We start from the raw sequence: 72,089 nt of genomic DNA on the forward strand, positions 1-72,089 counted from the left end.
AGGGAAAGAGAGATAGAAACATCAATGATGAGAGAATCATTGATCCGCTGTTGCCTGCATGTCCCCCTACTAGGGATCTAGCTCACAACCTGGGCATATGCCCTGACCAGGAATCAAAACATGACCTCCTGGTTTATAGGTCCATGTTCAACTGCTGAGCTACAGCAGCTGGGCAGATGATCATATATTTTCATAGTTTGGCCTAAAGCAATTGGGTTTGCTCAACTGGTGGGAAAACCTCTAAGTCCAGACTTCCTCCTGGCTTTAGTGGCCTTTGGTGTTGTGATTTTTCCAGCTCAGGCTCTGGCGAGGTCTGGTCGGCACAGATGCTCTCCCCTGAAAGTGCTCAGATGAGCCAAAGTGAGAGGCTGCTGGCTCTGCACATGGGAGCTGCATGATGGTGGAAAATTGGACATAATTTCATTCCTGCCATCCAAACCAAATGACCTTTAAAACTCTGCATATGGATTTTTAGTACGTTTTTGATTGTTATGCTTTTCAGATGCATCTGTGGGCACTTGTGGAGATACAAAGCAGGTGCTATTGTGCTGTCGGTAAAGGTTTTGTCTTCTCATAGAGAGAGCCCTGAGTTTGCAGGTTTAAATCTTGGGTTTGAGTGCCATTTCTGCTCAGTAAACATGTTGGTATTGGAAAATTGCCATAGTTCTGACCCTTAGAGTCCACATGTGTATAATAAAATAGTAATATATTTTACAAAGCAAATAAAACTTGCTGTTCACCTGGGCTCTGATAAAAAAAAAAACACTTCAGGACTTATGGCAACTTCCTACTTGCAGGACACGGTCTAAATGACAAAACTGAGTGTTGGGAGATCATCTCCATACCCCTCTAACCTTACTTCTTACTCCCTGTCTTCCACCCGTTCCTATCAAAAGGCTCCCCTTCCCCAGCCATGCATCCTTGTTTCCTATCCTTGCTTTAGCTGCCAGTGTTCTCGGGGACTAAAGCAGAACTTTTCTTCCCTTTTCTTTGGTCAGCTTGATATCACTAGATCCATTTGGGGCCTTTAACTCTTATCTCTTTCATTTAAGCCTCTCTACTCATCTTGCTTTTTTTCAAGTTCCCAAATAGAAACAACCATGTTTCTTTTGAGTTCTTTTGAGTTAAGAGTTTTTGTTTTCCCACATGTAACATGGAACGTGGCACATAAAGATGCTTAAAGCTTTTGTTGAATAGATGAATAGGGAATGAGAAATCACAGGATCATAGATTCATAATGCTCATTTCTATATTGTTTACTGCCCCAGCCTTTGACACCCACTATAGCATCAACATCAAGAACAATGAGCTGAGATAATCAGGAGCTCACAAGTTAGTCTTCCCTTTTTTAGAAAACCCCCACCCACTTAGCCTCGTTGTGGGATCACTTCTTTTCCAAGCTAACTTCTCCAACATCTTCTCCTATAACCCCATCCTATCGGTCTAAACTTTAAGCTATATGGAAATGTTTTCTTCGGCAGGGGCTACATACACAATAGTACTCTTTCCTCCCAAGATGAGAGAGAACAAGCCAGGCATGAAGTAAACACAACAAACGTGGGTGGGTTTGAATGCTGCCTGCTTCCTCCCCAGTGTACACATGTGCATCCATGTCCTGCTCACTTCATCCAGTGTATTGCCTGCCTGGCCCCAGAAGGCTTTGGAGATTTTGTTCCTGATTTAGAACTTAAAGGGTTGGATATTGTTCTTCCAGGAAAGGAAAAAACAAAGTTGGAGAAGAATAAGTGATAGGTGGAGGAATAAACTCATCAGAACAAAAGGGGAATTGTGAGTGCATATAACTGCTACCCTTTAAAAATGTTCACATTAAATTAATTAAACATTAAATAATTTTTCCAGTGTTCCATACAATTTTATTTTCTGCCTTCAACCATAATAATATGATATCCAACTTTTGTCTTAACTGGAGGGTCTGTATTCACAGGCTTTCCAGCCCACTTACAGGCAAAGCAAATGTTGCTTTGAAATGGTCCCACCATGGCCCCTCTGGCCAGCCAACCACAGTCGCCCCCTTGCCTGGCTTTATCTTCACCATATTGTGTGGCCATTTCATTGCATATTACTTCAGACTTTAATGTTTCAAGGCTTCCATGATTTTTCCATGTTTTTCACACAAATTTGTCTGACCTTTACTGCATTGCCGTCACCTTTGGGACCCTGAGACTTCTTGTCAGAACTGTCACTCCCAAATGCTGCTCCCCCTTTTCCACCCCTTTCCAGAATCACTTTTTCCTTTGGGAGGCATCTAGGAAACTTGATGTTGAACTCTCAACTGTCTAAACATTAAATAATTTTTAATGAACTTTCTGATGCCTTTCTGTGGAAATCTAGAATCTAGGTATCAAAGCTTAACATCTAGTTATCTGCACAGTTACATCAAATTGAACTGTCCAGCTCTTCAGAAATTGACCACAGATAGTGCAAAAACCTTTGTCACTTGACAAGTCTATTTTCTAGGATCTGCAGCAAATCCTTGTTAAGACTAAGGCTATATTTTCACAATGCCAAAAAACTCATCAAATTAATTCCCAAAGCAGTCACTCAAGATATTGGCCTCATGAATTAAGAAAAGCAATTGTTGATGGACATATTTGAACCGCTCAATGAGCCCTTTGTGTGCTGTAGAGACACAGCCTTAGAAAAAGCTACATGTGTGAGTTAGGGGAAAAAATTATTCTTGTAGCCACAATTCATCATATCATAACAGTGTTGAGAATCCTGACAAAAGTCTAGCTGAACCAGGGAAATAAATGATGCATGAAACATAGTGAATTCTCCAGAGATCTGAGGTATTTGGAAGGATGACCTTGTATGGCCCACATCATATTGAACATCTATTGGGGCAATGCACACCTCTTTGTTTTATTTGATACCTAGAAACAAAAAACACAAATCCATCTTTCAAAACCCACAGAGCAGTCGTGTGAAGCAAACAGGATGCTTCCATCACGAAAGTTTGCTTTCCTGTTCAGTATGCTCAGTGGACATCTCAGCTGTATTTTAAATTGTATTTTCTCTTACAGCAGTGAGGAAAGACATGCTTCCATTCAGACTTGAGTTTACTTTCAATTGGTGAGAACATATGTTTTTTGTGTTTTTATTTTTCTTTTCTTCTTTTTTTTTTTAATGTGAGCTTCACTGAATGTACAGAGCAATGCAATTTATTTTCGTCAGCTCCATTTGCCTGTCATTCTATATCCTTGAAATGAAGGATGCTGGAGAATCAGGCAACATATTTTAAGCTATAATCAGGTTCTGCAATGTGACTTTCAGTGGTCTAATATAGGCTATGTGCATATTTCAGTTTTCAGTAGCTTGTTTGAGAAATGGGTTCGTGTACAAATACTGTTTCATTGATGCCCACTTATTCACTGGTTATAGAGGACACATATTTTTAAATTTATTTTAATTTTAATGAAGGGATGCTGGATTTGATTAAATACTAAAATCTCAGCCCCCAAAAATTATTTTTACTAGTGAAGGTGTCAGAGGTTCAATAGTTAATTTGGGGGAAAGTACTTTAGAAGGGAAAAGGGCATTTCATAATTCTCTAAAAATGCTCTGTAAAGAATGAAAATCATTTAAATGGCTAATGGGTATATTCATGTCAGCGTCATGAAAGACTTAAGAACTAGGGTTTGATGAATGAAACAGTGTGCTTGGTGCCACCTCATTCTACTCATCTCAGTTACTACTTGGAGTTGGAACTTTTACTTCTGAGTGTCCTCTGGGTTCCATTTGCTTGGATTCCCGGCTCTCTTGTCTTCCAGTCTCTAACACTGAATCTGATTGCCCAATGCAATTCTGTGAGTTTTGTTTGTTGGTGTTTTTTGTTTGTTTGTTTGTTTTGTTTTGTGAAATGTAAAAGTGCCAGGTTTGAGGTCAGGATTCCAAGGGCCCTTAACAGTTGTGTCATTTTGAGATATTCAGATATTTTGAAAATAGCGTTGTTGTGAGATTCAAATGAGCTAATGCATGTGTAAGTGTAGATTACAGTTTAAAAAAACAGGGTAGGGCAAAAAGTAGGTTTATAGTTGTTCATATAGAAAATAATGTAATATAATATTTAATGAATAACACAAGGATAAACTCTGTGTTGCACATACTCACAACTGTAAAACTACTTTCAACCCACCCTGTATTAATAGTTTGGATTGCTCTACCCTATAGTAGGGAGTGAGTGAAGTTCAATGAAGTGACATTGGAAGGAAGTCTAGTCAGTGACTTCTGCAAAGTAGAATATGCCTTTTCAGTAACATTCAACCTAAAAGTTGTTCTCTCAGTGCCACAAGTCAGAGATATTTGTGACAATATTTCCCAAAATATGGTTTACAGTCCAGCAGCACTTAGGATGGTAGTTCCTAACTGATGTCATAAGAAAAACTGTTTCCACCAGCAGGGCTTACTTTTGACATTCGGACATTTAAAACTGTATGGCTCCATAAAAATGTACCACAGAGTTAGAATAAACATGAATTGTTTCATGATTCTGACCTTTGAGTCCATGGTGTTAACTTGACCCCTCGCCTTTCCCCAAGACAAATGTGTCCTTTTATTTAGCAGAAATTTATTATGAACATTGAAGTACTGAAAATCGAATTGCACTTTTCCTCCATTTTTCATGAGTCCTTTCAGTTGTCAAACTTGCTATCTTTCCTTTCCTCTGTTGACGTGGCTTTTCTGGGAGGGGAGATGGTGGGGACAAGGTGCAGGTGGCCCTCCCTCAGGGTGGCCCATTTCTTGCTCTTGGACTTGGGTGATGCCGCTCTCTGCCTGCTTCGCCTGTATAAGAGGACATGGGCAGTCTCTCAGTGGCAGTGGTACTCTGTCATCTTCTCACAAATAAGCCTAAGTATATTAGATTTTTGAGCTCAATACTATAAGAATGAGGCTCAGCTACATCAGACAACAAAAGGCTGGTTCTGTCCCCAAGTGGAGCCAGGGAGTGGCCATTTCACGGCCAGATTACTCCAGTTGTCTTAACCTCTAAATTGTTTCCAGCTTGCCAGGATAAGATGAATTGCTGGGAGGCTGACTTGCAAATAGTCAAGCCAGTCAGCCATACAGACACAGGCCATGTGGAAGGGAGGTCAGCTACGCACACGCGGCTGGCAGGCGGTGACAGGTTTTGTTGTTCCAGGTCATTTATATAAAATCAGCCACATGGTGAGAGGAAGAAGGAAACAGCTTTTTAGTCAAGAGCCTAAAGTTGGGAATTCCTAGGGATCTGAAAGGAGGCTTGGAGTCTAGTCCAACCCTTTCTGTTACATATAGTGTGCACCACTGAACAATGAGGATACGTTCTGAGAAATGCATTGTTAGGCGAACTCAACATTGTACAAACATCATAAAGTGCACTTACACCAACCTAGATGGTCCAGCCCACCACACACCAAGGCACTGTGGTACAGCCCATTGCTCCTGCACAGCATGTTACTGTACAAAACAAGAGATTAAATCAAGCTCAGGAGAAAATGATGCGATTAAGAGTCATGGCAAACACTAAATGTATGAGGCTTCTGCCTGTGGAACATGCATACTGTTTTACAGCAATTTTTTTTTTTTGGTAAGTAGGAATATTACTTACTGAAATAACAATAAAAAGTATAGTAAATACGTAAACCAGCAGCAGTCATTTATTATCATTATCAAGAATTGTGTATCAGACATAGTTGTATGTGCTAGACCTTTGTATGAGCGGCAGTGCAGTGAGTTTGTTTACAGCAGCATCACCACAAACACATGAGTAATGCATTCCATTACTATGTCTTAATGGCTACAGGCTACGACATCACTAGGCATTAGGAATTTTTCAGCTGTTATAACCTAATGGAACCACTGTTGTATATTCAGTCTGTCATTAACTGAAATGTTGTTATGTGGTACATGACTATATAGATAAACTAGAGGCCCGGTGCATGAAATTCATGCACTTGGGGGAGGAGGGGTGTTCCTCAGCCCAGATTGTGAGAAGGAGCAGGCCAGGCCGAGGGACCCCTCAGTGCATGCTCGGGGTCAGGGAGGGACATGGGAGGTTGACCGCCCAGGGAGGGGCTGTGGGAAGGCTCCAGGGCACGTCCGGCCCATCTCAGTCCTGATCAGTCAGACCCCAGCAGCAAGCTAACCTACCTGTTGGAGCATCTGCCCCCTGGTGGTCAGTGCACATAATAGCAACTGGTCGACTGGTTGACTGTCTGCCCCCTGGTGATCAGTGCACATCATAGTGAGCAGTTGAGCAGCCTTAGCATATCTATAATAATAAAAGCATAATATGCTAATTAGACCGGACATCCTTCCGTCCTTCCATCCTTCCAGACGAAGCCAGGTTGCGAGGGAAGCCTGGGTCCCAGGTGCCTGCCAGAAGCCGGAGGGATGCCAGGCTCCAGGTGCCAAAGGGAAGCCAGTGCCGGCAGCGGGGGGAAGGAAGGCCTACTCTTGCACGAATTTCATGCATTGAGTCTCTAGTCATTAGCATATTATGCTTTGATTGGTTGAATGGCCGACGGGATGACCGGACACTTAGCATATTAGGCTTTTATTATATAGGGTAGGGGTAAAGTGAGATTAAGGAATTAGCCAGCATCACTGTAGTTAAGGAGAGAGTCAGCACCCGAACCCAGAATTCCAACTTTGAATTCAGTCCTCTTACCATACCCCACTAAATGTTCTTTGTACTTTCTTCCAGCCTTCTCTTGCTAAAGTTGCAACTGAAGGAGTTTTTTATTCTACACTACTCCACACTGGTGTGGACTGATGAATGGGTACATAAGAAGATGAGGGGAATATCAGCCTCACAAAGAGGTCTCATTGATAAATGTGGGATCCAGGAGGGGAAGAGGGACATAGGGAAGAGCGCCTCCCTATGGATGGCAGGATTCTTTGTCTTCAGATCAGAGTTCTGAATCAGACTCCATTGTACATGTTTTCCTATAACTATACCCATAGGTATTCTTAAAAATAGCTGCACCGTGTTTTAACACTGAAGCAAATAAGGTTTCAAAAGTATTATGGGTGTTATGCTGTTTTATTTGCATACACTGCCACCAAAGTGATATTTAAATGCTTATGATATGTCTGAGCCTGAGTGGATGGCATGAGTCCCAGTGGGCAGTGGTGGGTAGGCGGTTCTGCTGTTCTGCAAACACTAATCAAACAGGAGACACACCACAGCTGTTATAGGAAAACCCTCGTCCATGACCTGATGACATATTTTAAAAATATGCTTTTGCCTTTGTACATTTATTCTCATAATATTCAATAATCAGCAAATAAGAAAAAATATCAAGCAAGCAAAAATTCCTGACAAACTAAATAATGCATTTTATTGGACATATGTCTTTTTATTTGACTCTTGTGCAATATACAAACCTCCCCATATTTTCATATTTTTGAGTTGCTTAAAAACGTTATAAATCATGAAAATATTTGAAATTGCATTTATTTTTCTCTTTTTGCCAAATGATTGGGTGAAGCTTATGTTTTTAACTTCTAAAAGCTTATGATCTTTACTTCTTTCTCATCTATTCCTTAACTAAGTTTATAGTTTAATAGATTCTATTTCTGTCATTTACATTGCCTAAGACCTTCACTAAAAATTCACAAAGGAATCAGAAAAGCTGATGAATACCTGTAAGAAAAAGTTCACGTTTTCTCCAAAACACTACCACTGTAAGCTTGGGAGTTTTAAGAGGAAAAACATAAACACCAGGAATGACTTTTATAGCCATGCTGCTGAAACTGCATTTATCGTAAGTGTCAGAACACTATCAGTGACAATGTCTTACCGAATAAACAGGTAGCTCACCCCATCTCCATCTCCACAGCACCTAATAGATATTGTGAGCACACAGATAAATCTCCTTTTATGTTATGCTTGGTCACAAAAAAGAATTAGATTGTGTTGTTCTAAGGTACACAAGGATATATATCCGTTGTAATCATCTGTAAAAATTACTCCAAGTTGAGCCACTATGAGCTTGTCGGGGACCTGCAAAATATGGATAGTGCGTTTTGCCCCATTTCCTGCTGACTTGAAAAATAATTTATACCTCTGAGTGATTTGCTACCAGGCCTTTAGAAATGAGACTAATTTGTGAATTTTCTTTCTGAGAAGCATATTACAAAGGAGAAATATTGATTTTATCTCATTGAGGCAAAATTGGTTATTTATTTTTACTTATGACCATTATAAAACAGGAGTGAGCTGCCTTGTTATGATCAAATAAGAATGATCTATAATGTTTTCATAGGTATTGACTAGAATCCAAATCATATTGGGGTCAGCAGTGTTAGGCAATTTTCCAGTGTTGGGAGGTGGCCAGGGGACGAAGGCAGCTTGTGGTCAGCATGTCTGAGTCCCCGCAGTAAATGTCGCCGGGCATGCACTTTTATTAGGAGCACAAAGGAATCAGAGGCTTCATTTCAGAAATGATAATGTGGGCTTGGATGACCATAATACACTTGTAATTATTTTTTAGTCATTTTGTCTATTTAATGATTCCTGGAACAAACACTCTACCAACTCAATATTTATAACACACACACACACACACACCTAAATACAGGACTATATTAGTTCCAAATGCCTTTGACTTTTAGTATCCCAAAGGACAGTGCATCTAAAATGATGTAAAATGAAATTTTATACATATTTATAGAAAATTTGATTTTATTATTCCATTCCCTAACATTAAAGATGAGGAAACTGAAGGCTCTTTCTCTATTGTCTCAATTATTTATTTATGTCTCCCAAATCCCAAACCAGTGCTCAGGCTGCAAAATAACACTGGGATCTATTGTAGATATTGTGGGAAGTGACTCAGGACAGTCTTTAACCACAGTGCTCCAATCTGGGTCCATTCCACTCCACCTTGTTCTCCCATTTCAGGTCTCAGTTTCAATTTCACCCTTTAGAGAGATCTTCATTGATGATTCTACCACCCATCTCTCTATTACTCATTCATTATATTCCACCTGTTTTCCTCCCAGCATTTAGAAAAAAAAAGTCTAATTATTTTGTTTATATATTTATCTTCAGGTTTATCTCATTCTTTCTAGCAGAGGAAAGTTCTCTGAGCAGTATCCTCATCTGTGTTTCTCAATGCTCTTTCTCTAGCACATAGTGCCTGGAACTATGTAGGTGCTCAACTCATATTTCTTAGTTGAATGAAGAAGGGAGAGTGAGAGCGAAAGAGGAAAAAAAATTCTGTTTAGAGTCCATATACGAAGGAATCAAGAATGTTAATTGGTATAATATTAAGTAGAATATTTATATAATCTGTAAAGACATACAAATTAGTGGTGTGTGTATTATTTGTATATTTATGTATATGACAGGCAGGGAGTGGTCAATGAAGACTGAAACAGGAGAGAAATTGAGAGAGGTAGGAAAGATCAAGAATGTTTGGAAGACATCAGAAAGGCTTGATGAACAGGGTCTGTGGTAGGCTGAATAAATGCCCCCCACCAAAGATGTCCACATCCCTGAACATGTTTTCTTCAATGGCCAAAGGGACTTTGCAGATAGGATTAATATAAAGATATTGAGATGTATCCTGGTTTATCCAGGTGAGCCCAATAGAATCATAAGGGTCTTTAGAAATGGGAACCAAAAGAGATGTGACAATGGAAGCAGAGGAGAGAGAGAGAGAGAGAGAGAGAGAGAGAGAGAGAGAGAGAGAGAGAGTTAAAGATGCTACAGGGCTTTGAAAGTGGAGGAAGGGGCTGTGAACTGCGGAGTGCAGGTGGCTATAGAAGCTGGAGTAGACATGGAAGTTGGTTCTCCTTTAGAGCTTCCAGGAGCACTATGGTCCTGCCAGCCCTGTTTGAACATCTGACTTCCAGAACTATAAGATCATGAGTTTGTGTTGTTTTAAGCCACCAAATCTATGGTCATTTATTATAATTTGTTACAGTACCAATAGAAAACTAATATGGGATCCTATTAAGGATGTTCTCTAAAGGATAGTTCCTTTTCTATTTTTTAAATTTATTTTTTGAATGAAGCAATGCGTTCTCACTGTAGAAAACTTAGAAAATTAAAAAAATACATATATAAGATATCCCTTTAATCCCATCACTCAGGGAAGGAAATATTAACGTCCTGTGTTTTAGTTTCATAAAAGGACTTTTGATCAACGAAGACAGGAAGGAGGATATTAGAGTTGACATTAAAAGCACTTTGCCATATTAAAATGCACATTTAGTTAGTTTTGAAGTTGCAGGTCATATTTAATTATTATTTCTTTCCCCCAAAGTATAATATAAATTATTGTGATAAAGGAAAATTATTAGGGAAAGCCTATATCTAGAACCCTTTTCTTTATCTGGGTGAATTCCTCTTATAAAGGCCTGGGCATGGCAGAGATGACATTTGTCTACTTTGTTCATTTCACCATCCTGTCTCATCCCAGGGAGCACGGTGAGGGTCAGCCCAGAATGGAGTTGGCTGGCCTGACACCCAGCTCTGTTCCTGTCCAGCCATGTGACACTCAAGTCCTTTCTCTTCCCTGTATCTCAGCTGACCCATAAAATATCTCAGTTTATGATCAAGGTCCCTTCCAGGTCTAACTTGCTAGAGCCAATTTAAAGTGGTCTAAAACAAACTTGTGTTATTTCAATTTCTGTTTGCCTCACTTTGTTCCTAAGGGACTCTAGTGAGTAGTCATGTTTCCTGAAATCACTTGGTAGGTGGATTTTATTTCTGAAGGAGTTAAAGAAAGAAGTCCTAGTTTTCTGGGAGACATCAAAGAGATTGTGAAGAAAATTTTACCACAAGAAACTTATCTGAGCCTACCACATTTTCACCTGATTACAAACTAGGATTATTTTCAAATAACCCTTTTGTTTTCCAGACTTGTTCAGAGAGTCAAAAAGTGTCCAAACAAATGTTGAATTTAGTAAAAATACTGTCTACTCCACTGATTATAGTCATTTCAAGCTCACATCGCTGGGAATGGCAAAAGGAGCACTAAAAACACAACTCAAACCTGCATTCACCTGGGATCTCTAAAGCAGGAGTTCTCAGTGTGCATGGCCCTAAGCTTTTGTTACACATCCAAAGTCTAAGAGGATAGAGAGAGAGGTGAGAAACCATACTTAACTTGCTACTATATACGCAAACTGGTTTTGGGGGGATTCATGATGGAATTAAGTTAAGCACTTATTTAGAATGGAGTTATAAATATTCAAATTCAAAATAATGGGTCTCATTGAATTCAACTCCACCTTCTCTGAATTGTGTATTTGCAGGAGATGACCTTAAAATTAGTGCAAAACCCCTGTATACTGCACATCTCCCACTCCAGTCTTTCTGGAGGGAAGAACTGCTCCACTGGTGTGGCAGAGAGTAGATGAGTGTTTTGAAGAGCCTTTCAGTTCTTTATTTGCAATAATTATGGAAACATTGTGTTGAATAATTGAAAGGTCTGGATGAGTCATTTAAAACCAGCATCTGGCCGAAACCGGTTTGGCTCAGTGGATAGAGCGTCGGCCTGCGGACTGAAAGGTCGCAGGTTCGATTCCGGTCAAGGGCATATACCTGGGTTGCGGGCACATCCCCAGTAGAAGATGTGCAGGAGGCAGCTGATCAATGTTTCTCTCTCATCGATGTTTCTAACTATCTCTCTCTCCCTTCCTCTCTGTAAAAAATCAATAAAATATATTAAAAAAAAATAAAACCAGCATCTGAATGGCAACCATTGGCATTTGAAACAATTCTAAGCTTTAACTAGATAGGTGAGAGTAAGACAAAAGTTAAAGGGATGATAAAGCTATCAAGAAAACATGTTTAGAAATCTGAGAGATATTCTTTGAACACAGATCTTTATTGCCTGGGTAGAGAAGAATGTTAAGGGCATTGCTGTTTGGGAAGAAGAAAATTCTTCAGCTCAAGTATAAGAAGGACAACTTATATTATTCATTTCATTATAGTGAAGGTCTTAGGAACCCAAGCTCTGGCTACTATATCCAGGATGATGCCTATTATGGCTCTACTGTAAGTGTAAGATCAGGGAAATGCTGTATCTTCACTTTCCTGTCTGTACAATGGGACTTGAAAAGAAGGTTCAAGGAACAAGCGTGGTCTTTACTGGAAGTGAAGACTTAGATGTTCCACCTGCCTTTAACTAAATGAAAAAGTAAATAGAGTAGAATGCAAATGGGGTGGAATTGGTGGATTTCTATAGAGATCAAACTGAAGTTCCTTGTAGTATTCTTATAACTTTTCTCTAAATTTGAAACTATTTCAAAATGAAAATGTTACAAACACATCTTCTCCATAATTGTATCAACAGAAACACTACTAAACATTTACTCATAAATGATTTCAACTAAAATTTTGTGTAAGATGGAGCAAATTAACCAAGTGGATGAAATATTTTCCTTTATTTGTATTGCTTTGTTATTTTTTGCAATTGTTGCCAATATAAGAGTTTAGCTTCAATGTTAAGTTCTCAGATAAGGATTAATGAAAGTTGACTAGTTGTATAATACTGTGATATGCCTCATCATTTAGAGTGAGGGATTGAGTGGGCTTGTGTTCATTCCAGTCATTGAATATCAAGTCAATTTGTTCATGAAAATGCAGGAAGATCAGAGGGATCAGGTTATCCAAACTGAAGAAGTGCAGGTATGGGATTTCAACTCTGTGAGTTTGGTGCTGTTAGGGGAATGTTCATATTAACGGGACTCAGCTCATTTGCAGCCTCTGACTTGGGGCTCTTACTTGGTAAATGCCACAAAAAATGACACAGTCCATTCTTTTCTGGAACAATTTCCCATTTCTTTAGCTTGAGAAAATCTATTGGAGCCTAAGGGCTTAGAGAAACAGGATACTCTATCTGTTTTTGGGAGGATATGCACTGAGGCATGCTGTTTTGGTTTGGGTTGTGGTCATAATGTACCAGCCAGCAGGGCTTCATTACAGGTTTTCCCATACAAGATGAAGGGGGTTTTGTTATTAGAATATCAGTTCTAGTAAAGATATCTTAAAATTGTCCATTTAATAATGTCTCCTGCCGCCGAGACCGGTTTGGCTCAGTGGATGGATGGAGCGTCGGCTTGCGGACTGAGGGGTCCCGGGTTCAATTCCGGTCAAGGGCGTGTACCTGGGTTGCGGGCACATCCCCAGTGGGAGATGTGCAGGAGGCGGCTGATCGATGTTTCTCTCTCATCGATGTTTCTGACTCTCTATCTCTCTCCCTTCCTCTCTGTGAAAAATCAATAAAATATATTTAAAAAAAAAAATAATGTCTCCTGCCACCTGGCCTTTAAACACAACCATATATTTTTTGGGGGAAATCCACAAAATATATTTTAATGAATTACAATATCTGAAATAACAATTTCATTTAAACTTACTAAGAGTTTCCAAAGAGCATCTTAATAATACAAGTTTATGTGCTATGGGAAAAAAAGTCATAATTTACATTGGCCCTTACCTTTCTTCTCAATAACCTCATCCCATAATGTGCTGTATGATCTAATTATTTTGTGTACAGTTTTCAGTATCATTTCTTGGTTGCAAATCCCAACAGCTACATGATCTTGTGAGTTATGTGACCATACTAAACCTCAGTTTCTCCTAAATAAGGATAGTAACCTTACTTCTATCGTTAGCATATTTATTACATGAGAGAATACATTTGTAATACTTAGCATGGTGTCATCTGTTCTATGTGAGCAATATACATGAGCTATTATCTTCTTAAAATGAACACTTTGGCAATTTTACCCTTTCTGATTAAATGTATTTTTAGTTTAATAGAACAATGAATCAAAATACTCACATTGATGGGTGTTCTGAATTTACTCTTTTTAGTTCTCTGACCAATTTAAGTCAACTCAGTATCATTTTGTATAATAATCACTTAATCATATAGTCATTTAATTTTTGTGAAAATCACCTATATGTTCCCTGCCTTAGCCATTGCAGAAGATATAGTATTCATGTTTCTCCCTCAGGGTTACCCTTTTAGCTGGGCACTAAACACCCACGTACTCTTTGGATGTTTCATAATGACATTGCTACCCCTCTCAATTATTTCCATTCTATTTGATTCAACAAATAGAGCATGCTCTACTTTCATGTGAAAGGGATATATACTGTAGGTTATAAAGGCTTAGACTCTACCCTTAATAGTCAGCAAAGAAATCATCCTAGTGTAGTGTAATATATATCACAATAAAAGTACATAAATAGCCCTGGCCGGCTTGTCTCAGTGGGTAGAGAGCATCACCCGTGGACTGAAGGGTCCTAGCTTCGATTCCAGTCAAGGGCATGTATCTAGGTTGCAGGCTTGATCCCCGAGTGCGTGCAGGAGGCAACCAGTCAATATCTCTCTCTCACATAGATGTTTTGATGTTTCTCTCTCTGTCTCTCCTCCTCCTTCCACTCTCTCTAAAAATCAATGGAAAAATATTTTCAGGTGAGGATTAACAACAACAACAAAAAAGTACATAATTGGTAAGATACTACAGGAGGGTAACAGAGACAAAAATAATCAATTATTTCTAGTAGGTCCTAGAGGGCTAGATTGGGAATGGAGAGCTTGAACTGGGATCTAAAGGGTGAGTAGGAACTCGGTTTGGAATTCCAGACAGGAGGAAGCACTTAGGTAAATGCATGAAATAGCTAGCATGTGCAGGAAAAGAGCTAACTATTATTTGGTTGCAGAAGAAAATTATTAAGTGGTTTGGGGAGAGGAAATGGGAATGGGTTATATAGGCAGAATAATATGGTATATCTTGTTTATTTCCATTTCCACCACATTTCTTTATGGGAAGTCTAGCTTTCTTTCCCTTTGGCTTATAGCAAAATGCATTTTCCCTTAGACATTCTTTTAAAGTATCATGTAAAATGATAAAATATGTATTCCATCATGGGTAAAGGGATGGGAAAATGGACCTCACCAAACAATAAACATAATTTTCCTAATGTCTTTCTGCTGATCTCAAATGGAGTTTCCATTCATTATTCCATTATTCCCTGAGTGATAGTGGCTGCTCCTATTGGAGTCTGAGAGGTTCTTATCTGCTCCAATAGTGTTAAATGAACTCTCGACCTTTCTGAAAGACTATTCTGGAGAGATTATTTAGGAGCTGATGTAGCAACTGCTGGACACCTGTCACTTTTAGGGATATTGTCTGAAGTTTCCTATTCACACATCTGAGGGGGGAAAAATCTGTGAAACAGTCCGTGTAATCACACTTTTTCTTGATTTTAGCGCTTTTATTTATTTTATTTAATTTTTACTCTGGTCCAAGTCCAGTTAAATTTTACTGTGTTAGCAAATAGAATGTTCTAACATTATCTAGAGGGACCCACTGAGGGGAATTATTTCTTAGGAAGTCACAGATTCAGTGCTGGATGTTTGGCCAAAGCAGAATTTATCCCTCTATTTACAGAGGACAGAGAAGCATCTTGTAAAAATGCCTAGAATAGTCCTGGGTTTCCCATCTTTCTTCAAATTGGACAGGAAACCAAGCAGAGAATTCTGGGTTTGCTCTTGACTTACCACATCAACCTTTCAAGTAGGAGACATGGAATCTCCTTCCTAAAACAGTACCTGCTCTTTAGCGATCTTTCAGCTTGCTCAGATTTGAGGAGGTATGACATAAAGTAAGAAATCAGAAGCTATGGAAGAGTTTGAAAGTTGTATTGTAGAAATATTAACGCGCTAGTATAGTGCAGGATAGATTGGATCAAAGAGAAATCAGGGGCTATGACATAGGAGAAAAGTTATTGCACTTCTAATGCAGGTGTAAGGGCATGAGAACAGATATTAATCTTGCTGTTTAGATGGATGCATGGCTCTAAATCATGGTAATGAGTAGAGGACATTGCTGTGTGAATGTTTATTTTGATGTTCTTAAAAGGCATCCTCCAGCATATCAAACCCTGCCCCATCATTTAAAAAGAGTGAAAGGATGGGCCTGTGCTAAACTTTAAAAGGGCCAAATGTTCCCCATGAGAGTTGACAGGAAAGGTGGAATTGAATATGACCCTCCAACTTCTCAAAGGAAGATATGCTCTGAATTAATAAGATTGAGAAAGTGTCATCTTGCCATAGTTGTGAATGGGACCAGATGGCCAGTCACACATGCCACTGAAGTACGTGTTGTGTTGTTTTTTTTTAAACTAGCTTTTGATTATTCCAAGATGAAATATGTTATGGGAGAAGTCCATAGAGATAGTTCAACAATAAAACCAGCAGAGAAAGCATAAGAATTAGAAATTAGAGTTCCCATGGGGATAGGCATAGAGAAGGTATGCAACTCTGCTCTAGTTATCGAGGTAAATGTAATTTGAGGATATAATTTCCTGAAGGTTCAATGCCTTTCATTCTACAGAGAAGAAAACAACAACCCAGAGAAGCCAAGGGACTATTGTTAAGATTACAATCGACAAAGCTACAGCTAAGCCTTATCTCTTGGTGACTTTTTGCATTCTTTCATCTGCATCACGTGTTGTCATACATCACCCATACATGCCATGAACATGTGTGTGCTATTAACTTTATTGATTTTTTAAAAATAAACTTTTTACTAAAATATAGCATAGATACATAAAAACAAGGTACATGTTGAAAGCCCTCTAATTGAATTTTTACAAAATGAATCAGGTGAAAATAATGCAGCAAAGAAATAGAACATTTCAGTAACTCATAGTTTTTCTCGTCCTCTTTCCCATTCATGAACATCTACACTGTTCTCCCTAACATAGATATTTTCAAGTTTTAACAAGAGATGAATTTCACTTGCTTATATCTTAGATAAAGTAATCATACAGTATATATTTTTGCCTCTTTTTGACCAAAATTATGTTAGTAAGATTTGTTCCTGAAATAGATAACTTTGTTCATTATTTTTATTGTTGCTTAGTATTTTTATTGTATGGATACTTATAAATTTATACACTGTATTTATTCTTGCTCTTATTGATGATTACCTAGCTTGTTTCTAATTTGGACCTATTAAAAGCAACACTGATTTGAAATATTTTTATACATGTCTTTTATACATATACTAGATACCTGATGCACGGAATTCGTGCAAGTGGATTGGCCCTCGCAACCCAGGCTTCGTCAGGAAGGTCGTTCAGCTGTCCAGTCTAATTAGCATATTACACTTTTATTATCACAGGTATGCTTCTCTATTGGTTATCACCTAAAAGTATAATTGCTACATTGTAATATATGATTATATCTAACTTTAGTAAAATCTACCAGTTTCCTGGCAGATACTTGCGTATATGAATGTCAGCACTGGAGATCTGTGGGGCAAAGGATATAGCGATCCTGAGAAAGAAGAACAAAGTAGGCGGGATCTCAATACCAGATATCAAGCTGTATTACAAAGCCACTGTTCTCAAAACTGCCTGGTACTGGCACAAGAACAGACATATAGATCAATGGAATAGAATAGAGAACCCAGAAATCGACCCGAACCAATATGCTCAATTAATATTTGACAAAGGAGGCAAGAACATACAATGGAGTCAAGACAGTCTCTTCAATAAATGGTGTTGGGAAAATTGGATAGTCTTCTAATAAATATCACTAGAACAATGAGATATATGTATTTTAAAGTGAATACATATATCAAGAAGTGAATCTTGATCTCTCCCTCACAATATATACAAAATCAGTGTCAGGTGGATGATTGCAGTTTAAATATTTGAAGTTTAAAAACTAAAGCTTTGATAAGTTATAGTAGAGAATATTGCCATGTAGTGTTATGACTTTTAGGCAGGTATAGAACATAAAGTATTTCAATCTTATTTGATGATCTAAATGTATGTAAGTGACTGAACATACAAATGGGTAATGCCTAGGCCTTATATAAAAGTAGTACTTTGACCCATGGCCTGCAGCAACTTGCCTATGAAAGCAACCCCTTAGCTACAATAACCAGCCCAGGAAACCAGGCTGCTATAAATCATACTTGCAGGAAGCCAGATTGCTATCTTTAGCAACAATTCAGGAAACTAAACAGTAATTTCTATAACAGTTCAGCCTGAATGGCCAGAGCCTGACAAATAATTGGCAGTTTCCCTATGTTTTGTTCTCACTTCTAACTTAGGACCATCCAGAGAAAGCCAATTTTGCACCCTTACCCAGTCAGAAAAGATGGCTTCTAGTTGGCCTACCTAGAACTTTCCCATGCCAACAGCTTCTAATCACCGCCTACCTGAAACATTCCCCCTTTCCCACTACTAAGCTTCCCCAGTTACTTGTTGGCCTTTGAGTCTCTGCCAAAACGTAAGTAGTGGTAGCTGCCTCCCTTGCTATAGCAAGCTCTGAATAAATAGACTTTCTTTTCTCATTTTGTTGTTCTTCATTTATTTCTACATATGTGATGCTCATACATTTTTGCTCTCTCAGAACATGATAAACACTATATACTTTAAAATTGCTCTAGTGTCTTTTTCCTGTAATAAGGAACCATGTGGAAACATGGCAAGAATTTATAGGGTAGGTCCTTTATTTTTAGGGGACAGATGACTATATTTAGAATCTGGTTGGATTGTGATTTAATATAATATCTCTTTTCAGTTCTTTCATTATTATTATTCTGATTACCTAGTCACTCACTGCAGTTTTAATTATACTCTCTCATCTTTTCTAAAGGTCAGGAATCAAGAGAAGAAGAAAAAAATGAAAGTATTTAATTGTCTGCTCACAAAGGATCCCCAAATATGTTTTCTCTCATGAACCAGTCATTCCCAGTTGTTCTTTCTTCACGGGCCTTGTTTGAAAAGTTGCTTGATAGATGAGGAAACCCCTGTGCAGAGTGCTGGAATATGCAAGCTGTACGTGCTTAGAGATGGAAAATTACAAGGTAAACTGCTGTGATGCGCAATCTGCAAGCAGCAGCAGACTAGAATGCCATTAGGCTTAATTGTTCCCGTGGTGGATGGCTCTCTGGGGTTGCTATTTTGGAATCACCCTTCTCCGGGAGTAATAATCATGAGCTCCCTTCACAGCTAGTCTGCTGACGCGTACGTCATAGACTTGATCAAATAAAATGCTCTGAATGCCAGCTAGGTTGAGGACTCCAGGCTGCTGCTACTGAATTACACATGCTTTGTGAATTTTTCTTTTTCTTTCACAGAATGTACTTAAGAGAAGATGAATCTTCTTTGAACTAGAATTGTGTATCAGAGGAAGGTCTACCGTTGTGCTTACATTATGTACTTTGATAGAGTTTGCCCTTGATAATGTGATGTGAGCTCTGGTCCCCAGATTTCATGTAAAAAATAAAATAGATATTAAGCCTTTTCCTTCAAATTGACAAACTTTAAGTCCTGACTGTGGTCTTTTACTATGTTAGACCATGAAGGGATTGAAAAGTGTTTATGTTTTGTTTGAAGAAAAAAGACACATCCAAATACAACCAACAGAGAGGACTGGATATTTTGTCTTTGTGCACCCCTCTCATTTTCCGTTGTAACTATCAGAACACCTGCAGATGTCCTCCACAACCAAGCACCTTCCTCTATTGAGGTCTTTACTCCATGGTTCTTGCAGTTGAGTAATTCACTAAAGACCACAAAGTTCCTACTTGGGCAACTCCCTGTGCTCTAGAGTTTTCTATCCTCCTAAGTAAAAACTTAAATCTTTTTTTCACTCCCCTGGGACATACGCTTGTGGTTCCAAACCAATCGACACTAGAGTTTTTAGGGATCATCTGGATTTTACTCATTCTACATGAATTAATATAACTTTTTACAAAATATATGTATTTTTATTGATTTCAGAGAGAAAGGGAGAGGTAGAGAGAGATAGAAACATCAGTGATGAGAGAGAATTATTGATCGGCTGCTTCTTGCACGCCCCCTACTGGGGATCATGGGCCCCTGACCGGAATCAAACCAGGGACCCTTCATTCCGCAAACCATATTCTATCCACTGAGCAAACCGGCTAGTGCATGAATTAATATTTCAATAGTGGGCTCTTGAGAAAGGCATGGTGCCTCATGATGGGAATTTAAACACCTACAAGAGGCCAGAAATGGATATATAAGAGGCTGTTGGCCTCCCCTCAAATGACAAAATGATGTGCTATCTAACTTACCTGCGCAGTCTAACCCCAATTTTGTCCTTATAGAGAATAAAATGTGATCCCAGGAAGCCTGAGGGTTTGGCACTCAAAATCAACACTGCTAAGCAACACATAGAATGACCAGAGTAAGGATTTGATATCCCCTTATTCTCTTTGATATATTATTTCCTTCCATGCCATCTCTAGGCACTTCTTCAAACGATGGCAAGTCCTTCCAGAAGGAACTCCCCGACCATCCTCATCCAGACACAGTTGAGTGAACATTTGCTCACCCATCCCTAGCAGAGTTTATAACAGAGAGTCTGTAGTCTTGCTTGTAGAGTTAGGATTCATTTTCAGTGTTATCATGTATAGGCCCCTTTCTTGATGCGTCTACAGTTGTATTGTGCTTGATTGGGGGACCAAGAGTAGCTTCTGGAACAGTCTATAATCCTCCTGCTCTGTTCTAGCCTTATTCTTCTCTTGGCCCTTCCTACTATGTACCAGATCTGTGGGATTCACAAGCCACCTACCTTCCGATCACAGAACAGAGAGCTAATCACACTTTGGCTAGGAGATCACTTAAGCTTTCTCAGCATTGTGTTGTTAATTTTCAAAATGGGGCTAATAATAGACACCTTTTAGGGTCCTTGTGAAGAATTAATGTATTAGTTGTATAAAGTGCATAGTTTGGTACATATATTCACAAAGTGAAATAAATGGTGGTTCTCGTGGCTTTGTTTTTTTACCTTGCTGATATCTTTGATTCTGAAGGCAGATACAATTAATAAAGTACCCTTTTTCCTTTAGATTAAATTAAAAGTTCTCAAGGTTAAAAAAAAAAAACACTAGCAAATTCTAAAAACAGGGCAAAGAACTACTCTGATTTTTCTGAGTCATTATTGAAAGATCTGGGATACTTCATATGCCATGATTGAATTTGTGGGTGGTACCCAAAAGGTCAAAAATGACTGACTATATGTTTGATTTTGAAAGGTAGAGAATGAACCACTTGTTCTGAGATCTTTCCTCCACCCACTATAAACCAGCTAAAGTTAGGGGTGGCTAAATAATGTGTGGAGAATGAGTTACTGGCTTCAAAGATGTAAAATTCATGAAGTTTTTCTTTGGTATCCTGGCCTCCCCTCTTTGTCATGTCCAGTGGCCTCATTTTCTCTCCTCTCCCTCCTGAAAAATTCATTAGAAATTGATAATAGTTATTCAAACACCAGACATTATAAATCACTAGTTTCCTTCCCTTGAGGATGTTTGCATTTTGAACTTTAGATGTAGGCGTAGAAAAAAGACTGGACCCTGATTGAAGGGATTTAAGCCTTTTTCAAGCAGGACCAGGACTTGTTTCAAGTGAAAAGGGAAGAAGGCCTTTCCTAAACCCCCAAAAATCTATCAGTCATGTTCAGATTTGATATTTTATGAATCTGTCCAATTGAAAAGATGAGCAATTTTGAATGCAAACATGGTGTTTTAAGAGCTATGCATGCCCCTAAAAAGACCAAGAGAATGAATCCCAGGGCATGTACTATTACATACAGCAAATCCACATATGGAACAGTTCAAATGTTTTATGTAGTTTCCATAATTGTAAAATTAGGATAAAATCATTAAATATGAAAAAAATATGACACCAAATGTGAATATGCTTTAAAAGCCTGTCATGCCATGGAACTGAAGCAATGAAGTGGTGATGGATCAGAAACCAATGTAGATAAGACCTCAGGAAATAATTGGCTTTCAAGAGACTAGGCTGAAATTGAGTGACAAGGTGCTATTATAACTAGATGTACGTGTGAGGTCAAAGGAGATTCTAAGACAGGAGAAGAAAAGAAGAAATACTTGAATGATCCATAGCACCGCATTTCCATCAGTGATTACAAAAAATCCCATTTTACACCACATTCTAATCCTAACTCCACTTCTAAACCTTAAACAACCTCTGTATTTATCCTAAATTCTCATAAGGTTAGATTTTAAACTTCTTCAATGCAGGCCTGTCTTCTTCTTCTATCTGTTCCCCTGGGCTAAATGGAGATTGGACACACAGTTAGAGTGTAATAAATATTTTATTGATGTATAATCACTATAGACATTGAGATTGCTAAATTGGGAAATGTCAGTCTGAAGAAAATGCATGGTATTAGATTTTAGACATAGAAATTTAAGATATATATCTATGTCTATATCTATATCTATATCTATATCTATATCTATATCTATATCTATATCTAACTATGGTTCGACCGTTTAACCGTTTGGTAGCTATGACGTACACTGATCACCAGGGGCCAGACGCTCAATGCACAGGCATGGAAACAGGTAACAGATTGATGAATCTCAGAGGGAAGGGGAGAGGGGCAGGGCGGGAAGAGATTAACCAAAGATCATATATGCATACTAGAAGCCCAGTGCACGGATTTCTGCACCTGTGGGGTCCCTTGGCCTGGCCTGCGGGGATCAGGTTGAAACTGGCTCTCTGACATCCCCTAAGGGGTCCTGGATTGCTAGAGGCTGCAGGCCAGGCCAAGGGACCCCACCGGTACACGAATGCTTGCACCGGGTCTCTAGTAGAAATTATAAAAGAAAAATTCCAATTTCCCATAACTTGGGTAAACTTTACCAGGGAATTTTAGAACATTCTTCTGTTATTATTTTTAGCATAAGTTTCCAGGCCAGGTATAAATATGTACTGTGCGGAATAGAAAATTGCAGTTGTATTATGTAATAAAACACTTCTATATTCCTATAATTTTATTTTTACTACCTTTTTATTTTTGTTTTATCTATTCATAACATTTATATTAATAAACTGTAAAAAGATCACCTTCACTTATGAAGTGATTGTTATAAGCAATTATATATATAGTTCAACTTTCATATTAGTTATGTATTCTGACACAGCCTGGGAAGCAAGGCAAGAAAGATACATTTATTTCTATTTAGTGACAGGTCTGGGATTAGAGTACAGATTCTCTACTTTCCAGTGCAAGGATCTTGCCCTATAATAAGCTCAATCAATGCACTTGTGACATTTACATCTCAAGTGTTTAGCTCATGCAGTCTTGCCAGTTTTTGTATCTGCCTCCCTTTCCTTGCTTCCTTTGACATGTTTGAAATGAAAATAAGCACTCTCACCTAAATAGAAATAACTATTTAACACACCCATTAAACATTTATTTGGTAGAGGGCTTAGCGATAGTGAGGGTTTGAGGAACACCGCCATCTGAGGTGCCCATTCAAATTGCCTGAAACCTTTTTCCCTGGGCAGGCTGGCACTTAAAGTCTTGATTCCATGTTCAATCTCAGGGTATTCTGGGAACGACACTGCCCTTGAAGAATCGTAGAAGCTCCACTGCTCTTGCAATAACCTTGTTCAGTTGACAGGTGGGGACCAGGAGGGCAGAACTGTTCTCTTTCTCTTTGCCCCTGGAGTCACTCAGTGCTATTTGTTGTATATAACTGCCTACATACACAGCTGATTGGATACAGAGAAAAATCATCTAGGAAAAAGTACTGAATTGATTATCAGGGAAACTAATAATTACAAACTCTGGCAAATTTTAATTTTCAGAGACTGTGTCAAGAATTGCATTTATTTTTTAAAAGAATATGCAATTAGCTGCAGTTATAATAAGATAACTATTATTTCAGTAATAGTTAGACTGCATCTTAGTTGTCTTTTGTCAAACTGTAGATAATGACCTGTCCTCATGAAAATAGAAGAAAATAAGCCTTTGAAAATAAACAGAAAGGAGCATGGTCTAATTGAGATGCCAAGTTTGCCCCCAAATCTGTACTCTAAATGGCATATTCTTAGTGGATTGGTATTTTCAAAAATTATTTCTAAATTATGGGAAGAGGTAATTAGGTGTCAGCTGGAGATATTTCAGAGTTTTCCATGACAATTTTGACCTAGATCTTATACCCAACTTCCAAATAATTGTAGAGTTAATCTTTCCCAGGGAAGATTAAGTCTCCAATAAAGGAATAACCTGAAGATTACAGCACATGGTTTCAATGAAGGAATCTGGACCTTTAAGAAGGTGGGCATTTTACAGTCAGATCCACCATCAGATAACTATTCATTTTTTGACACAAATTATCTAACTTCTCCATGTCAGTTTTCTCCCCTATACAATGGGAAAATAATGCCTGTACCTTTTGCAGGAATTCTAAGGTGTCGAGTGTACGTTTTTAATGAAATAAATAATTGGAAAATGTAATTATATTTAGCAATGCAGGGCTTGCATTATTGTGTGCTATATATTATCATAATCTACTCACCATTGTGGACCTGGTTGACATGAAATATGATATATTTTTTTAAGTTTCTATTTTCAAAATTGGCTTACAGCTTGGATATATTTGAGTAAAGCAGCTCTTCCTTATGTCCCCAGTCAGATGGCTCTTGAGCATATAGTGAAGAGTGTGAACGGAGAGGGTGGGGAACATATTAAAAATTCAAACTCCCTAGAGATATTTTGGCTTTAAGTATATTCTCTAAAAAGAAAAAAAAGAAAAAGGAAAGAAAAGAAAAAGACGAGAGTCTCTTTCCTTGTCTATTAAGATATTTTCTATGGCCAGATTTTCATTAAGTGCTGCTAAAAAATAAATGTTATTAATGACTCCTGAGCTCTGATTGAGTATATAAACTGTCTGAAGAAGGCATCTGCCTTTAAAGAGAAGACCCTCACCCTAAATGCTTTCTTTTATTGATTGTTGCTCTGTTTCAGATTCTGCTTTTCATTTATGTCATCCATCAGTGTATATGGGATCACAGAAATGATCATTCAGGGAACGGGCCCTGTTTGGGTATCAGTAGCTTAAGGAAGCCAACCAACAAGTAACATTTGGTTTCTGAGATCAGGGTGCCATCTTCCTGGCACTGACGAAGACAATGAAATATTCATGAGTTTCTTAAAGGCTTTTGGAAAGAATGTGTGCTGGGATGGAACATTAGTGAGCCAGTCTTTTCTGGTTTCATGCCAGGCAGGGACTGTTAAATAATTAAGGTGTGACAAGCCAGAGTTTGCACAGGAGGATGTGGAGAGAAGCAGTCCTTCAGCATTGGAAATGTTCCCCTGCCATATTAAAATGAAGACCAATCTGGTCCAAGTTCTCTTATATTTCTTGTAATTTTCTCTTTAAAGCCTCATAGCACCCCATGCATTGAATTGTATTTGATAAAAAGCTGCTGAAGGAACATTGAACTGCTTCAAACATGTTTGGGAATCATTCAGTTAGTCTTTACTGAGTGCGAACAGCATTCTGTTAGTCACTGGGGAGAAAAAAAGGACTATTGTACCTTAAGATTTCTGCCTTCTAGTACCCCCAGATGAAGTAAAAATTATGGGAAAATTACTCTGTAATTAATTGTTAAATTGTGTAGAAATTTATTTATTTATTTATTCATTTATTTATTTTAATTGGATTTATTGGGATGACACCCTCACCAACACTTGTTTGTTGATTGATGGTAACCATTCTGACAGGCATGAAGTGATATCTCATTGTGATTTTTTAAAATATATTTTGTTGATTTTTTACAGAGAGGAAGGGAGAGGGATAGAGAGCTAGAAAGATCAATGAGAGAGAAACATCGATCAGCTGCCTCCTGCACATCTCCCACTGGGGATGTGCCTGGGACCCTTCAATCCACAGGCCAACAACTCTATCCACTGAGCCAAACCAGTCAGGGCCTCCTTGTGATTTTAATTTGTAATTCTCTGATGATTAGTGACACTGAGCATCTTTTCATATGTCTGTCTGTTGGCCATCTGTATGTCCTCTTGGATAAGTGTCTAATCAAGTCCTTTGTCCATTTTTTAATTGAATTGTTTGTTTTCTTAGCATTGAGTTATATAAGTTTTTTATAAAATTTTGGAGATTAACCCCTTATCAGACATATCATTGGCATGTTCTCCCAATCAGTGGGTTGTTTTCATTTTGTTGATGGTTGGTTTCCTTTGCTGTGCAAAAGGTTTTTGTTTGATATAGTCCTATTTGTTTATTTTTTTTCTTTTGTTTTTCTTGCCCAAGGAGCTCTATCAGAAAAGCTATTGCTGTACAAAATTTCTGAGATTTTATTGCCTATGTTTTACCCTAGGATTTTTATAGTTTTGCAACTTACATTTAAGTCTTTGATCCCTTTTTTTATTCTTGTGTATAGTGTAAGGAGGTGGTGTAGTTTCATTTTTTGCATGTACCTGTCCAATTTTCCCAATACTATTTATTGAATAGACTGTCTTCACTCTATTGTATGTTCTTGCCTCCTTTGTCAAATGTTAATTGACCATAAAGGCATGGGTTTATTTCTGGGCTCTCTATTCTGTTTGGTTTATCTATATGACTGTTTTTATGCTGGTACTATACTGTTTTGATTACCATGTCCTTATACTAAAGTTTGATATCAGGTAGGGTTATACTCCAACTTTGTTCTTCTTTCTCATGATTGCTATGGCTTTTCAGGGTCCAGTGTGGTTTCATATAAGTTTATGGAATAGTTGTTCTAAAATTGTGTAGATATTAAATGCTTAAGGGAGAGATACACTGAGCATGTTGAGTCAAGGAAGTTTTGACTGATGATGGGGGACTTATCTTGGACCCTTGGAGAACGTATTAGACTTGCAAGAGCAGATGAAAAAAATAAGGGTTCATCTTAAGAAAAATAAGAAAATGAACAAAAATACAGAGAAAGGAATGCACAAAACAAAAAGAGTGCAAATAGTATATGATGCCAGATCCTCAACAGACATAGAAAATAGCATCCCTAGCCCTAGCCGGTTTGGCTCAGTGGATAGAGCGTCAACCTGCAGACTGATAGGTCCTGGGTTCAATTCCAGTCAAGGGCATAAGCCTGGGTTGCAGGTTCAGTTCCCAGTGTGGGAAGGGGGCATGCAGGAGACAGCCGATCAATGGTTATCTCATCATTGGTGTTTCTATGTCTCTCTCCGTCTCCCTTCCTCTCTGAAATAATTTTTTAAAAAAAATAACATCCCTATTTTTCACAGAAAAATATATAAATAAAGTGAGTCTAAGTTCTAAAGGAAACATTGAGTTATTTGAGCAAAGTGTTGGCTCACTAGAGTGTTCAGACTCTGATAGGTAAGGTGTCTCCATAGGAGAGACTGACTCAGTCACTCAGCAAGGAGAAAAATTGAACCCTGAGGAGTTTTTATGTGTGTGGATCTTTCATAGCAGATCATGAAAGCAGACATTTTTACAGCTTTACATTAAATATGCAAAATCTCCTGGTTCTTTCATAAGAGAAAATATTCATGCTGTTTCCCGTGGCCACCTCTACACTATTCTCAGAGTTGTCAGTCATGGCTTTCTCTGCACGTCTGGGCTTTGTAGATCTTTAACAATTATATTTGCTTTGCTTTCACTTAAATAGCTAAGCATTCACTCTGCACAGGGTTTAAAAACCCATCTCTCTCCCTCTCTTTGACTTACAATATAGTTTAGAGAAATATATGAATAAAAATATTTATAAAATGTCATTCATCATTTATCAGTGAAAGAAATTATAGCTAGCCCCATCTGGGTAGTTCAGTTGGTTGAAGTGTCATTCTGATGAGCCAAGGTTGGAGGTTTGATCCCTGGTCAGGGCACATACAAGAATCAACCAGTACATGCATGAATGAGTGGAACAACAGGCTGATGTTTCTGTCCCTCTCTCTTTCTCCCTTCCTATCTCTCTCTACATTAAATTAAAAAAAGAAAATAAATTACAGCTAATATTTCAGTGAATTTTCTTTGAGCTATTTTACCTTTTATGGCATGCATAGACTATCTGTTTATTTAGTGATTTAGTACAATTGGAATCCTGCCAAAAATAATTGGTATCCTAACTTTCCCCCTTTGTGTTACCTTAAAAAATGTTTACTAATCTCTACATGACATACTATAATTTATTAAAATAGTTCTTATTCTTAAATATTTAAATGTTTATAAAATTTCATTATTGCAGTTAAGACTTTGATAAGTATCACTGAACATCAATCCATATTTCATTGCTTATTTTACTGGGGAAAATTGCCAGATGTGAAGTGTTTGGATCAAAGTGTATCAACATTTTTGGTGCTTTGGGCACATATTGTCAAACTATTCTCCTAAAAATATCAATTTGTCATCTGTTCAATGTATGAGAAGGTGCTGCTATTTCATAAAAGATTCCTTGTCAAGTGGATTTTTTCTTTTAAATAGATATTTTCTAACTTTATAGATAAAATAAAGTTGAACATTTTTCTTTTATTTAATGGATATTTGTGTACTTGTGTTTGTATGTGTATATGTTTGTGTGTAACTGAGTTGTTTCATCATGATCTTTGCCCACTCTTCTATTTCTGTGAGTATATTTTAGTAACTATTAACAAAAATTTCTGTTTTAAGGTCCCCATAAAACTTCTAATAATGATATATTTGATCCGGAGATTAATTAAAATTAGAGCATCATTCCTCACAGGTATAATTTCATTCTTTTATTACTTTTCCCCCCTATTTTTTTCATTACTCTATGAAGTAGAGTCCTTTTTTTTTCTAACCTATCAGTGTAAAAATATCATTTTCATCTGTTTTTCTTATATCATTCACAGGTTAAAAAAAGTCTTTCCTTAAGTAAGAGAAACAGGGGCTCTGACCTCACCATAACTTGCACATTTTTTTCAAATAACATCTAATTTTCAGAACTGGCAAGGTGGAATCTTATTATTCCAAAATGGACTGAATCATTCATTATAATGTGGCAACGAAAATAATAGTGTTTTTATGTTAAAAGAGTGTATATGGAGACTCATAAGTAAGATCCCTAATGAACCCACCTACATCATCGTTGTCATCTAAATATCTCATTATAAGAAAACTAGGGGCCCAGTGCACAAATGCATGCACCTTGAAAGGAACTGTGGGCTGCGAGGCTGCAGTGGGCACAGAGGTGGTCTCAGCCTATCCTCTGCACCCCCACTCGCCCCCTCCCCCTAGAGCACCTGGTCCTCTGTCTGCTGGCAGCCCTGGCCACTGCTCCCATGTGCTGATGATGCTGGCCCCCGCTAGTACCCACTGCCTGCTTGCTGGCAGTGGGTGCAAGCAGGGCTGGTGCTGGCAGCAGGTGTGAGCGCTGGGCAGGATGTGGTGCGCAGGAGCAAAATATTTTCAATAACCACCAGAGGCTTGCCCGGATGATAGCAATTGGCACCCCTCCTTGGTCTGGCACTCCCGCTCACCTGCTTCACCATCCCGCCGTGGCCGATGCCTGCCATGTTCTGCACTCTGCCGCCTGCTGCCAATGCCCACCATGTTCCGATGTACCCCCTGGTGGTCAATACATACCATAGCGAGTGGTTGTTTGATCTATTTGCATATTTGATTTTTATATAGAGAGAGATGATCAGTTTTCAGTGAAATAATGTCGGAGACCATAGTTGAACAAGACTGTTTGGAGTTCAACTCTAAATGACTTTCCTCTGTGGTGGGGTAACAAAATTCAGCCTTGGTTTTAGTCGTGTGGAGGGAGCAACATTTGAGAGGTCTGGATAGAAAGATCTCAAATTTCTCACTGCTTCAAAATGCCCATTGTCATTGGGAATGTCAGAGAAAATACCCAGATGGAAATGTTATCATATTCATGAAGAAACACACAAGGCCCTAGCTGGTTTGGCTCAGTGGATAGTGTCAGCTTGCAGACTAAAGGGTCCCTGTTCGATTTGGGTCAAGGGCACATGCCCTGGTTGCGGGCTTGATCCCCAGTAGGGGGTGTGCAGGAGGCAACCTATCAATGATTATCTCCCATCATTGATGTTTCTATCTCTCTCTCCCTCTCTTTTCCTCTCTCTGAAATCAATAAAAATATATTAAACAACAACAACAAAAATAAACATACAGGTACACATGAATAAAAACAATTTCCCTCACTATTATAAATTAATTCCAGAGAATTCACCTTAAGATGGATTCATCATGGAATCCACATAAGAAAGAATATGTTAGTGATAGTTAATTTGCTAATGGGTTACTCATAACTCTTTTAAAAATATATGATTTTTCAATTATTATTGACATTCAATGTTATTTGTAAGCCTTAATAAGGCAGGTCCAAGGGCAGCATTTTTGTAAGTTCCTTCTAATGAGGTAATGTATCAATGTAAGGCAGTGCGGAGAGCTGATCCTGCAGTTGTAGTCCGTAGCTCCTGGTCATTGGAAATAAGCACATAGCTCTCGTGTCCTCCTACACTTAAAATCAAGCTGCTCTTGACCCTAAAATTGCTTTCTCCATCTTCTTGACCTTAATCCATTCTTTACCAGCTCCCTCTTTTATTCCTGGCTTTACCCAAATCCTCATATCTGAACTCAGGGTTCCTCTTGCTTGACTTGTACTTATCTAACCTAATGTTGCTCAACTTAGTCAACTTGATTAATCTTCTCTATTTTTTATTCACAAACTAGAAATCTGGCTGCTCACACCCAACATCATATCTATTAGCCAATCCTCTCAATTTACCTTTAAAATATCTCTGCCACCTGATTTTATCCCAGCACCTCCACTGTTGCCACTCTTGTCTACAGCCCAGCATTGCTTTCCTGGTTTGTTTCAAATATCCTCTGAAATGGTCACCCTGTTTCCACCATTGCTCCATAGGACATTCTGCAAGATCCTTACCTTCCTGACCTCATTTTTTTTTAAGTAAAAGAGTTTACAATTTTATTTTCACATTTCACAATACAAATGAAAAAAAAATTTTTTTGTCTCACTACTCCCCTTCAAAACTATTCTCTCTTAGATAGGAAGAGGGAGTGAGTCTTCCTTGCCATGCTGTTAGAAAACACCCAGAGTCATAGCACCACGATCTCCTGGTGAAGTAGAACAAGTAATAGAAGCCTGATAGAAAGAGGCTCCCCTTTCTCCTCATCTGTCTGGTTGAGTCATTCTGAGCTGAGTGGGCATAATCATGGGATAGGCAGGAGTTCTCAGCATTGGAGGCCCAGGCATCATTGGCATGTGCCCTCCCATAGGCGGCCTCATTCCAGGAGCAGGTCCCACTGGCATCACCCCAGGAAGAGGACCCATCATTGGCATCCTGGGAGGGCCCCCCATATGGGGTGTTGGCATCATACCAGGCGAGGTGGACCGGAACACTGCGGGGAGGTGGGATCATCGCCCCTGCAGGAGGTGGAGCAGAGAATGGAGTAGGAGGTATCTATCTTTCCTTGCGGAAATGCTGTGGTTGTTTTGTCAATCAGGCTCTGAGCCTGCTCTTCCATCCGTTTCTGATAGTAGTCTTTACATTCTCTTTGTGTTTCCTACCACTGCAGTGTGTCTTTCTCACAGAAGGAGAGTCATGAGTGAGTTATGTATTGCAGGGGTCGCAATAAGACTTGGGCATGTTGTTCTACAGGACGTTGGCCACTTCGTTGGCCACTCTGCCACCATGCCGCCGGAAATGACCCTGACTTCATTTTCTATTAACTTTCATCATTTCCATTTCAGTTGCAGTGGCCTCCTCAGGATTACTCAAACTTGCCAACACAATGCTTATATTAAAATCTTTGCTGTGCTGTTCCCTCTACTGGGAAGGTTCTTCCCTGGAAAACTTCATGACCATTTTTTTGAAAATATTCCTTATGTATCTCTATCCCCCTTCTCTGCCTTATCTTTTATCATAATATTTCTTATCAAACAGAGCATGTATTTATTGTTTGTGTCTGCTAGATTGCAATCTGAATGATGGCAAGGATTCTTAACTTATTAAAAAATGTGTGTTACTTAAACTCCCAGTGTTTAAAACACTGCATGGCACAGCATTGCCCTATATGAAAAACTGGTGAATGAAGGCAGGTATTAATGAATAAACAAATGTCGTTCTACCTCTATCTTATATCATTTGTTGGAAGTAATAACACCTAGGCCTCTCAAATACTTAAATATTAAAAGAAAATTTCAGTCTTACTCTCAGTCTAGTTGTCCAGGAAGGGGAAAAAAAAAAAAGACAATTTGCTATGTACCAAGTCACCAGATGCCCAATAGGTAAGAGGAGTATTTATGGGATGATATATTTATTTACTCATATCTCATCTTATCCCACTCCTTGAGGCAACTTAAAAAGATAAGGGGATGAAGTTAGTAGCTAGGGAAGTGAGCAAATGGAAAACAAGATCAGGAAAGTATTTAATTAGAACATACAACTGCAGGCAGAGTTTGCCCCTTAAGCTTTAATTGTCCCAGTTTAGGAGCTAAGGGAATACAGATCAGCTCTGGATTCACTGTGCCCATGAAGACAAACAAGGCACTGCAAGAAGGAGAACTTTGATCATCTTTTCATATGTCTGTTGGACATCTTTATGTCCTCTTTGGAGAAGTATCTATTGGGTCCCTTGCCCATTTTTTTAATTGGATTGTGTGCTTTCTTGGTGCTGGGTTGTATAAGTTATTTATAAGTTTTGGAACTTAAACACTTATGAGATGTACTATTGGCAAAATTGTTCCCCCATTCAGTGGATTGTGTTTTCATTTTGTTGATGGTTTCCTTTGCTGTACAAAAGCATTTTAGTTCAATGCAAATTAAATCCACAATGAGTTTTAGTTTTATCTTATGCCTATCAAAACAGGTATCTGAATTCTAACCCTGACTTTTGCCCTCTGCCTCACTTGAATTTGGTCACCTTTATGTTTCATTTATTGAGAATCTATTTTTTAGCAAGCATTTCTGTATATTTGGGATAAAGTGAGGAATAGATCCACACTGTGCCCTCACATAGCTCAAGTTCATAGAGTTGTGGCAAATAAAGTTGAAAATTTGAGATTTTCCTGTAGCTTATGGAATAATTTCTTGGCAAACTCAGTGACCTTCTAGGCAGTTGACAATCCACAAGACTATTTCGTTTTTTGCTTCAAGTTGCCAACTCAAACCAGAGCCTTATTTCCTTAAGGGTCAGCCTTTCATGTCAGGCTCCCCTGTGCTCACCCTGAGAACCAGCCCTGTGGTCAAGTGTATTAACAAGTCTGAGGACCGTTTCAGGTATTCCAGCCACGGTCCTCCTCTGGCCCCTTCCCCATTCTCCTGGCCCACGCTCTTTTATTGCTGCACTAGAGAGATGGTTCCCCGCACTTGAAAGACAGGATGAATTCAGTACAACTTAGCTCTAATACTCATCAGGAATATGACCTTGCAAAATTATTTAACCTCTCTGATCCACAGTCTGTAAACAAGATGATATTCCTTCTTCCAAAGGTTTCTATGAAGGTCAGAAAAGATGAGATAATATTCTGTCACAATGCCTGGCATAGAAGCTCCTGTTTTTCTTTTTCTCAGTTCTTATGAACATAAGTATGGCTGGTACATGATGCCTGAAGGATGGAAATAGAAATGTAGGAAAGTAAAAGAGAGTTCACTGAATTTATAAATTGGAGTGATTTTACTGGAGAGTACCCTTAAGTAAGTTATGAAAGCTGTGAGTTATTAGTAACATTTGGGACAGAATGACCTATACTTGGGGAAATGCAGATAGTGATGTAGTTTTCATAATCATTCTTGCCTATTATCTTGTATTCACTTTACATTACAAAATGCAGTGACCTAAATTCTGCATAGGAATAAATTTACAATAACTAAGAACCACCATGACTTAATTGCTTTGAATTCAAATCTATCAAGATGTTTATTAACCTATCTCTGCATAGCACCCATGTGAAACATTTGGCAATTAAATATAAAATTACAGAAGAAAAAGCTTTTCTAGAGAGGGAAAAAAGATAATTTCACTCATTTTTCTTTGAATAATGCCAGTTTCTGTGGATGCATTTTTGAATAGCACTGAAGGTTGGGATGCCATTGTACTCTTTAACTGTTGATTTGCAATTGAAATCCTTCAAGTAGTATAGTCTGAAGTGACAATTTAGTTATATTTTTATTCAGTCAGTCCCCCACACTTGCTGTTCCTGAGGCTATGAGTCTTTATTAAGGTTATAAAATGCTTTGACCTTCATAAAGGGCACAGTGACTTCCCTTGAGGTCCGCAGCATTAATGATGAGGTGAAATGCAAAATCATTATCTGAGAGCAGCATCTCTCCTACCACAGAAGCCATTCAAATCATCCAATTGAAAGGCAAACCCATCCAAAAGCTAATAAAGAATTCTCGCTGGCAGTTGAAATGTTGGACAGATTGCTTTTCAACCTATGATAGGATGTTAACTGGGAGACAGCCAAATGATGATGCTGGTTCACTCTATTCCACCCTTGAATGCTGGGTAATTGATGCTCTTTGGGTCCAGGGGTCAAAAGTTGTTGGTGAGTTTGCTGTGAGAAACTTCATTGTGGCAAAGAACCAGTGGCGAGTGTTGAATTCTTGCCGTTGTTTCAGCACCAAAGGCTTGGAGAGGAAAGTCATGCTTCATTCAGGGTTAGCGTCACAGTTGCATTCAACTGTTCATGAGAACTTGTAAGTGCATCGGCGGAAAATTAAATACTGACAACATGAGAAAAATGTCACTTCTGTGAAAACCAGCTTATAAACAGAAGGTCTTACTCTTTTCTTCCTAAGACAAGGCAGTGTGCACTTATGTATGTAATGCCCATAGGTGATGTGGAGACAAATACATGTCTCTAGCAAAACCAAACTGTTTATTTCAGCTCAGATTTGAGGACTATATTAAAAAGTGTTTCAAGTATTTGAGAGCTAAAAAGTCCATCCCAATCAGACTTTGCCCTACCTTCAAAACATTTTAAAAGAATTCTTTATGAATAAATCAGAATCCAAATTCCTTTTTGTCAATTAGCATATTTATAATGAGGTAGGTGTTCTTGGGCTTCTATTGAATAACACAGCTGATTTGAAATATACTATCAAAAAACAAAGAATGGCCCAGCCAGCATGGCTCAGTAGTTGAGTGTCGAACTATGATCCAGGAGGTCATGTTCAATTCCCAGTCAGGGCATATGCAGGAAGCAGTCAATTAATGATTCTCTTTCATCATTGATGTTTCTCTCTCTCTCTTTCTCCTTTCCTCTCTGAAATCAATAAAAATATATTTTTGAAACACAGAAACAAACAATATCCTAGTTAAAAGGGCTCTAAAAAATCAAGTTTTCATGGGTTTTCATGTAGTTTACGAGTTCCTGGAAAACCACCTGTCTATAAAGGTGGAAATGTAGGTTGATAATCATTTTCAATATTTCATAAAACTTGCTGGGAATCATATATGTACTAGTTGGTATGAGGACCAATTTCATTTGTTTTTGACTGGCTTGTTACCAACTCAAGGCACAAGTAACACTGTTATCTGTGTTCTCAGTGCAATTTAGAAGCTCTGGTTGGTATAAAAGTGACTTAGAAGGAAATACATAGAACCTGAGTTTTGTTTAGACTAGAGTGCTAAATGCTTAATGACTATGTAGTTCTTGATTCTGTTGAAGCATTTTCTCATACATACTAGGCATTAAAGCATAAAAAAATAGCTCTGGTATCGCTTCAGCAGCACATATACTAAAATAAGAATGATACGAAGAAGATTAGCATGGTCCCCTGAGCAAGGATGACCAATTCATGCATTCAATATTTTTAAAAGGATAGGCTATTCCAACACATGGACTATTTTTGTATTAGAATTTTCTAACTTGTAATATGCAATTTTTCTTTTTTTTAAATATATTTTATTGGATTTTTTACAGAGAGGAAGGGAAAGGGACAAAGAGTTAGGAACATCGATGAGAGAGAAACATCAATCAGCTGCCTCTTGCACACCCCCCACTGGGGATGTGCCCACAACCAAGGTACATGCCCTTGACTGGAATCGAACCTGGGACCCTTCAGTCCGCAGGCCGACGCTCTATCCACTGAGCCAAACCGGTTAGGGCTGGAATTTTTCTTACTGTCCTATAAGTCACTTGGGCATTGGTCAATTATAAGAGATTTCAATTTTAGTAATTATGAGCTACATTGAAAAATAATTGTACTAAAATTAACTTCCCTATTTTTATTTGGTTTTAATTTTTAAATGTTTGTTAAAAGAGACTGTTTTGAGGGAGGATGAGGCAGAGGGGTGGGCAATTTCTTTTGTAAGTGTAAAATAAATGGACACACATTGCATGCAAAGAAAACAAATCAAGACAAAGCAAAAAATCCCATAAATAATAGCCCAGACTGAGAACCAGGAGAGTTGGCTTCTGGTAATGACTTAGTAAATGTCTATGATAATTTTTAAAAGTTGTTTGAGATTTCAATTTCTAGTCATACCAGATCATCTATAAGGCTTCTATAGGTTTTAACTTCAATAATGAAGCTATATTCTTATTGCTGAATATGCTTATTATTCACAAGAAAGGTACTTAGGAGATCGTGACCTTGGAGTTATTTGTGTTGGGAATTTGGGCTTATTGAAAATAGAAATCCTGAGTCCTAAAGACCCCACAATCTCACTTGTGGCAGTGATAAGTTTTTTAAGGTCATAAATGACTAAATCTTTTTTTTTAAAATATATTTTATTGATTTCTTACAGAGAGGAAGGGAGAGAGTTAGAGAGTTAGAAACATCGATGAGAGAGAAACATCGATCAGCCGCCTCCTGCACATCTACTGGGGATGTGCCCGCAACCCAGGTACATGCCCTTGCCGGAATCGAACCTGGGACCTCTCAGTCCGCAGGCCGACGCTCCATCCACTGAGCCAAACCGGTTTCGGCCTAAATCTTTAATAAGGATAATTTTAAGGAAAATTTACCTTGGACCTAGAGATATACTTTTAATGCTAAATGCCACAAGTCAAAATGAAGATATGGAATTTATGAATATCAATTGTAGATCATAGATAAAAAACCATAATAATAGAACAATCTCTTATCAAAACAGATCAAGTGGACAGACCACAAATAATTAAGGAGCCAGAAGACCTAAATAACATAATCAACAAAATAGATGTTATCATCATACACTAAATTGTAGGCTCTGCTGATAGAAAATGGACTTACTTCCTTCTCAGGTGCTTATGGAACATTTACAAAATTTTTCATGCACTAGTTCACAAGGAACACACCAAAATGTTCTATTACCAACAATATTTTCTGATTACAATGCTGTATAACTAGTAATTATTAACAAATTAAAAAATTAAAAGCCCCTTCCACCAGGAAATATTTTTGAAACCTTCTATTAGACAACTCTTGGATGAAACAAGGAAATACAGATTGAAACTACAGAATTAAATCAAATAATCAAAGCACTACATAAGCAACACCTGGGTACTTAAAGCAGAGGTCAGAGGAAAATTTGTAACACAAACTCTTCCACTAGTAAAATGAAAGAATGAAAACAAATTAAATGCCCAGCTCAACAAAACAGAGAAAAAGTCAAGCAAAAGACAACTCAAGAGAGGGAATAAGAAAAGCACAAGTTAAGAAGGTAGGTTATTACAGAAAAGCCCTAGATTTGGATGTGTGAGTATCCCTGTATGTGTGTGTGTGTGTTTGTGTGTTTGTGCAAATGCGTGTGCATGGATGGATGGGGGAGAATGGAGCAGTGTCCTCTTTCAGACTTGAGGAATTCTATGGAAAACACAGTTTTCACTAGGCAAGAAAAAATATGTATGTGTGTGTAGAAATGTGTATGTGTATATATACACACATCTGTGTTGTTGTTTTTTTATGTAATTCATTGTTTTACAGCTTGAAGTTGTTAATATATGTGTTTTTCATACCTGAACTGCAATAACTTCTACTGAAATGGCAAGTGAGAACTACTGACAAACAAAAGCTCCAGTGAGTGGCTGTGTTTATCTCTGGGGCAGTGATAATTGATTAAGGGACCCATGATGTGTAATATCTGCACTAGCCACAGTGCTGATGGTAATAAGAAAACAATGGACATTACTCCTGAGCAAATGAGTCAATGTCGAATTTCTTCAGTTATGTTTGGGTTTCAGAATTATATTCTTAGAGGTTTCTTAACACCCAATTCACTAAGATTCTTGAATAGAGTAAGTGTGGAACACTTTATTCTTACACCACCTTTTTCTAAAAGCACTTTCACAAAGTGCTTTATTAAAAAAAATTACATCATAGCATAGAAAACATTTTGATTCGATGAGATGAAAAAAGATGACATAGCCCAGCTCAAAAAAAACAGAGAAAAAGTCAAGCAAAAGACAACTCAAGAGAGGGAATAAGAAAAGCAGGAGTTAAGAAGGTAGGTTATTACAGAAAAACCCTAGATTTGGATGTGTGCATATCCCTGTATGTGTGTGTGTGTGTTTGTGTGTTCAGTGACTGAGCATTGACTTATGCCCAGTTTGGGTGCTGGATCCCAAGTGTGGGGTGTGCAGGAGGCAGCCAATCAATGATTCTCTCTCATCATTGATGTTTCTAATTCCCTCTCCCTCTCCCTTCCTCTCTGAAATCTATCTATCTATCTATCTATCTATCTATCTATCTATCTATCTATCTTTATATCTATATATCATCTATCTATCTATCTATCATCTATCCATATATATAGATATAGATATTTTATTTTTTTTAATTTTTTTATTTTTTATTTTAAAATATATTTTATTGATTTTTTTATAGAGAGGAAGGGAGAGAGATAGATAGTTAGAAACATCGATGGGAGAGAAACATCGACCAGCCGCCTCCTGCACATCTCCCACGGGGGATGTGCCCGCAACCCAGGTACATGCCCTTGACCGGAATCGAACCCGGGACCTTTCAGTCCGCAGGCCAACGCTCTATCCACTGAGCCAAACCGGCTTTGGCAGATATAGATATTTTAAAAGATGACATAGAATATTACTGTAACTCAAAGCTGAGAAGAATTGCTCTGAGGGTTGAAATCTTATCTTATATATCAGGACCCTGAATATTACAGATTTTCAGAATATCTATTGACTAAATATACCAGCATGAACAATTGTTCATTTTTAACAATTTCGTTTTTCCTTCTTCAGACACATTAAAATTCATCAATTTCTTTTATTGTTTATATCTCCATAAAATGATAACCCTCATGAACACAGGAATTTGAGTTCTTTAGCACTAGGCTGAAATTAGGTTTCCTAGTCCAAAAAAATAGTTTAATTAATTCACAAACTTTCTTCATTTAAAACAAATTTATCCTGTGTCTTTGATGCTCACTATAAATTGTAGTCATGCTTCATTCTAATATATTCTATTACTATTTGGGGCCTCAGAAGATTTAAAGGATGCCAATTTCCTGTACAATTTATCAGACAATATTCAGCAGTGCTGTTTAGAGCAAACTTATAAAAATATAACTTACAAAAGATTTATCACATTGCTTGCATTTTAACATGTTTCCAGATTCAGTAACCTAGTTCCTTTCTGCCTTCTTTTGACAAGAGTAGGTTTAATATTAAATATTAACTCTCTTCTCCATAAAAATACATACATATTACTTATTTAGGACGCATGTGTTATACATTTATTTAGAGATTTTCATACTCTACTGCAATGCTTATATAAGGATCATTTATCCTTATTTGATATGATTGGCTCTCCTTATAAATTTTTTTTGGCAGCTCTGTCACCCACCCCTGCCAAAAAAAAAAAAGAAGAAGAAGAAGAATAGGGACCCTCCTTCCTTGGTGGGTGAGGGAATTATCTGCTTTGCTTTAGCACCTCTCTATTTGCTTCTCCAGAAAAATGACCTAATTAATTTGATGAGTCCCTTTCCAGGAGACTGGCCTGGGTGTATATTCTCAGGTGTTAGGTTTCTATGTGTTCAAAGGGTGTTCCCTGCTGTGATGTTTCATTTCAGGTGTCAATTTGGCTGGGCTATGGTGCCGTGTTGTTTGGTCAAACATCAGTCTAGATGTCCTTGTGAGATATTTTTTCTAAGTTTGATTAACATTTAAATCAGTAAAACTTAGTAAAGTAGATGGCTATTGATAATGTGAGTGGGTCTCAGTAAATCAGTAGAAGTCCTTAAGAACAAAAACTCAAATTTCTATAAGAAGGAATTCAGATAAAAACTTTGACATCAACTCTCACCTGATTCTCCTAGTAGATTTCAGATCAATCAGCCTCTGAGATCCTGTGAGCCAATCCACACACACACACACACACACACACACACACCCACACACACACACACCCCACCTCCCACCATGCCTCCTCCTTTTTCAGCAATAAAGAACGGAATTTCCCTCAGAGGGAGGGAAGCTCAGGTTCTGGGCTGTGGCCCAGTCCAGGGAATCCCACGTTGAGTCTTATTGGTTTCTGGAGAAAATATCTTCCCGATGTTTACAGCTCCTTACAGTGAGAAGGGCAGGATGGGTGACAGGACTTTTTGGATGAAGCCAAGTATCTTCATGTAGAACCCTAAATCCTACCTGATCTGCAAACATATCTTAATTAAATCTGTTGCAGGGGTAGGTGGGTGGTGGCAGCAGCTCTCTTTTGCCTGAAGCTAAGTCTCTATTACAAGATGGAATCACTCTGGTCAAAAGAGAGGCACAAAATCTCATTGGCACAAAACCTCTTCTGTTCAGCTCTCATTCTGTGACCATCACTGAGTTATTAATGTTACTTACTTACTTAAAATCATTAAATTCACACCATGATCCTGTGAAGTAAACTTTATCATGAGAACACTCGAGATCACACAGCCCCTAAGTGTGGCTGACACACATCCCCATGAGGGAGCATACCCCTCTCAGCTCCCCCAGTTGCTCTGCTGGCCAAGAGGATGGAGGTCCCACAGACGCACATCAAAACTGAGGACTGGCCTTAAGTTTTAAGTCTCTGTAGGTATTTGAATTATATTCTTCTCAATACTTATTTTTTCTAAATACCCAATTGGTTAGGTGTCCACTGAAGTTCATGTTCTCATTTCTGGCAAAATTACAAAGTTGGCTTAAGATTCAGCTCTTAACAGAGATCACATATCCCAGCCTCCATTGTGGCTGGGCATAGCCATGTAACTGAATTCTCACCTGGCCCATAAAATTTGCATGTCTTAGTGTAAGTACTCTCTCTTTTTTTCCCTACTGGCTGAGATGACCAGAACATGGCCACTCAGAAAGTCATTTGTTGAAGATGGCATAGCCACTGTCCTTCAGGTCTCTGAATCATAGCATGTAGGGAGCTATCCACTACCCCAGAACACCCACCATGGGCTATTACATGAATGAGAAATAGACTTTTTATTTATTTTTTATTTTTTTAAAATATATTTTATTGATTTTTTACAGAGAGGAAGGGAGAGGGATAGAGAGTTTGAAACATCTATGAGAGAGAGACATCAATCAGCTGCCTCCTGCACACCTCCCACTGGGGATGTGCCCGCAACCAAGGTACATGCCCTTGACTGGAATCGAACCCGGGACCCCTCAGTCCACAGGCCGACGCTCTATCCACTGAGCAAAACCGATCAGGGGTAGACTTTTTATTTTTTAAGGCACTGAATTAATGTTGCTTCTCTGTGTCTGCTGAACAGCTTAGTCTATTCTAACCAGAGTACTCTGTTTATATTTTTAGTTAATTTAATTAGCATACAGGATTTGAGTATGTAAAAATATGATGCACTGAAATAAATTTGTTTCATTGGTTATTTATGATTCAGTTGATATCTGTATGCAGAGCCAAAAATAACTGTCAGGTCAATAAATTGGGGAAGAAAGTCCACCAAATTGGTTAGTGGTCAATGTGTAGAAAAATTAACTGGCAATTTTTGACTGATTTTTCCTTTCTGCTCTATCTTAAAGTAGTTTGTGGACCCAGTGCCAGATCAGGTGTGTCCTCACTGCAGACCAGCAGGAGTATTTTTATTCTTTAGCTTCCCTTAAGAACAAAGCTATATTCCAAATTTATCTCAAACAAATCATATTTCTAGAAACATTAATAACAAAGAACATTGAAGACAAATATCTTCAGCATTTCTTTGTGTAATGCATATATATCATCACCCAAGGATATTTTTCCCATTGATTTTTAGAGAAAATGGAAGGGAAGGGGAGAGAGTTACTTCGATGTGAAAGAGACTCATCAATTGGTTGCCTCCCACACGTGCCCCGATCCAAAACCAGGGATTGAGCTCGCAACTGAGTTATGTGCCCTTGACCAGAATTGAACCGAAATCTTTCAGTCTACAGACCGACACTCTAACCACTGAACAAACCGGCCAGGGCTGTAATACATATTTTTGACATCATCTTCTGTAATGTCTTTAAAAAGGGCATTACTGAACAGTTTGGTGAAGTCTTGCTAGAAACCTGGACCATGGATATATGAGCTCTCACCGGCATTTCTAACTTCCTATGAATATGACATAGGTATTTTCAATGTAATAATTATTACAGAAAGATGTTTTAAACTTACAATTTTTTTCTTTCCTCACATAACAGCTTAATCTAATGTCTCAACAATAAACTTAATTTTGTTTAATGATCTTGGAACAGGTGGGCACATATTAAGAAATGTCAAATTCCATCAGCCTGGCTGAACATAGATATTCCATGTGGTGATTTTCAATGCAGTTTAAGGGAGAAAATGATGATCTGCCAAAATAGCAACATAGTAGTGGGTAATTTCAGTTGTCATATCTCACTTTACCCCAACTAATTTTTTTTCTTTGTTTCCATCTTCTACGTTTATTCTTCATGGCTCTGGGATTCTCAGCTGTGCTATATAAGTTATGAAAATGTCCATTGGATCCTAGCATACTTTTAATCAAAACCCATTGATTGTACCTAATGAAAAAAAATATCAAAACCTTCAAATTTTCCCACATGGTTAGATGCATGCCTCCACAACTCCATGTTGTACTACTATATGTTTTTATCATTCTCTAGACATTTTTTGGTCATTGTTTTAATGGTTTGAGCATTCAAAAAGGCCTTTATGAAACTTTTAATAAGGTGTCCTGCTCTAGCTGAGCACTTAAAAAATTGCAATTTACTTCTGCGTCTGATTGCTTAATATTTGTTAGTTCTCTGCAGTGAATGCCTACTGCTTTTCCTGCTCTATATTTCCTGTGAGCAGAAATATCTTTCTAAAAACTTCCTTCCCACCCCACCTATGTGATTTCTCCCAGAAATGTATTTTATGTAGTTATAACTCTACACAATTACACTTTTCTAGTAAGCAATGGACACCTCATTCATGCACCTTCCTCTAGTCACAGTTGATTGGAACACGGAGCAATCAGAATGATTTCCTAGGATTTTTGAAACTGCAGTTAGTAGAATCCACCCTTTTCGAGTGGAATTATGTTGCTTTACAGCCATTTCCCCATAATTTGGTGACATCCGGATATCTACAATGGGAGAGAATGAGGCTGTCATGCAGAAAGAATCAGATGTGAGAAAGGACTGAGAGCACTGGTGGTATTTGAGTGCCAGATGCTAGTTGTTCCAGAATCGGGTAACAACATTGACCTCATAAAAGGTGCTCTAGTATCTCTGTTGACTTTACTCAAGTGAGTTTGGGTTGGATTGTTGTTATTGGCAAGTAAGCTGCACAAAATAACTTTTTGGCCAGGATTCTCAATTACCCACTCCCCCCGCCCCCCAAGAACAAACATCTTCATGTGGTTTTGTAAAGGAGGCTCTATTGCTAAGAGTGTATTGAACTACAAAGGAACCAACTATTAATAATCTTACTTCTATGATTTCTTCAATTCACTCTACACCTTGAATATTTGTGTGAAGGTTTTTGCTTTCCTTTGTTTTGAAATCTAGAAAGTGTCCAGACTGTGGAATTTGTAATGTGTCTTTAACTGATGAATTTGATACTTTATTCTAAAGCCAACCACTCTAGATTTGTGTGTGTGTGTTCTCTTCCTTTCTTTTGTATATGTTTTTATGTTCAAAATATTTTTATGAGTTCTCTTCTATCCTCCCAAAATGCAAATAGACCCTTACTTGAAAACAGATTGAAAAATTTTCTTCTTGATAAAATTTGTTTTCCTGATTTATCACATTTAAATTTCCTAAGTTCTGTTGTCTTGGGGAAGGGTAGAAAGGAACCCAGTTATTTTGGCACTTTTTCCTGAAAATATCCCACTAATGAAGGCTCCAGGGACCCAATTGAGCAATGTAAAAATGTAGACTCTCCCCATCTCTCAAAATTCCCAACCTGGGACCAGGCTCTTGCTGCCTCGCCATATGCTTAGAATATTTCAGGGAGTAAAGTCATGTTGGAACCATATTTCCCACTGTTTCACTGTGATTGTTTATACAACAGATGCAGGCAGCCCATAAACCCCAGGAATAACTATGAGGAAACATCTCTCATGACCAAAGGCACCAAGATACAGTCTAAAATGCTTGCTTAAAAAACAACATATAGCATTCTTTTGACCATTTAAAAAATGTTATTTTTTTAAATAATATGATTGGAAGTTGATTAAACATAAGCCTGATATAAATAAAGGTTGCATAATTAGATCAGAAAATAATAGTAATAATTTCTATAATAACATGTGATTAATCTCTGATAGTTTGAAAACACTTTCTTAACCATTCACACATTTAATATGTTCAGAAGGATAACATTTTAGAGATGAGGAAAACAAATTTAGTTGGAAAAAGTGATTGAATAAGTATTGATGGATGAAATACAGGGCATTCTGTTAAATTTGAATTTCAAATAATTTTTTTTTCATTTAAATATGCTCTAAATATTGCATGCTTATCTGAAATTTAAATTTAGTTGAGTGGTCTGAATTTTATTTGCTAAATCTTGGAACCCCAGATAAAATTACAGTCACAAAGTTAGTAACTGGCAAAGCAGGAGGGTCTCTATAGTTAATGTAGAAGGTGATGGTTGATGTGAACTTTGAAAAGATTTTAGTATATGCTCATATGAAATTATCATCTTTGTCAGGACATTACAAGAGACATAAATAATGTCTTCACATCCCAAATCAGGTGTGAAGTGAGTTTAAAATTGTTCATGAACAAGCACCCATCTTGGCGCGACTGTTTGACATATGTGGGGTATATTGACCCAAGTATTGCTGAGCATTAACCAGGCTGATTTCTTCACAGGCTCCCCTCCACACCCACCAGTTGCTAAGGGTTAGTGATTTCTTTGAGGACAGTGTGTGCTCTGGAATTGTCAACTGGCCACCCTGGAGCCCACTTGGCAAGTCGGGGAAACATGCACCCTGCAGAAAGGGCTTGGAGGTCCTTCTCATCTTACCTCTTCATGAAACAGAAGATGAAGAGGAGAAAGGAATTGTCTGTAAACATACGTACAGACTTCAGTCCAAATGTACAGTGGCTTCTGTGCCTGTAACTCCTTTGAACATGCTGTTTATGTCCCAAAGCATGACGGACTAAAGGAACCAAAGATGCTATTATCCAGGATAGAGAAAGTTCATGGGAAGGAGAAAATTTTCAAGGAGGACCTTATGGGAGAAATTTTTAGAAAGCATAGAAATATCTATCCTTTGCCCAAATCTACTTAAACAGCTACTGCTCTACCATGCAGGGTAAAGGAACCATCCACATAGCTTGGGGCATGCATTTCAGGGGGTTGATATCTCTGGGAACAACTTAATAGACAGCCAGTGTCTCCACTTTACAAGGATTTTTTTCAATGGGCTTTATCTAGATACTAGAGGCACAGTGCATGAAATTCTTGCACTCAGGGGGTCCCTCAACCCAGCCTGTGCCCTCTCGCAGTCTGGGAGCCCTCAGGGATGTCCAACTGATGGCTCCCCATGGGGAGCAGGCCTAAGCTGCCAATCAGATATCCTTAGCGCTGCTGTGGAGGCAGGAGAGGCTCCCTCCACCACCGTTGCATTTGCCAGCTGTGAGCCCAGCTTCTGGCTTGCTGGTGCTCCCTCTGTGGGAGTGCACTGACCACCAGGGGTCAGCTCTTGCATTGAGCACCTGCCCCCTGGTGGTCAGTGCATGTCATAGCAACCAGTCGTTCCTCTGTTTGGTGGATTTGCATATTAGCCTTTTTATTATATAGGACTAAATAATAATTGCCAGGAGTGAATGGCATGTAGATTCATGGATACTAAGTGTGACCAACTTGTAGGGCATATTTACCAGAAGTCCACTTCTCTGCAGGGGTGGGAAACCTCACTGGAGACACTTTCTCTGAAGAGAAGAATCAAACACCAAAGCTTGACACAACCCTAGTCATTAGAAGGTGCATGTGCCTCTCAAATTTGAACTAAGGCTCAGAGTACAACCTAAAAGGTAGGAATTGAGAATTGGGAGAAAACATCTGAAAAAGCTGTGTTTTTTTTTAATATATATTTTATTGATTTTTTACAGAGAGGAAGGGAGAGAGATAGAGAGTCAGAAACATCGATGAGAGAGAAACATCGATCAGCTGCCTCCTGCACATCTCCTACTGGGGATGTGCCCGCAACCCAGGTACATGCCCTTGACCGGAATCGAACCCGGGACCCCTCAGTCCGCAGGCCGACGCTCTATCCACCGAGCCAAACCGGTTTCGGCTGAAAAAGCTGTTTTTAGTAAGTCCTAAGTTAGATACTATAGAGTAAGGTGGCCTCCATCTCTAAACCTCTAATAGAACATTACAGGGAAAGAAGTAGTGAAATGCCCTTGCTCTTGGCCACAGAATATCAACCAGATTTGGCCTATTGGAGGTCCGTTTCCATCTGTATGATAGTAATGACAATAACAGGATGTTGTGCTATAAGGGAAATGTGCTATGCAGTGTTACTTGGCATATAATGCTGGGAGTGGAAGGGTATTAGAGACTACCCATTCAATAAATGAAGAAGAAGGAGAAGGAGAAAGAGAACAAGAAGAACAAGAAGATGAGAAGGACAGACAGAAAAAAAAAGGTAGAAGGAATAAAGGAAGGAAACTGTAACTGGAATTGAGTAACTTTTCTAAGAATATACTTATTACTAGTAAGAACTTCATCAGTGGAGTTTAGTTTTATTTATCCTCAAGTCCAGTATTTTTCAATATGCTTTCTAGCTTATGATATCTATATTTTGCTTTAAAATACTCTGGCACGGGCAGTGAGGTATTCTGTATATGCTAGGCAGTTTGCGCTATTGCTTTAGCAGTTGTCCTCACTGCAGGGATAGTAGCTAGCAGTGTGTGAAAAAGTCTGTATTTTACATGCAGCTACTACAAGGTATAGTGAGCAACACCTCATGCTATGTGTAAGTTAGACTGGTGAATGACAGAAACATTTTTATAGGTGAAATGAATTATTTTGTAATTAGAGTGGTAAGTGATAACAATAGTTGCGCGTTGGTGATTTTGAAAGGTGTTCAAAGTATATAGATTGATCAAAAAATTCAGAGCCACTCCCACCTTGCAAAAACAGAGCATACAGATTCAGTGAGATCAGTATCTTCATATTAAGGATGGCACATGAGACCATATGGTCCTACTATTGGCTCAAGAGAATGAATGGCTGACCCATGATGATGCTAAGGGCTGCAGAGACTTCGATCTGGAAGAATGGCTTGTGCATCTTGAGTGGACCTTTAGATTGAGGAGGTGGTCACAGCATGGAAAGAGTATTGGGACTGTAAGCTTGCAGAACAGGGGAATGAATGGTTTCTGTCTGCTTACAATAAGAGTATAAATGTGTTTTTATTTTTTAAGTAAACATTGTTTATGAGCCAAAATTTGGTCTATGATTGGTTTTCAATGTAAGGCTGATTGTAAGGGTGTGAACGGAGATTGCAGGGCCTCAAATACATTAGTGGCTCGTATTGTCCCTAAAAGACTTAAGAGTTAGGCACAGTCTGACTGGCTTGAGTCAGTTCCCAGCACTTAGGAATGACAATGAGTGTTTGAAGCTGACAAGAGGAGAGAGATTTGGAGGAAGGGATTGAGTTTGGCTGCAACTTAATTCAGAGTCTGAAGGCGGTCTCCTACTGTACGCACTCCCAAAGTGTAATCAGAGCTCATGCTGAAAAGTTGCCTTTTTTTTTCAACAAATAAACAGAGCTGAAGATGGAGAATCTAAGGGAAGTGCCTAAGGAAAAAAGACATGTTATTAAATGAGGATATGGATTTGAAGAGATCACAGTAATGCTTCTTTGAAGCACACTTGAGAAGCTCCTTTTTCTAGGAGGAATATCGACACCTGGGAAAGTGGCATTAAATAAGTAATGCTGCCAAACGCACGTCAGGAGCTTAGATGTACTCTGAGCACAGATTCACAGAACTGAATTAATGAGGACATCTTGTATTAAATCATTTGACAACCTGGATGCTATTTGTCATTGAAATGTAACTTAGTATACATTTAATATGCTATAAAATGCTCGCCTGCAGAATGCGTGTGTACACTGGGAATATGTATGTGATGTGGATGTGTGTATTTTTCTTAGCCTTATTCTCTGGGGGGATGCCTGCTGTTCGAAGGACACACCTTAGATGGTGAGCAGGGAGGGCAGGACAATCAGAGGGCTTCCACAAGTGGCACCGGACAGTCTGCCAAAGAATTTCTACAAATGGGGAAGGCTGTAGGGCTCCTTACGTGGAATATCGCTATTACTTTAAGCCACTCCTTCCTCTCCACCTGTCCATCTGTACACTGTTGCCAGATTCATCTTCTTCAGTCTCAATTTTTCATATTCCTTTCCAATTTCCAGCCTAGAAACAGCTACCTATCTCTCACAAAGGAAATCCAAATGCCTTCCCCAGGATGTTCAGACTTGACTAGGTATGGTCTTCAGAAACCCTTCTCGCCGAACAAGGTGGGTATTTTGATATTTTCTGCAAACGCCTTAAAGGTGCTTGACTGCCTTTCTCAAGCCATTTCTCTAAGTAGTTCTAAAGGAAAAGAAAGAGGAAAATTTAAAAACAAAACAAACAAACCCTTTCCGATTCATAAGAAAAGAGCTTGCTCACAAACTCTGGGGAGGCATTCATAAGAAATTTACATCATCAACATGCATTCCAAGTATCTTGGCGCTTGATTACATTCGATAAAAACAGTTTGCTCAATATAAATTCAGTTGGCTCTCCCACTGCCCATTTCCAGTTAAGGAAAATCTCTCTTTACCTTAAATGGAAAAAGGATATTCTAGGATCTGAAACATGTATCAATGTGCCAACATAGTGACATTGAACATGCTCTTCCTAAAATCGTTATTCAGGCTTGAGTAGTGCCAGTGGCATGGAAACATCTAAGGAAAGCAGAGAGAGTGAGCCAGGAATGATGGGGAAAGAGGTCTGAGCAGCCCCACATGGAAAAGGGCCTGGGCACCGAGCCCCTGTGGGCTCTGCCATCCTCCATCTGTGGCCAGGCTCACGTGCGGTAGGATAAAAAAATCCGTACTTTGAAATATGTGCCATGTGCCTGTTCATGTTTCTTCTTCCTTCTTTTTCTAGTTAAAGATGAATTACCACTTCAGACTAAGGTGGCAACAGTGTTTTTGCTTTATCTGAGATGTTAATTCGGGGAACAGTCCATTTATGGAGGTTGCTAGGGGGCAGCAGTAAGAGGGGCAGCTTAGGACACAAAAAGAATTTGGAAAGCAGGGATAGAAGGGAATGAATCCTGCACTTTCCCAATGAAGGCATGTGCATGGTTAGAATCCTGCAGCTGGCCAGAGGGGTTCTGAAGTTCACATTCTGCGTTGTATTCACTTTTTAAAAAATTATATATTTTTTGTTGATTTCAGAGAGAAAAGAGAGGAAGAGAGAGAGAAACATCAATGATGAGAGAGAATCATTGATCGGCTGCCTCTTGCACTTGGGCCTGCAACCTGGGCATGTGCCCAGACCGGGAATCAAACCGTGATATCCTGGTTCATAGGTTGATGCTTAACCATGGAACCAATGCTGGCCTGGCTCTGTCTTCATTTAATATATTCAGTTTATTTCCTAAAATCCAGGTTGATTTCACACCCTCCTTTCTCCACCCCCACCCTCATCCACATGAGCCTTAGTAAACGAGGCACTCGCTAATGTTCACACTGCGATGGTGGTGGTGGCCAAGGAAGGAGTGTGTTTGAGGAAGAAGACACATCCACTCTTCATTTCCTACCACTTTTCACGCTCTTTTGTGTGGCTTTGTTCCTGGCAAGATTTGAAAAGGCACAAAGGGTGATAGGTGCAACTTTTGCTTCAGAGAAGTAAGAGCGGTGAGGCCTGAGGGAAGATGAAGAGTTAGTGGTATTGGAGACTTTGAAGGTCATCTTTGTGTTCAGTTCAGTTTCCCAGATTAGGGATGAGGACGAGGACTTGAAGCACAGCCTGGCATAGAGTGGATCTTCCTTTAGCTGGAGAATCAACTACTACTAACACCACTTACAAGGACGAAACATTTTCTTTAAACCCATCACTAAGGGCTGGGGTGGGGGAGGGGGGACGGTGTTGCTAATTTTGTTTTTGTGGCTCATAAGATTTGGGTTATATGATTCCAGAACACTGAATGGATCATGTTTTCTAGTGGACCTTCCTTCCTTCCTTCCTTCCTTCCTTTCTTCCTTCCTTCCTTCCTTCCTTTCTCTCTCTCTCTCTCTCTCTCTCTCTCTCTCTCTCTGGCAGAAGAAGCATAACAGTGGAGAATTATACTATACAATGACGAATAATGTGATATTACTGCTTTGGAACTTCATGGGTCAGTAACATTTTCAGGCTGATCATATTTTGTCCCATTAAATATATATATCTATATGTTAATAAATATTAGCATGCATACCATCTATCAGCAGCATACTTTATTAGCCTAAAGGTCATTTTAACATAAAAGATGTAACAAAATAATCTTTTTAAAAAATTAGTAAATTTGGCTTCAAAAGAAATCTTATGTATCAGATTTCTGCTGGTCAGGTGAAAACTTCATTTCTGAAGTCAAGGATCTGGAAGGGAAAGTTCACTGATAGGGAGAGGCAGGAACAGATTCTCTTTCAGAGCTCTCGGGAGGAACTGTGATCTTAGATTTCCAGCCTCCAGAACTGTGAGACAATCAATTTCCAATAAATCTCAGTTGTTTAAGCCACCAGTTCTTGTACATTGTTGCAGCAGCCCCAGGGAACTGACAGGAGGGAAGTGGAGAGTACATTCCTCCAGATTAATATAACTTGGCCAGGAGCAAAAGTTGATAATAATCTTTTATTCAAGACACACCGATTTCTGGGTTTAGTAAATACACATGGTTTATATTATAACTGATAAATGCTAGCAGACTCCGTTTTGAAAAATGCCATATTGAAGGTCAATAATTCTTGTGTTTTAGATAGCATTCCATGGATTCTGCCTGAAAAGTGTGATGATAGAGAAGGTAGAAATAGCAGAGAAAAATGTGAGAAAAACAATAACAGGTAACTGGTGTGTCCATTAGAATAGAGATTACAGGAAAGACACTAATAGAGGTAGGAGGGTCATCATCTCTCCACTACCACGTGGAGCTCCATGGATGCTGTCACTAGGGATTGAGGCACCCACGGTCCACAGACTAGAAAACCTAGACCAGGAAATAAGAAAAACGTTACCTACAGGATTATGTCCATAATGATTTGGCAATTATTTCATTTCAAAAATGATGGCTATTGCTATGTAGGAGTTTTCTAAGTGCTTTATATATGAGCTTTAAATAACAACTAACTAGGGAAATTAAATAAAATGGGCCACGTTTAAAGTATTCTACAGCAAAGTCTTTTGTGACAGTATTGCAAATATTTCATGAAAAGAAATACCCTGTTAAATTAACCATTTCATTAAAATCCATCATAATTCTGGAATTAATTTTTTATGTCCTCCTTTGTTCTCACTCATACTTCCACCCATGACCTTCAGCTGTCTTTTGTTTGCACATGTTTTTGATACTTATTTAATGGAAAATTAAGATGTGTTGACTAGCTGAAATTTAAGAAGAAATAAAAAAAAACACACTTTACCTCACTAAATAGATCCATTGCATTTAAATCACTGCTCCCAAATTGCCAGAACTAGAGTTTGAATTTCCTGAAAAGACCAACTTCACAGGTGAAAAATGATGAGCCCATGGAAACATTCATTTTAGCTTCCTTATATTTCAGCTAATTGAGGCAAATGACCCAAGTGTGGAATTTGCCAGCAGCATAGGTTTTATTTAATATAGAAACCTTTCTTATCTGTAAAGCACAGCAAGGAGAGCCTTTGGCACACACATTTGTCTATGAAGCAATAGCATCTTCACTGGTCTTGCCCTTTGGGGAGAAGAAAGCAGAACAAAGAATAGGCATCTTGAATTTTGAATAGATGCATATTCAGTCGCAATTGTAGGTTACCTACAGGCTGTGTGTCTCTAATTATTTTCTCTTATAAATTCTAATTTGTCTTCTGGGATTTGAAAAAAAGGGGGGGGGATTAATGAGTATTTTCAGGGAAGGAGACCAGGCACACTTTCTTAGAATGTCACATAACCGTCCACATTTTTCTCATATTCTCTGGTTAATTTAATCTGGTAATTTTTATTAAGGCAGAAATCCACTAGAGAAAAATGCAAATAATAGGTCGGAGCTCTCGCTACTTTGTTAAAAAGCCATTTTCATGATGTATTGTTACTCCTGGGCTATTTTTTTCTCTTGAACTTATGTGTTTAAATTTTACATTTTGTGAATCCAAAGGGAATGAATGTATTACATTCAACGCCACAAATATTTACTAAGTGCCTATATGTACCAGACATGTATAAAAACCTGGGAATACCAGGATAAATAAGGCACAATTCATTCCTCAAGGCATGCTCGTCCTGGCTGGGATGACAGAAGTGGTTCCCGTAGTGAGAGCTGTGTACATGGCATGAAAAAGTGCCATGGAGTCCCAGAGAAAGAAACAATTTTTCCTTGTAGCCTTTGTATTCCCCTTCACCACTACTTAACAACAACAACAAAATGAAATCTCAGGAGGGCAGTGAACTTGAACGTAATAGACAGCTTCTAAGGCAACAGTAAGCTGGCGGTCTGCAATTTGCCTTAGGAAGAAGATACCCTGAGTTTGATTTATCCATAGCTTGAAGATACAGTCAGCTCAGCCTGGAGGACCCCACAGAGCAAGCACAGTGGAAATCCAAAGTCAGCTTCATTCTAGGCTGAAGCACTTTGTTCTGCACACATCCTTGCATCTTCATAACTTTATACACCTTTAGAAAATTTATTATCTGGACATTATCAGTGTTGCTCTGGGAAGAAGTGACTATGAGTTTTGGAGAGAAAGAGATAACACAGTTGATGACAAATGACTAGAGAGATTTTAATCTACTTTATTTGTTTCTTATTGTATCCTTGGAGATGATTACATGGGTAAAAATGCAGGTGCACCAACTTTTTTTTCTTTTCCTTTTTTATTTTTGTGTGCATATTTTCAGGTTTATTGATTTTTTAAAATTAAATTTATTGGGGTGACACTGTTTGGTTTATTGATTTTTTTTTAAAAAAAGAAACAGACAAGAAAGAAAATATAGTTAGCCAGTGAAAACTTTGGTTCTTAAAACAATTTCTATATACTAAATCTAATCTATTTAAATACATGTAATTTAGGTTTAAAATAACAATGGCAATTTCTTCTCCAACTATATAGGATTCATTGGTGTGTAGGTTTACTGAGTCTTGGAAGGTATTGGAGTCTTGTTTCAGGGTGCAGAGACTTCTTTTATTAACAAATAATAGTTCTTAGAACCTTAAAATGATAACTAATATTTCGTGATTGATACATGAGAATTTTTAAATAATGCCTTTTTAACTTCATCAGAGATTCCCAAATTCTAGGATCAAGAGAAAGAGTGAGGACTAATGCCCCTGCAATTTTTATAAAAATGATTTGTTTTAGCAGTATTATTCATTTGAACTGTTTATTTCACAATGTTTTGGAATCCACAGGACAATTGCAGTAGTACAAAGAGCTCCTGCGTGCCCTTTACACAGCTCCCCAACTGCGCACTCTCACCACGTTTGCCTCAGCGGTGTTCGCCCTTGTTTCCGTTCTCTCCAGTGCACCATGTGAGAGTCAGCTGCACACCTAGAAACCTATTAAGTTTTACGGCTTCAAATATATATTTGCACAAAAGAGACAGCCTCCTCATACTACCGTTGAAATCTGAAAATCAATATTATCCAGTTTTATCATTTTATCAACTTACCCCATTCAAATTTTACTCATTGTCTCAGATATTTATACGTCCAGGATCTTTGGTTGCATTTAGTCATAATATTCTTTTAAACTTTTCAATCTAGAATAGGGCCTCAGTCTTTCCTTATCTTTGCCCCAAAGCACAGAGGACAGAAGAGCCTTCCCAGCAATCTGTGTCTTTTTAAAAATTGTTATATGTATTGCCATCATTGCATGCGCCATAATCTTTACTATCTTGCACGTTACTTATTTGCTTGGGCATTATATAACCCCCACTACTAGAACACAGCCTGCCTGAGGGCAGATTTTTTCCCTGGAATAGTGCTAGAGACACAGGACCCGCTATACACGTTTACATAAATTTCAGAAAGGAATGAAGGGAGCATGAAAATGTCACCTCGTACTGAGTTGCCTTACATCTTACTTGAGCTAATAATCAGTTCCCTGCTTTCCTCAAAGGATATTTATGAGAAACAAATAAGACATACATCTATTATGACTCTGAAATAGGCATTGTTTTTATTAGTATCATCACCCTAACCATCCTCTTAGCTGTTATCATCGTTAAATTACAAATACATTTTTTCCTTGTTCCTGTCAATATCATTTATGTGAGGTCAGTCATCTGGCAGCTGGATGCTGTAATCATTCCTAATGTCCTCTCTTCAGGGATATAGATACACAATTCACTACTTGCCTGAAATCCAAGATTATTACTCTCATATTTTCCCACCATAGGACAGTGTCAAGCATGTTTATGTGTATTTTGTGGCCCAGTAAACAGACGAACAAGACCCAACAGGAGAACTGCAGCGGTTGTGCTGGGATGACAGGCTAGTTTGCTTTTTAAAAGCCATCAACAAGAAATATGGGGCAGCATGAGAGCCAGTTGTAAATGGGAGGCATCTGAGACACGAGCAATCCACCCATGAATGAGGCGAGCTCCCATAAACCAGCAATACAAGGAAATGGGTGTGGGCACAGGAGACACATCAAAGCATTCACTTCTAAGAAAGTTGGAAAAATTTGATCTTTAAAAAGGTGTCCTGGGATGGGATCGTTCTAAAAGTTTTGGTTGATTAATGTTTCATGAATTTTTCATGGATACATTATTTATTTATCAAACTAAATATCAAGACTTATACAGTACTCAGAAGGTGCCAAGTCTTGTTTTGGGTGTTCTGGAAGCTACAAGGGTAGTCAACCATGGTTCAGAGCTGAAGTATGGAAAATGGCAAAAACATTTCGCATATACGTTTGAGTGGTTTTGTGTACATTATTTGACTGAGAACAAATTCTGGATATGTATAGGACAACAAAACCAGGCTGCCTAGGCAAATGAACTTGCCTAAGGTCACTCAAATAGGTGGTGAAGTCTAGAGGTGAATCCAGGTCATATGCTTCCCAGCCCAGTGCCCTGCCCTGACCATCACTCACATTCTTGCTGTCCCCAAAGTCTGTCATGTGGAAGGCTCATGCCAAGTAGCTGGAGAAAGAAGTTACCTGGAAGGTTTAGAATTTCAACAAAATTCAAAAACATGAAACAGGTCCAACTAGGAGCCCATGACCTTTTTGGTTTTACAGTCTAGTCCGTATCTGAAATTACTGCAGAGCTATTAACAGAAGCAGCAAGTGTGAACACAGAGGAAGTAAGGTGATGTCTGAGAAAGTGCCAAAGGAGGGTGTTAATAAGAAGGAGCAATAGGCAAGAGCCATACTCAGGAAGCCTTCGTGGCATTGGATCTTGAACTGGATGCCTGACCCGATGGGAGGTTGGCATGACAGGCTGGGCAACAGCCTCACGCACTCTCAAGCAGAAGGTTCTTTGGGTGAGCAGAGACCTCCGTGGAGTTGAAACTGAGAATAACAACAGATATTCCTGTAATTATCACTTGGTTTCTCCTGAAATAACCAGGCTAAAAAGAATTAACCAAATAAATCTTATGATATTCCAGTGTGAGGCCAGGTTTTATTAGTGTGCTACAATGGCAATTCACTTTTGCAGGGAGCTCAGGCTGGTTTTAAAGCAATCAAGTGAGAGTTTATAATGGAGGAGACCTGATATTCCCAGGTTTCTCTAAAGAAACCTCTATCTATATGGCTATTCAAATAGAAACTATTACTCAGAATTTAACATTTTATTCCTTCTAAAAAAAGAAATAGTTGTCAGCCCTGGCTGAGTGGCTCAATTGGTTGGAGCATTGTCCCATACACCAAAAGGGTTGTGGGTTCATTCCCAGGCAGGGCACATATCTGGGTTGCAGGTTTGATCCCTGGTTGGGGTGCATATGGGAGGCAACCAATCAATATTTCTCTCACATCAATGTTTCTCTCTCTCTTCCTCTCTCTCTCCCCCTTCCTCTCCCTCTAAAAATCAATAAACATATACTCAGGTGAGTATACAGAAATTAAAAGAAAAAGATGCCAATTGTGGAAAATTTAGAAAAGTCTGACATTGAAATAATTTATAATGTTTCATCATGAATATACGCCCATTGCTAAACCTTTAGAATATTAAATTCTTGTCATTAAATTCTAGTCTTTTATTTATAAACTGTGTATTATGCATGTGTATAAAATGGTGTTATCTATATATTATGCATAGTTATAACCAAATGTATATGTAATTATATGAAACATATACATATATATAAAGAGAGATTTAGAAAGTGATCATGCTTTACTTAAACACACTTCATACACACTTCACAATTGTGGACATTGTAATGATTTATGTAATCCCAAGTGTTAGCCTCACCACTTTCAAGGGTCATCTTCTTCTAGCAGACATTTGAGTGAATGAGAATGTGCCAGACAATTATCCCTGAGTCCATTCATTTTGTAAACGCTCTTTTGGGCAGGTTTGCTGCCCATCATGTGCCACTCTTTCTTCTGCAGAGACTCAAAGACTAATTTAAGGGCAGCACTCTTCTCATGCAAGGGCAGCCACCACTGCGCTTCTCTCCCAAAGGGGCATTGCAGAGAAGGGCACACTCCTTGACGGCCCATCTATGAATTTTCCATAATCCCATCAAAGCAAGACTGTGCGAACACAACACCCTTTACTACAGGATGGAGAATAACCAGAGGTGAAGAGGGTTCTAGGGATGGGGGAGGGTGGAAAATAACCAGGATGCTGAATATGGCAGTTCCTGAGATCTAAGGCAAAGAAGCAACCATAAAAACCTCCCCGAGTTCACCATTGCCTTGATTTGCTGCACTGTCTTGAGACGTGCTCTCCCTCACCCTGCCACTCTCCCCCAAAGGACACAAAATCCTAAGGTCGGAGATTTTTTCTGGTGTGCTGCAAGAAATTTTAAAACATGCAATACCTAACTGTTTAGTCAGGGGCACTTACCTCTTTTCCTTTAGATTGTCAAATAAAAACATGACAACAACCAACACAACAATAGCTGCTCAGTGTGAATGAATCAAAATTATGCCTATTTTTTGTCAGATCAGCAAGAGATAGAATACATTTTTTGGCGTGCCACATAATTTTAGTAATTAGTTCATGTGCTGTGAGATGAAAAAAAAAAAAGGTTGAAAATCACTGCCCTAAGGTATCACATTTCCCAGAAATCACATTTTCAGAAATCCATATACAGACGTGGGGTCAAGGGTGGCCAGGAGAAGAGGTGCTGAAGTCTGTTCCCTAGAATAGTCCAGGCTTAGGGTAGGGATGCTCTGGGATGGTGCCCTGTGTGATCTCTGTCAGTGTCAGGAGAAGATAAATCTCCCTATTTCTCATCTTCCTCTAGTCTTCACAGATGAAACTATTTTGATCAAACTCACTATATACACTTGTTCATGCGTACATACACATACACACTATAAATACAATTCTCACAAGAAGGACCATCTACATTCATTTGACAGGAGGCATTTTCTACCCCTAATGCAGATAACCCACCCAACCTCTGCTGGTCACAGTGGAGATAGAGCTTTCATGGTTCTATAGATATCTTTCAGGACATGTTCAAGGCCGACTGATTCATAATGAGGTTTCATAACTGTGCTTTGGAAACAGTAGGCCATCTCTGGAAATTATAGTTTTTCTTTATCTTCACATAGAAAAATTTCTTAAGCTTGAAATTTTCTCTCTGAGTATCACTATTAACTACAAACCTGTTTTTATGTTGTTTTCATCTCTCTTATTTACAAAGGTGTTATCTTCTAAGGCTCCTTTCACTTCACACATATTTTACAAAAGATATGTCAGAGTTAGCGATAAGCTAATTGGTAAAACAGTGAACCAGCTCTTGAAAAACCTGGGTTTTGATCTTTACTATTTTATTAGCTACTTTAGGAACATTGGGCAAATCACTTAGACTTTATGAGCTTCGGTCTCTGTTTCCAAAATTATGGAGATGAGGAAAGCAGTCTTTATGCTTTTTTCAAATACTAGTTTAAGTCAGTAATTCTTAGCCCTTAGCCTAGTTATCTCCCAATACTTTGAACTGTCAATGGTATCAATCAATTATTATGCATAAACCTGATTATCTTTGACTTTAATTATTCATCTATCATTGTTATTTGGGAAGAACGGCTATTTTTAAAGTCAAGGTAAGGGAGACAAATTGTGGAAAAGTTGGTAATCAGTGAGTAGCTTGCTTACCTGGGTCATTTCTACGGCTTCCTCCTTATTTTTCATCACTTACCTTTCATTGTTGAGCTCTTGTTATGAGCTGGGCACAGGCTTAAGCCCTAGGGATCCAGAAGTAAATGATACAAAAAAGTTCCTGCCTCAGAGACTTTAAAGTCTAAGTCTAAAATATCATAATGAAATAGACTAAGAAGCTTGTTAATGACAACTTGGGGAAGATACGTATATCCTGTGCAGGTGGGAGGTGGGAGAGTTTGGTCCTTATATAGTATTTTGGGGAGGACAGTATCAAGAAAAGGGGGAGAGTATTCTCTTTATTAAAACAAAGCAAAAACCTCTTCAGCCTCAATAACTTGTATTTTTGCCCCAGTTTGGGTAATGTGATCTCACCTCTTTAGATAACTCAAAGTTACTAATTTGTTTGTTTATTTATTGCTTGTTTCTATCGTGAAATGCTGACCAGTAAATTTTGGTTTCTGATCCTATTTCTTCCTTAAAAGCTTTCTGGATTGTTCAAAACTCTATTCTGAGAGAGATAATGGCAAGGGCCCTCCAATTGGCTAGCAGTCACTTGTAACTCCTATTCAAATAACCCCCGGGCCCTCCAATCTTTGCCTGAGCAGGATTCACATGTTATACTGACTATGATATATGCTCTCAACAAAAGTTTAGGTAAGCTGTCAATTCCACTGGAAATTAAACTGTTTTCAGACTGAAAAAGTAACAGTGGAAATTAAGAGAGCAGTCAGATAAATTAAAAGAATTTGGATTCAAATTGATAAAGTAGAGAAGAAGAACCAATGATTAAAGAGTCTATGAAATGGTGAGATAATGAAATAGAAATAGACACAGGTCCAGATTCTAATACTGCCATGACTACCAGCACTGTGAGTTTGGTAAATCATGGTACATCTTTGAAATTTAGTATCTTCAGCCATTAAATTAAACAGTTGACTTAGAATATCTCTAGTGCCTAAATAGATCTTGCTGGTATGGTTTAAGCAGTCTTATTTAGAGCAGATGACCCCCGAACTATCTCAGAGCCACAATTCTATCATTTGTATTTATCCTGTGATGTGACACAATTAGTATTTCTTTAAATTTATCTTTATTGTTGAAAGCATTAAAGATGTTCCTCTTTTCCCCCCATTAACCCTCTCCACCCTGCAGCTGCACCCCCCACCCCCACCCCCCAGGCCTTATGCCTATACATTCCCCAGTTAATCTCTCCCCATCCCACATTCCTGCCTTCCCTCTGAGATTTGTCAGTCTGTTTCATGCTTGTATGTCTCTGGATCTGTTTTGTTTATCAGTATATGTTGTTCATTAGAGTCCACATATGATTGAGGTCATGTGATACTTGTCTTTCTCTGACTGGTTTATTTTGCTTAGCATAATACTCTCCAGGTCACTCCATGCTGTCTCAAAGGGTAAGGGATCCTTCTTCTTATTTTTTAATATACTTTTTATTGATTTTAGTGAGGAAGGGGGAGGGATAGAGAGATAGAAACATCAATGATGAGAGAGGATCATTGATCGGCTGCCTCCTACATGCCCCCTACGGGGGATTGAGCCCACAACCCAGGCATGTGCTCTTGGCTGAAATTGAACCTGGGACCCTTCAGTCCGCAGGCAGATGCTCTATCCACTGAGCAAAGCTGGCTAGGGCAAGATCCTTCTTTTTACTGCTGCATAATATTCCATGGTGTAAATGTACCACAGCTTTTTTATCCACTCATCTACTGATGGGCACTTGGGCTGACTCCAAATCTTAGCTAGAGTAAATGTGCACTGCTATGAATATAGGGGTGCATACATTCTTTCTGGTTGGTGTGGCAAGTTTCTTAAGATATATTCCTAGAAGTGGGTTATTTTTTAAGGACAGCAAGTTCTTATAAAGTACATATAAGATTTCCTCCCCCTTTACAGTTTTCTGAACAAAGAAAACATAGCCTAAACTTTTGAAACAGAGGCTCCTTGACTCTCTGTGTGACAGGTCAAATATTACCTAAGTGTATGACAGGTCGAGTTACTCAACTTCTTGAACTTAGTATCTTTAACTTCAATGTTCAATTTAGATCAACATGTTTAAATTCCCTTTCAGTTCTGATTTCTGAAAGCCATTCTTTCCTCATATATAATCCATCTTTTGTTTAGGCCTAATCTACAGTACACAAAGAGATTGGCTTTTTAGTATTTCTGTCTCTTTGGACCTTTCTGGCCTGTCTTATAAGAAATCATTTCCTTGTGGGCTAAATAAAATTGACTTTTTAAAATGCTCAATGCGGTCTCCTTCTTTGATTTTACAACATGAGCAGTCTGACATGGAAATTTAATGACACAGATAAAATCTTGGCACATTCACACAAAAATCTGCTTTTATGTGTGTTCTGGTACCTGAGCAAACTGAAAGCATATGTGCTATTTGAAGAAACAAAGGGGAAAATGGCTATTTGAAAGGTAGTAAAGGTTTATTTTATGTCCTGGTCTCATTTATGCCACTAGCTGTGATTACCTTAAAATCTGTGTGTGTGTGTGTGTGTGTGTGTGTGTACCTGTATATATAAATATTTTGCAAGTAATAAAAAGCAAAGAAAAATGTTTTTGTTTCTGGCAAATTGTACTATTTCCCACATATGTATATTGATAGAATATATTAAAATCATAAATTTAGAAGAGATGAAGAGAGCTTTGGGATTATTTTATCTAGTAATTCCTAATCAGGGTTCCTGAAGAGGTATTTTTAAAGCCCAGTATAAATTATAATAGATCTATGATATAAATATTTAAAAAACATTTTTTTCAGATAATTCAGACAAGAAGAGTAGGAATAATAACAGAAGATGTTTGGGCTGGTAGATTTCTTTCCTGTCCTTTTATAGAAAAGGAAATTAAGCCAAAATGTTTTCATTTGCTGAACCGGGATGCTGGTGTCAGGACTCCTAAGCCATTTGCTGAATCCTGTTCAGAATTCTTTCCTTACCTTTTGACTAAAAACCATCCTGAGTCTAAACTAGTTCTTTGTGGTCACCTTAGCCAGAGCCCTATGCTCCTATCTGTGGGCCCGAGAGTGCCCAGTAAAAGCCTTTAGAGAAGTGGACTTTATTATATTAGTTGGCCTCATACCATCACGTTTATACTGTCTGAAGGTCACTGCCATTTCAATTTTTGCTCTATTTCTGACATTTTTGGATCTTCGTGGCATGTCTGTCTGATGTATTCACATTTAAAGTTATTATTACTGTTATTATTGTATAAAATGGCCATTTTATGAAGTACTTTGAACTCTACTTTATTCAAAATTAATATCCATCCCATGAGGTTTCAAAAAGTAAGGCTTAGCCCTAACCTGTTTGGCTCAGTGGATAGAGTGTCAGCCTGTGGACTGAAGGGTCCTGGGTTCGATTCTGGTCAAGGGCATGTACCTTGGTTGCAGGCACATCTCCAGTAGGAGGTATGCAGGAGGCAGCTGATTGATGTTTCTCTCTCATCAATGTTTCTAACTCTCTATCCCTCTACCTTCTTCTCTGTAAAAAATAAGTTTAAAAAAATTAAGGCTTATATAATTTAAGTAACTTGACTTGGTCCAGGATTACTACCATTCAGGCATTCTGATTCTAAAGCTAAAGTATTCACAGTCTAAAATAGAAATAACTTAGATGTGCAAAAATCACTTTCTTAAAAATACAATCAGAATCAAGGTTTTCAAAATTATAAAATAGAAAAATATTGGTAGATCTTTAGAGCATCGTAGAAATTTTTTTTCCTAGCAATTCATAGACCAACTTCAGAGTATCTATGAACTCCATGAAATTGTTTATATACACATATAAGTATCTGTATCTTGTAGGTATAGTTGTAGGTGTAGTTGTATGGTATGTAGAGGTGTAGATATAGGTGGATGTGTATGTGTAGGTACATATACATGTATCTGTATTTTTCTTGAGACTCCATAGCATTCACCAAACCCTTAAAAATAATCCAGGACCAAAATGCTTTAAAGAACTGAGCCTTATAAGAAATTTAGCATCCTTCTTGTCCATAATGACTACATCTAAACCCAAGTATATCCTGCCTCACTTACTTCTAAGGATTTATAATTATCCTCCCAGCTCTTTTTGCACACCTAACATCTTTTAAGCTATAGTGTAGATCCATTTTATTAGACTCAGAGCACTTTGTAAAAATAAAAAAATTTCTTGCAACTGTACTCTTTTTCCCCCTTCCTGTCCTATTCCTTCCACTTGATTTCTCTAAACACTTTATTACCATTTCTCTCTGCATTTCCTCCCCTCACCAAACTTGATTATCAGGGATTATTTATCATAAGAAGTAGAATTACAGAATCAAACTTGTCAGAAGCTCTGCCCTGCCTGCATCTTTCTTCTGTAGTAATAATGTCTTCTCGTCCTTCCCGGCCATTTCTCCTCCACCTGGAACTACCATTCTGCTTCAGCATTTACAGAAGATTCCTAACAATTTACATGCATCTCAGGAACACAATGCCAAATTTTTCCCAATGAGATAATTTTACCTTATTATTATTTTTAACCTCATTTCTCACCATACAAATTGGGGATATTAGTAGGGTTCACTCTCTCTGATTTTTAAATGAAGAAGTCAAAGCCCAAAGGAATGTAAAATATTTTCATAATAAAAAATTTAGTTACTGATATATAGGGTGGGGGGAAAGTAGGTTTACAATAGTGAGTACATAAAACACAGAGTTTATTCTTGTATTATTGTTTATTAATTACTATGTTATTTTCCACACAAATAACTGACAACCTATTTTTGTCACATCCTGTATTTGAGAAGAACATGTTCCACATCTCTTAACTATTAATCTAAGACTAACAGCAGACCTCTACGCAGCTAGTACTGTAATAGACAATGTATTTGAAATAAGAGGACCTAGGTTCAAGTGATAGTTACTTACTAGATTTGTGGCTTTATTAAAATAACTCATCTTCTCTGGATGTTACTTTCTTCATTTGTTAAAAGGAACAGGAGGGTGTGTGTCTAATTTTCATTTTTTTAAAAATACTTATTATTGAAAGTATTACATATGTCCCGCTTTTTCCCTCATGGACACCTTTGGGCCCTCCACCCCAGGCCTTCACCACCCCATTGTCTGTGTCTATGGGTTATGCATATATGCATACAAGTTCTCTGATTTCTTTAGTTTTCCCTACTCTAACACTTTTATTAGTCTGTGGTTTACTGACTGCTATCCTGCTGGAAGAGATGGTGGTAACAATAAGGCGAGATGTGTGAGTAACTTCATTGTGCTCTTTGGCATTGAGGGTAAAAACACTCTTCATTCCTTGAAAGAAAGAAGGAAATTTTCCCACAGAATATGCTTCTAGGCCTCATTCCAGCCTTTGGCTTATATGACCCTAAGTATAGTAGCATTAGTGTTGTATGGGGTAAAGGGTACCTAATGGCTTGGAGCAGGATTGTGATTCGTCTGCCTTCGCTAATTTCCTCTAAATTGCAGATACTGTTTCTCTTTGTGAATCATTCCGCACTCGCTCAATTGTGCCATGGCCAACTGCTCCTGTTGGCAGGGCCCTCTGAGGGCTTCACAGGCCACTGCTTGTGCCAAATGGATTGTGGGATGGATGATTGCCGCTCAAATAAGCAGCCTGCCTTGTGGCGGCACAAAACATAACTGTTATTATTATGTACGGAGCCTTTCACAACACCATGCTAAATAACCCAGGTGAAGGGAAATTAACACCAAATTACTAGTAGGAGCTACTTTGAAAATAGATGAATTGAGAGGCTAAGTATGCTCACTTCTAATCAATCACTGAGATTTTTCTCATTTCTACCTCTTTCATGTCTTGCATAGTTCAGTTACTCATCATTTATCCAGTAACTTGCTGCAGGAGCCTCTTAACGGGGCTGATCCATCCCAATCTGTTTTCTACATTGCTATATCTTTCTGCAAATTACCTATATTGTTCAAAATCAAATCTAATATGCTGGACATTATATAAAATATCTTTCCTAACAGAGGCCCTTCAAACTCTTTAGCTTCATCCTTTGCCCATCTCACTGCTCACCTTATGTATAACCCTGTCAGTCTATTGGTGTGTGTTTTTTTTTCAACAAATGCAAATCTTTAATAACCATGAATACTTGAGTGCAGAGTTTTAATGAAATAAATTATTTACCTTGCAGAGTCCTGTTAGATATTCCTAAAGGGTTCATTTTTGGTTGAACCTGAATGTATGCATGTTATTGGCTCTGAGCATGGGCTGAATAGTGCCCTTTGAGAAGATATATCTGTGCACCAATCCATGGAACCTGTACATATCACCTCATATGAAAAAAGTGAATATTAATTTCTGGCTTAGTCAGTTTGGGCTGCTGTAATAGAATACCATATACTCGGGGACTTAACTAACAGAAGTTTATTTTTCACGATTCTGGAAGCTGAGAAGTCTTAGATCACAGTCCTGGCCGATCCAGTGTGTTCTGAGGGCACTCTTCCTGGATTGTCAATGACTATTTTCTCATTTCTCACATGGGAGAAAGCAGAGAGAGAGAAAGCGAGCTTTTGTGTCTCTCTTGTAAAGGACAACAAGCCCTATTCATGAGGGCTTCATATGAATGACCTAATTACCACATTGGAATTGGGGAGTAAGATTTCAATATACAAATTTTGATGGGAACACAAACATTTAGCCCATAACACGGCATGTAGTAAAAGATGCAATTAAGAGTGATCTTGAGAGGAAGTGCTTCTCCTGAATGATCTGGGTTTGGTCTAACTGAAATCCCATGTGTCCTTAGAGTACAAAAGCTCAGGGGGTTTTGAGACAGAAGAGGAGAAAGCATTGTGATCAGGGAGACAGAGATTGGAATGACATAATAAGTCCAAGAATTCCTGGGCCACCAGAAGCTGGAAGAGGCAGTAACAAATTCTCTCCTAGAGTCTTTGGAGAGAAATTGTCTTTGTCTATTCCTCAGATGCTGCTCAGGAGTCCGTATGAAGACATCTTGTCTATATTTTATCTGAGGATTTGGTTAGGAGGTTGGGATTAAGGGCTATTGCAAAATGGGAGGTAAAGTAAGAATAAACAACCAATAAGCAAGAATACATATGGTAGGTAGATTGGAAAAAAAGAGAGAACAGAAACACTAGCTAGAAAAAGTCAAGTTTGGGGATGAGCCTTCAATATCTTCCCAATAAGCTGGCTATGTATATCATGATTTGTGTTGCCATTATTAATTCCAAAAAACACATAGATGATTTTGAAGGTTCACATTTTTTCTCTAGGTTAGATCACAGACAAGGCAGTCTGTGGAAGCATAGTCTGAACAACATGGAAATGCACCTTCCGTGATGAGGGAGTTTGCTGAACGCTGTCTTACCATGGTGGGGGATGGATGGTGATGGGAGAGTCAGGAGTGGCCTAGCCTGAGAGCAGGAGAGAATTCAGTCAGAAGAGTGTGCAAATCTATGCCTGTATTCATGTGAACTTTAACCTTTGTTTTACCCACTGGCTTAGAAGTTTAGTGAGGTGAATTGTTCAGTAAATGTTGACTTTTTATTTGAGATCTTTTTTTTATTTCTTTTTTTGAATTAAATTTATTGGGATTATGTTGGTTAATAAAATGATCTAGGTTTCAAGTGTACATTCTATGATACATCATCTGTGTATTGTAGTGTGTGCCCATCACCCAAAGTCAAATCTTTCATCACCATGTATTTGACCCTCTTTACCCTTTACTCCCCTCCACACCCCTCCCCTCTGGAAATCACTATAGTGTTGTCTGTGTCTAAGAGTTTTTTTTTTTGTTTTTTGCTTGTTCATTTGTTGCTTTCAGTTTTATATAAATGTTGATTTTTGAACAAGGGGGCGGGGGGCGGGGGAGAATCTAAAACACTCCACTCTGAAACTAGAATGATAAGGATAGTAAATCTTTTGAGAAATTACTGCTGTTTTTATATATTTCCCTGTAGCAAGTTTTGTCTGAAATAAATAGCTGAAATAAATTATTATTCATAGCACCTTTTGGCGAGTGTAAATTGATATGATGTAACTATACCGGGAAACAATTAGGCACATTTAGCAATTTGTCCAAAAATCTTGAGGAAATAATTTGAAAGGCAGACAAGAATCATGTATAAATATGCCATCACAGTGATATTCATAATATTGAAAACTGAGAAATAAATTAAATATCCAAAATTAGATGAATGATTAAGTAATATATAGTGTATAAATATGATAGACTACTCTATAGTCACTAAGAATCATGTTTATAAATAATATATTGAAGAAAGATAAGATATTAAATTATACATAAAACTTTATGTTAAGTACAGATGATTTGTATACATGCATGCATATACACAAAATCCTTTGAGGGGCATCTTTTTCTTTGTAAATTTATAAAATTAAAGGTATGCATACCACATTTCAAGGACATAACAACTGTCTACAATTAGATATATCAGTAATGTCATATTCATCTGTCTCTTTGTAAAGTAATAAATACATTTTTTCTACATCAAAAGGTAAAAAATATTGAAGGTAAAGATATAGAATAACTAGAAAAATGGATAAAATAAATATCAAAATAACAATTTTTTTATTTTAAAAAGAATGGCATAAATAGATAGACCTCACTTGTCTCATCTGTGTTTTAGCAACACAGTGCATATTTAATACAGTTGTAAATTCTTTGAACGCTAGGATAGTTCTTTGTAGTTCTGGATCTAAGAAGAGACAAAATGTGAATAAAAGTATTCTAGCTAATATTCTTTGAGGCATGCCTTAACACTCACACACTAAGACAGGAAAATTTTACAACAAATAACAATGTTCAATTTTCTGCATTTCCAATGATGACTTTTTCTATCTTTAGCTTCTCTGGAGGACTACCTGGCTGGCACAGAAGTACCTGGCCTATAGAGGGTGTTGAGCCATTTTTGTGTCCTACTCTAAAGGTTATTTTCTACTCTTCTGCCCCACAGAGATCTTCTCTGCAAAGATAATTCTAACATATATATGTGTGTATATATATATATATATATATACACACATATATATGTTAGAATTATATATATATTCAAATATAAAATATGTTATATTTTAGAGAGAGATAAAAGAAGAGACTCCGAGAGAAACATTGATTGGTTGCCTCCTATATGCTCCCTCTCTGTTGTTCAGATTGGGTGCATTCTATTAATCTTTTTTCCAATTCACTAATTCTATCCTCTGTCTTCTCCATTTTATTTTTGAGACCATCCAGTGCAATTTTCTGTTGTTGTTTTAATTTCACTTATTGTATTTTTCAGTTCCATAAATTCCATTTGTTTTTCCCCCCAAATTTTATTTTTTTGCTGAGATTATTTATTCATTTGTTTCAAGAGAATTTATAATTTATTATTGAAACATTATTTATAATAGGCGCTTTAAAACACTGTCAGAAAATTTCAGCATATAATTCATCATGATATCTATTGGCATCAGTTGATTATCTTTTCTTATTCAGATCATGATTTTCTTCATTTTTGGTATGGCAAGTGATGTTCTATTATAGCCTAACCATTTTAGTTTTTATAATAGGATCCTACTTAATTTACTGTTTCAGGTAGTCACCCTGCTTAGGTGTAGAGTGTGAGTTCTGTCTTACTTCTGTGGGCTTTCATTCCAATGGCAATTTCGTTTTTCAGAGCCCTTGCAATGTTGTTTTGGTCTGCTTCATTTTTCTGGCAGTGCCGGCACTCAGTCTCTGCTGGTGCCATCTGTGTGGGCAAAAGCCAATTCCCTGCGCTGCCTCATATGACTAGACAATTTGGAGGCAGAATCATTGAGCCTGGGTCTCCACTAGGTGCTGGACAGAGAGAAACAGGGCTCTGCTGATGCCGTCACTATCAGCAGATTAGATTCGTGTCTAGGGCCCCAGTTGTAGGGTGGGGTTTGTAGTGTTTTGAGGCTTTGCCATAAGAAACACTGAAATACTGAAATTTACAACAACATGTATGGATCTTGAGAATATCCCAGATTCTTTTTAATCAATACATGTCTGTTTGGGTTTTTATCTGAAATTTCTATGTCACTCATACAACACACCATTGGTTTTTATACAATAGCTTATAAGAGGTTACACCAATCTTTTACCTATCTCTGCCTTAGTCTTATTGAAAACATCAGTGACTTAAAAAAACCCTCTCCTGAATTTATTTATTTGTGTCCTCTCTCTTTTTTCCTTCATGAGTTCCAGCTAAAGGTTTGCCAATTTTGTTTACCTTTGCAAAGAACCAGCTCTAAGTTTCATTGATCTTTCCTATTGTGTTTTTAGTCTCTATTTGACTTATTTCTGCTCTGATCTTTGTTATTTCCTTTGTATACTAATTTTTCTTAGCTCCTTTTTTTCTGGACAAGAGGAGATTAAAGGAAAGGAGAATGGAGACTAGGATGAGCCTATGATTGAAGCTTGGAGCAAGCCCTAAACAAACCTGTTGAGAAAGTACAGGGTGGGGTAAAGTAGGTTTACAGTTGTTCTTATGAAAAATAAGTCAATAATTGATAAATATAATAATGCAGGAATAAACTGTTTTGTGTACTCACAACTGTAAACCTATATTTGCCCCACCCTGTATATACTTTTTGCACACTAGTAAGGGGTTAGTTTAATAGGAAACGTAACCTACACTTTGTGACCATCACTGTATTCTTTGTCATGTACTTTGCTTAACTATCTTTCATATTCTTCCTCAGATTCTATAGGGGTACAACTCTCTAGCAAAATACAAGTCCATTTATGTTATGCTAACTTAGCGAACTAGAAGAAGATACTTAAAGAAAGAAGATATAAGAAAATATCAAAGTATTTTTTCACTTTCCTTCCTTCAACTGAGATCAACAGGGTCAAGTCAGTGGCTTAGAAAACTCTGAGGGAAAAAAAACCCACCAATTACCACAGTTCTATGTTTTTCCCAGATGTTAAATATCCTCATCTCATTTGATTCCAATAGGCGCACCTCTTAAGAGTTGCTGACCTTCTTTCTCTATCAAAACAAGTTTCAGTTATTGAGCAAGCACATCCTGTTTGCTATCAATGAGGCTTGCTATCTTTTTCTTCTTCCTTCTTCTCTACTAGCTTGATTGGCTTCTCAATGACAAGTAAACAACACACCACAACTCAACATAACCCAACAAAATCATCTCACCTCAGTCAATTTCTACAGTTGTGGTCTTACTCTCCAAGAAAGTGACCCTAATGTATTGGGGTGGGCTGCAGAAACCAAGATGCCATAATAAGCAAGTGATTGATCTGTGGCACACCAACATATTAAGGAACACTGTGAAGATGTTTGATCAAACTCTGACATGCAGTCAATATACTTTCCTAGATAGATTTGAAAGAATTCTGAAAAATACTATGTAACTTCTTGGTCTGGTTAGAGAAGGGCTCTGTAAAAGTCAATGTAGAATGTACGCTACTTGCAATGAAAATGACAGCATTACATTTTCCAGAGAGGGACCAGTTCCTCTATATTTTTATTCAGCCCTGAGTAAATGATAGTTATTAAATTAGGTAACTTCTGATAAAATAAAACAGAATTATGGTGTTTTACTCTGTTCTTTTTCCAATCTATTCTCCAGAGCCAGAATTGCCATTTTAAAGCAAATAATTGTTACTTCATCCACCTGTTTAAATCCTTTTAACAGTCTCTCATGTTTCTAAGGATAGAGACCACACTCCTAACTGTCACCTAAATAGACCTGCATGGTTTTGTTCTAAACTTGCCCTCCTGTCTCATCGTTATAGACCCCTTTTCTCTTTTCCACCCCTGTCATGCTGGTCACCTTTACTTGTCATGCCTCCACCTGCCACAGGACTGCTGCTCATGCTCTACTTGCTGCCTGAAACACCTTAACATCGTCTCTCTCCTCTTGGCCTAAAAATATGATATCCACTATATCCCAGCCCAGTCTTCATGATTTTCAGAGGAGCTCTTGACCTCCTTAACTGGACCAAATCTTCCTATTATGGAAGAGATTTATGCCCCAAACTCTCCATATTAGCATTGGTTATAGTCCCTCCCAGTTTTAAAATTATAAATCTAAGTATTTTATTGCTATATTCTTAATTAGACTGTAAGTGACAAGAGACCAAACACCTTAACTATCTTTGTACATTTGTATCCCCAGAGTTCAGTTCAGTACTTGACACAGAATAGTTGCTCAGAAAATATTTTCTTAATGTACATATGGAGGGTTTGGTTTATTGTGTGATTGCTGAGGAGTTAATAAAACAATGCCAAGCAGGGTGTGTAGCACACAACAGGAGCTCAAAATATTAGTGAATTAATACATGAATATATGAATATTGAATTATCAATCAACTAACTACTTGTGAATTAGTGAGTCATTGGTCATTTTAGTTTGATGTTTTGGCCATATGGTTACTGTATAACTCCTCTTTTCTCCCATTGATAGTCAAAAGGCTACAAATAATTTATATTATTGTAAACCTATTTAAACAACCTATTAAGTCCAGAGGATATTCTATAAAATAAATTATACAGTCTGTGCCAAAGATCAAGATAAATCATTCAAAAGAATATCCATCTTTCTGTTTCCTGGTCCCATCCCAATTTATCTGAAAACCGATTAGTGCTCAGAGGGGTGAAGGACTTAACTGACCCAAAGTCACAGAGTCTATGATTCTAGCACGATGTGAACAGAAAGCTCTTGAGTATATATATAATTCATATGTGTTTGGAGATTTTCAGACATCTCCAGGGTGGTGGCATGCTGATAGTGCATTTATATCTCTCTTTACCTCTTCTACACATACATATACACTCTAATTGCTGTAAGGCCAGCACTTCTCACCAGCAATAAATTAAAAACCTTTGGCAAACTCTCCTTAATTGATGTTCTCGCTCTCTTGTCTAATGCACTACCCTAGAGGGAGTGATTTACAATAGTGTTATTTTCAGCTTCCTATTTGCCTAACCTAGAAAGGGAGGTAAACTACCATCATATTTTAAAGAGACACTATGGATCTATTCCAGGAACCATATTTTTATTTTATTTATTAGCTGGTTGTAATTGCACCTCTAGAGAAAGCTGAATGATGCCCAAATTGCAGCACAGAAAGGACAGTGAAGGACACTGAAGGAGGACCAGAGAGATGATGAGGGGACCTGACTGACCCCCTCAGACTTGGCATTTTATCTTTTCTCTAGTTCTTAGTGTCTTCATCTCTTCAAGGGAATCAGGTCATCATGATTTATATGGTTGCTTAAAGCACTAGTATTTTATTTATTTAAAATTCAATTTAACTTTTTAAAAAGATACAAAGGTTAGATACTGTGGGATTTTTTTTAAATGAATACAATACAAA

At 38.0% G+C, this 72,089-nt stretch overlaps 3 pseudogenes; 1 reads left to right on the forward strand and 2 right to left on the reverse strand.

The window, feature by feature from the left end:
- Window positions 1-1,860: 1,860 nt before the first annotated feature.
- LOC139014672 (peptidyl-prolyl cis-trans isomerase NIMA-interacting 4-like) lies at window positions 1,861-2,288 on the reverse strand (annotated as a pseudogene).
- A 28,694-nt stretch (window positions 2,289-30,982) lies between these two features.
- LOC139014673 (U1 small nuclear ribonucleoprotein C-like) lies at window positions 30,983-31,460 on the reverse strand (annotated as a pseudogene).
- Window positions 31,461-35,538: 4,078 nt separating this feature from the next.
- LOC139014728 (U6 spliceosomal RNA) lies at window positions 35,539-35,635 on the forward strand (annotated as a pseudogene).
- Window positions 35,636-72,089: the final 36,454 nt, after the last annotated feature.

The sequence above is a fragment of the Myotis yumanensis genome, unplaced genomic scaffold, assembly GCF_028538775.1.
Source record: "Myotis yumanensis isolate MYYU_CA2020_CCGP unplaced genomic scaffold, mMyoYum1.0.hap1 SCAF_7, whole genome shotgun sequence".
Lineage (NCBI taxonomy): Eukaryota > Metazoa > Chordata > Mammalia > Chiroptera > Vespertilionidae > Myotis > Myotis yumanensis.